The sequence below is a fragment of the Lissotriton helveticus genome, chromosome 5_1, assembly GCF_964261635.1.
Source record: "Lissotriton helveticus chromosome 5_1, aLisHel1.1, whole genome shotgun sequence".
Lineage (NCBI taxonomy): Eukaryota > Metazoa > Chordata > Amphibia > Caudata > Salamandridae > Lissotriton > Lissotriton helveticus.
In genome coordinates, this window is record NC_136065.1 from 554140684 (window position 1) to 554212772 (window position 72089).

The 72089-nt window shown below is 44.5% G+C and overlaps 1 protein-coding gene across 1 annotated transcript; it reads right to left on the reverse strand.

Moving 5' to 3' along the window:
• Positions 1-3472: 3472 nt before the first annotated feature.
• LOC144754721 (interferon-induced protein with tetratricopeptide repeats 5-like) lies at positions 3473-59295 on the reverse strand. Its single transcript, XM_078642874.1, has 2 exons — positions 59176-59295; positions 3473-6996 (listed from the first exon to the last, which is right to left on the reverse strand). The coding sequence occupies exons 1-2, from the start codon at positions 59178-59180 to the stop codon at positions 5523-5525; spliced, it is 1479 nt and encodes a 492-aa protein (XP_078499000.1). The 5' UTR covers positions 59181-59295; the 3' UTR covers positions 3473-5522.
• Between the last annotated feature and the right edge of the window lie 12794 nt (positions 59296-72089).

Here is a 72089-nt window from a genome sequence, read left to right on the forward strand (position 1 = left end):
AGTGCAGAAAGAGTCAAGTGAAGTGCAGAAAGAGGAGGAAAGGTGCAGAAAGAAGCAAGAGAAATGCAGAAAGAGGCAAGAGAGGCACAGAAAAAAGGTTTGTGCATCAATAATACCAGTTTAACACCCACATTTTGCAATAAGTAACATGTGACCATTCCATCTTTGCAAAGGGCCTTCCACCATGCTGTAACATGTGATGCTGCAACATATGACAATGCATTTTTGGGAACATTTGAGCCGTTTAAGCTAGAAACAAAGCTTTTTTTGTTCAAATTTGCAGATTCGGCAGCAGATGAGGGAATCTTTAACAAATGTGGAAAATGTATAATTATGTGAAAATTGGTGCAGCCAAACAGTGACATAAGTCCAGAGGCCCTGCTCATACCTCCGACTAGGTCCAGAAGTGCTCCTCAGTTGTTCCTTCTTTTTTGTGTCTCATTGAGTTCATAGTTTAGCTTCTATGGAAAAGAGGAGGACTAAACCTGAGGTTATCACTCCACAACCCAGACTACAATACCACATACTTACTCTATAAAACACATAATCCCACTCCACATAATTCCTATACACTAAATACCACATACTTTCTAGTCACGTAATTTCACTGCACAACATACCACATAATTCCACTACACACAACGTACATCCACTCTACACCCAAAAACATTGTTAAAAATATTTTACTTTTACAACGCCAATAGCTCTAACTCTCGCAAATGAGAGACCTATTACATTACAAATGCTTCTTTAACTGGTAGTCGCGTTGGCAGAGTGGTGCAGAAAAGGGTCTGGGCCTCTGACCAGCGCTCAGAAATTCCACTGTGTAGGACTTGCAAGAAGTACCAGGAGGGCTTCTTGGCCCCCTAAGTCCCTCAGGAGTAAAGTGGATTTCATCCCCCAACCAGTACTGTGCCATGAGGTGCGTTTACAGAGTGTTTGAGAAAGTGGGGCATGGCCTCCGCAGATCTCTTAGCAATTCCACTGTGTGGGACTTAGTGGAGGTAATAGGAGAGATAGTTGGCCCCCAAGGTCAACCTTGGGGACCAACTACCCCTCCTATTACTTCCAGTAAGTCCCACAAAGCAGGATTGCTAAATTGACGTAGCAGACCATGCCCCATTTCACCACCACTCAGCAAACAAACTCCCTGGTGCACTCTTGGATGGGGATTAAAGTCCCTTTCACTGCTGGGGGTCCAGAAGGGCCAACTAACCTACCTGATACCTCCAGTATGCCCCAGATAGTGGGATTGCTGATAGGTGGACACAGGTCACGCCCCCTTTGTCCACCACTCTGCAAACATGCCACCTGGTGCCCTCTTGGTTGGTGGGTGAAGTCCTCTTGCCTCCTCCTGGTGCCTGTGGGCCAACTAGCCCACCTGCTACCTCCAGTAAGCCCTATGCAGCTGGATTGCTGAGAGCGGTCTGAGGCCATGCCCCTTTTTACACCACTCTGCAAATGTGCCTGGAAGTCCACTTGTGTCCTGAAGTCCTCAGGACACGAGAGGACCTCATTGCCCCACCAACAGTGCACCAAGAGGTGCATTAGCAGTGGTGTAAAAAGGGACATGGCCTCAAACCACCTCTCAGCAATCCCACTGTGTGGGCTTACTGGAGATACTTGGTGGGCTAGTTGGCCCCTAAGGACCCTTAAGGATCTAGAGGACTTAATCCCCCAACCCACAACGCACCAGGAAGAGCATTAGCAGTATGCTGCAGGGAGGGGGCGGAGCCTCTGGCAAGATGCCATTTATTTTCCTTTATAGGGTTGGAAGGGACCCCATCCCCCAGGGCCTGCCAGAAGTCATTTTTAAAAAAACAGAAAGGCGGCTACATGGCCCCTCTCCCGAGGCCGATTTCTGCCCTGAGGACCTCAGCCCCCGGGGCATGGCCACATATTTATTTGTATATCTTATTTTTAAGGAGGGGGCTGCGCGGCCCCCCTCCTGAGGCCATTATTGGCCCCGGGGACCCCATCCCCTGGGGCATTGCCTTCCTGGTTTGGTTAGTGTTAGCAGGCAATAACAATGAAGCTTATGCTCGGGGGGTACGCGAGCCCTCCTTGGCCCTCAGATATCAATATATTTATCTTTTTAATTTATCAGGAACTACTGAATGGATTTACACCATTTTAAAAAAGCATTCTGAACCAAAACCTACCTTTTTGCCACATTTGGTGTAATTCGGTTTAGCAGTTCGGACTGTAGCTTTGTCGAAAGTTCCTATGGAAATTAATACGGGAAAAACGCATTTTGGGACCCCCCTTTTTTTCTCGGCCCACACTTCATGAATCATTCCGAAACTTTTAAGATAGGAGCTGACTTATTAGTTTTGAAAATTTCGCGAACATTCATCAAATGGCGCTTTTTGAATGGAAACAAGGTCCTAACTATAACTACCTACTGCAGACCGCCAGTAGGTCATATATGTGTTTGCGATATATATATATATATATATATATATCCCAGCTCGTAAATCCCTTACACAGTAAAGAACGGACCGCACTCAGTTGTTTTTTCAGAAATTGATACAACAATTTTATTTCATCGTCAGCTTAAGAATCAGGACGTGTTTCGGCATCTCACCTTTGTCAGCTGTATATATATATATATATATATATATATATGTGTGTGGGTGTGTGCGTGTGTGTGTGTGTGTGTTTAAAAAATTGAAAACAAATGAATTGATTTAACATTTCATCTTATTGGTGTTTTTTTGTAAGTCCTTGTATCCATCATTTTCCTTGAGTGGGTGTTCCAATACTTCTGGGTGAACATTTGTGGTGCTGGACTTACTTCAAGGCTGGGTTGGAGTACATTTCCAACTGTTTTGTGACCTTTTAATCTGTAGTAACTTTAGAAGTGCAATTTGGGAATAGCAATTGGGCTTACTCTTGGGTAGGTGCTCGTTTTGTTGTTTTCATGTCCCTCTGTAAACCCCTGATTACTTCTCCCTAAGCCCCTCCTATTTAGGTGTAAATATTCCCCATTTTCTAGCCACTCCACCCCGTCCCTCCCATATTTATTACTAACAGCAGACTTACCTTTGTGGAGATCTTCACACTTGTGGCAGAGATCTCTATAGAGAAAGGATAGCGAGGTTAAGGTGGAGGTTTTGCGCGTAGATTTGTGAATTGCATTTTTTAATATGTGAATAGTATTACTGCAGCACTACTAAATGTACTGCAAAATGCAGTCTGTAAATAGGCCCCAATGTGTGTTCACAGTGTTGTCCGTCTGCCCTAAAACAAACCCAATCCTAGACATTTTGTCAGTGCTTGTTGTATTGAACATTCATTGAGACTGTAATATTTCCCTAGTCGGTTAGTGCAAAGGCTTGTTGTTCATTGCATGGCAACAGTTGCAAATTTGCTCAGACACCAGTGTAATGTTTCAAATATGGCATAATCAGTTAGAAAGGAAGCAGCAGAGCAGTAAAAATATGAAACGAAGCAAAAAAGAGAGCTTTAATAACTTGTAATAAATTTAATATGGATTGACTTTTCCATCATAGGTTTTAACATTGAATAACATATAAGAAATCATATTGAGCTTTGCATGTTTCTGTTAAAATAATATAATGCATCGAAAGAAACACAATAATGCAAATACATATATTCAGTGCATTGATTTTAATAAAATACAATATCACACATTAAGGATGTCATTTATTTTTCTTAGTTAATAATAATATTGGTTATGTAGCATGCCTGGAGTATATCTACATAGTTGTTTAGTTATCCTGAATCTGGTGCACATATCATTTACTGTATATATATCTCTATATATATATTATACAAACATTATACCAAGTTTTGTATCTATTTCCCTTTCTATCATTTGAGTAGAACGTGATTGCCTAAACACAAGTGTCTAATGGATATTTCTTAATGTAACATGGTATTTTCCTAAGTACTCTTCGCTTTGTTGCATTAATTAAAGTGAAGAAATACGGAGTTAGGGTTGAACATAAACAAAGTATGAAAGCAGCAAATCTTAGATTACACTTTAAAGTGATATTAAATTTAAGTCCGAGTACAGTCGTCGCGGAGGGTAATGCGTTCCCATGTATTAGTTAATATACTGTCAAGAGCAGGGTAGTGTGCAACCTGACAAATGAAAGTATGCCATTCCACATGTTATGTGCATGAGTGTGTGTCCATGGGAGCAGCACCACTCTTTGCAGGACCATTTGAGGGAAAAGTGTTGCTTCATTACCTTCTTTCATATTGTTGTTCTAATATGTTAGGTAAGTGAATTATGGAGGACTTCCTCTTCTACCGACATTGCAAAGACAATACAGGGGCTGAATTGAGTACAATCCTTTCTACTATTCTTTCTCTGGCCAGTTCCTCATCAGGAATTTGCCTAATCCTTGCTTCAGCATATGCACCTATTCAAAAATGACATTAACCAATATAAGACTGCATTGAATGAATTATCACAGGAAATTTATGAATGATAGTTTGAAAATTCGTGTGTCAATCAATCAGGAGTTTGTATAGCACGGCTACACACCCGAGAGGGTCTCACAGCGTTGTTAAAACACATATTTCTAATTAATACTAATATTGAGACAGTTCAGCTTTCGATTATTTTGCTGTGCTTGTCATGAGATAAAACAAGATCTAATCTACCTTCTAACAATTTGACATAGAAACTCTTTTCATTTTTTATCTTAGACTATCTTTTAGCTTTTATGATCATGTAGTGCCAATCACTCAAATATTATGTTGGATCACCAGTGATTTGGCTTTGTTCTTAGCTTTTGTACCTTTCAAACAAAGAACCTGGGAGCATGAAATAACAAAAGAAGGGACCCTCGTGAATTAATTGGATAATCCTAAACACAACTTGCAGTTGAGTCAGACTACACAGTGTACCTATAGGACATTAGGTCAGGTCATACCAATGACTGTTAAGCCTCACTTTGAAAAAGATAAACCTATTGACATAAATAATGAGCATACATAAAATAACCATAGCTAAATACTGCTCAATATGTACATTTCATGTATCCAACGATCAATCCATCCTTGTCATAATATGCAGTAAACTCTATTCACAGTATATGCAAGGTGCACACCCATGCACAAACAGAAACACAAACATGAACACATACTTTCAGGTACTTCTGCATGCACACACGTCTGTGTAAACAGATATGTACCTAAATGTTTCATGATGGATTTGCTACAACAAAGACTAATTGCAAAAAGTCTTGTCTCCAGCAGCCTCACTTCAGAAATACCAACTATGTGCAGTTTCATTTTCAAGGTCTGTGATCCGGCCAAATGTAATCTGGTCAAGGAGTGTTAAAAAAATATTATTCAATCATTAAAATGCAAGTTACCTTCCACAGAATGAAAGGATCAAATGCCAAAATTTGGTTTGCTCTTTGGAAAAGCAATGGTGTCCAAATTCTGTTTGCAGACATAGTAGTGCACTTTTTGGCTGGAAGGAAAGTAATGTGGGAGCTAGAGATGCAGTGTAGGAGTTTCTTATCCCTCAAGGGTTCAACTCATATTGAAAGACGCATATCACACAAACTACTGAAATATTCCTCGTTGTCAGGATCTAGCTGGTTGGCTTTCTCGTAACATTCAATCGCTTGCATCTTTTCTCCATCAAGTTGGTGGATATATCCAAGGATGCCATAAGCTTTGGCATTTCTTGGATTATGTTTAAGCATTTTTTCGGCTATACGTTTTAAAAATTTTTTGCATGAGTCTCTTTCATAGCTTTCATACTTAATCTCAAGCCCGACTCTATAATATTTAACGGCTTCAGTTTCAGATTTCCTATTATATTCCTGAAAGCGTCCATAATTAAGGTTAAGTTGCTGCTTTTCTTGCAGAGTGAGATTCCCCATGCAAAACACTTTCTTGAATGTTTTCTCTGCTTTATCGTGTTGATTAGCTTCTGCATACATGTTTGCCAGGTCGGAATATGCATAAACAAACTTGGGTTTTTGTTCAATAACCAATTCGAAATGATAAATTGCTTTTCGAATAAGGTCATCTTTCTCACCCACTTTCTCACCCAGTGGTCTTGCAGATGGATATCGGGATTGTCCAAAGTTAGCATTTTTTTTCATTTGAAAGAGCTTTTGTCGGTAGCAAAGGCCTATTTGGTGGTTAAGAAATCCAGATGTTGGTGTCAACTTTATAGCTTGCTTCAATAATTTCAAAGATTCGTCTGATAACCCCTTCCTCCTGTAGAATTTTGCAGCATATCGAAGAAGATAGGGAAGATCCGGTGTTTTCTCCAATGCTTCCTTCATGTATTTCTCTGCCTCTTCCTCTTGTTTCATGTCCTGCAGTTTCAGGCTCAGAAGGGCCATGACAACTGTGTCCCTTGGGTTTAACTTCACTGCATGCCTTAACAGTTCAACGCATTTGGCGCCATCTGCAGGATCAGTTTTCATAAAAAATCCTTGAAGACGATATACAGCTGTTGCGTAGCCAGAATTCCATTCTGGTTCTTCGGGTTCCATTTTCAGAGCTTTTTCAAAACAATCCTGTGCATTTTGATAATACCTCCCAGCAAATTTTAGGCAGGACCAGCCCTGCTCTCCATACACATCAGCAAGTTGAACCTTAAAATGGAAAGGGCTTGATAACTTTCTACAAGCATCTTCCACCTTATCAACATAGGATTGGGCATTGTCCAATTGATTCATGTGATAGTACACCCAAGAGAAATTACCAAAGGTAACAATGCTTTTTATGGCAAAGTCTTCAGAATGATTCTTTTGGATGCAATCAGCTGCTTTCTCAAGACTTTCTATAGCTTCTTCGTTTTTGCCTTTCAGGTGCTTCACAAAGGCAAGCAAATTGTAAATCATTGACTTGTGTTTTGTGACACCAAATTCAATTTGGTCATAAAGTCTGTCCTCTAAATCATCAAGATCAGTATCATTCTTCAGCAGACCCCAGGTAAAGTGGCAATCCATCTGCAACAGACTTGTCTTTAATTTATCCCTTGAAATCTCACTGTAAAAAAAAAAAAAGAATGAACAATATCAAAATGAAAAAAGTTGCAAGTTACAATGCATTCTTTATATAATTGTATCAGGTTTTATACTTGCAAAATAAAACATGAATGGAAGAAATGTGTAATAAATACAACCACGCAATATAAATATAAAACAGTAACCACACACACAGTCAGTGTTTATGAATGTAATATAAACTGCGTCAGCAAGAAGTGTTAATTCTTGACCAAACAGCATGCTTTGATTCAAATCATCTGTTTATGAGTGATTGGAATCACACACATTTCCCAGAAAGTCATTGTCAATTCATGGGTGGAGCACTGTGATAATTTTCAATAATATTTGTGAGTCCTAAATAGGATGATACATCTGTGCTGCATACCTAACATAATAATTCAATATACACCATCCAGGTGCATATTTGACTTGTACATATGAATGGACCTGAGTGCAACATGTTTAAATTCAGGCACTGACCCGTGTCAACTGAAGAACAAAATTAAACTAGCCCACACTCGTGCTACATTTCCACTTTTTGTCAGTAGATGTTTAAAAGACCAATCATTATTCAACTAAAGTCATGCCATTGATAATGTAAATCATGATATCATGTCACAACTAACATCATCTATGACGTCATTTGTGATGTCATGTGTTGCATTATGTGTAAGTTCATCAGCAGCAAAGTAGAAGTATGCAGTTTGGGTAGCTCTCTATAAATGTTGAAATGAATTGATTGATTTTTAGGTGTACGGACCAGAAGGACTTAGACTGGTTGCAAAAATTGGTCACAAAATGCCCACTAATCTTTTGCGCCCAGTCTCTAATTTTGTGATGGTACCTGTGTACTAATAGAACGACCCAGAAAATCTCCCATAAAATCTCCTGACCAAGTTGAAGAAAAGTCTACTAATGAATATTAATTAGCTATGTCACTGCTTGATTGACTACACACTCATGATTGGTGGCCTGCAATAGAACATCACCATAATTGTCTTTGCATTCCAAAATAGGAAACTTTATTTTTTACAGCAGGCAATATTCCTCTGGACCATAACCTGCATTCTCGAACGTTTCCCAACACAGTTCTCATAGAGCCAGATGTAGGTAATTCATATTTACCGACTCTTAAATACCGAATTTTACCGATTCGGTATTTAAGAGTCGGTAAATATGAAGGGGGGAGATGTAGGTATTTCCAGATGTTGAAATACCGAATCGTTAGAATTCGTATACCGAATCGGTATTCCCTATTGATTCCTATGGGCTTCACAGCCCATAGGAATCAATGGGAAATACCGATTCGGTAATTACTGAATCGGTAAATACCGAATTTTGCAAGGGTGCAGGGGGTGTCACTTTGACACCCTCTGGCACCCCAAAAATAGGCATGTGCGCCATGTGGCACACAGACATGCCCTAAGGGCATGTCTGTCTGTCACATGGCTAGGTGTGCATGCACACATGTGCATGCACACCTGAATTCGGTATTTTAACACCCAATTGGATTGTGTGTTAAAATACCGAACTTGTAGGGCCTTTGGGACTCAGAAGAGTCCCACCTACATCTGGGATTTACCGAATCGGTAAAAATACTGATTCGGTATTTTACAGAATCGATAAATTTACCGATTTGGTAAATTTACCGATTCTGTAAAATTGTGCCCCTACATGCCAATTCTTAAATACCGGTCGGTAATGGCTGAAATCGGCCGTTACCGACCGGTATTTAGGCTCCTACATCTGGCCCTAAGTGTACAACAGAGACTCGCCCTGCTTCAAACTTTTCTGTTTTTTCGTAAGTGCCTGAGTAGTAGTCTTTAAAATATTAGAAGAAAGAGTAAAAATAGCACTATGTTGTCCGTTTGAAGAGACCTTCATTGACAAACCAAAATTCGAATTAGAGATTGGCTGAGATACAAAAATGCAATCAGACATTGCTAGTTTTAGAAGTAACAGAACAGATTCTCAAACATCTGCAGCCTGACTATCTGACAGGATTTGAACATAACTTGTACATCAGTCACTACAAGGGCCATGAAGCAGCTGTACCAATAATTAAAACTTATCTTTAAAAGGAAAATTCTGGAGCTGTGAGGGGAGAATGTATGGCACTACTATGCAAACATTTACAACGCTGTACTTTACATCGCGTTCGTTACACCGCAAGTCGTTACAACAACTTGCGCTGGAGGACGCTGGACTTAGGAATAGTATGATTTACTATTCCAACTCCACTTTACGTACAGTAGGGAAGGTGTTGGAATAGTAAATCATACTATTCCTTAGGTTAGAGTGCCATCCAGCACAAGTCGCTGTAATGACTTGCGTTGTAATGACCACAATGTAAAGGAATTGCGATGCAATACCCGTGTTGTAATCGATGTTTCTCGTATAGGACTGTATGTCAGCTGAGCCACTCACCAAGTGATCATTGCTCAGGCATGAATCACAGTAAAACGTGATATGGGTAGAACTGATGTTTTCTCAACACTGCTCTATCAGTAAACAGGTGGAACACAGGCAGGGCAAATGACAGTAGACCACTATCAGGGATAAAGAGCAATTTCTTAACCCCCCTCCCCTCCAGCTGTGCGAGCATCTCAACGTTTCTTTCTTTCCCATCAATTATAGACACCAAGATTTTTTGTGGTGTTAGAACTGCTGCTGTTTATTCTCATCATTAGCTGGCCTCGGCCATTAACATGCTCAGCTCTTGCTTATCTTGCACTTCAATGTAGCGCATTCTGTTCATAACTGGTTATACAGTATGCATATTATCTTTATTGCACCTTAATAATCATAACTTGCATAATCCTGCCATGCATCCTCCTTATAGTCATAAAGTCTCTTTAACCAGTTGGCTGCTGCCGTCGGCCAACAGTCGTCACGTGCACTACCTTGGTAGTGCTGCGTAGGTCCGTTGGCCGACGCTGCCCCACCCGTTTTTCGAACGTTCAGCACTGGAGCTGAACGTTCGATGCAGCCAACGGGTTAATGGCTGTCATTAAACACTTTTATCCTGTGTAGTTACACCTCTAAAGTTCTGCCTATTGCTAGGTACAGCGGGTCATGGTGTCAAGGCTTCCATTGGTACAGAACGTCTGGTGTTCGTGGTCCTGTGGCCATGCCTGGGTTGCAAATTCCGTTTCTGCCCAGAGCTGACCATTTCGTATTCCTTTGTTTGCTCTCAAGTGTCCCTGCAGTTAGGCATCCCAAGGACCTTGTTCGGGCAATTGACCTTAGTACATCCTTGTGTGATATTTATTGTTAAAACCTTGTGCATCCCTGCCCCCTTGACTCACTAAGGCTGTGATGCCTGCATTGTCTGATGTGGGTGGGATCAATTTCTTCTGGAGACAATGCTGAGAACCGCTTGTTCCGGTCACCTTTTGACCGTGCTCGTGGCCACGCCTCTCTCGCTTGTTTGGGCCATTTTATTCACTTGCTGACCCTTTGCTTTTGGAACACTTTCCCTTCCTTATGCTGCCATTCCCTTTGTTTGCTGCCCATGGATGGGAGAGTAGCCATCCCTCTAGGATAGACTGTGGCTCTCGGTCCAGCGGTACGTGTCAGAGATTCATGGCTATGAGCATATGTTGGAAGTCAAAGAGGGTGACGCCCAACACTGCCACATCGTTCTTCTAGTCTCAGGAAACAAAGTTGCATTATGCATTTCAATTCACAAAGAGACCATATCGAAATACACCTGCATTTGAAAGTGATTATAATTTCTCAAGCTCTCCAAAGTAGACAAAGAACTTTCGAAGAAAAAGGGAAATGTGTGTGATGAAACTAGCAGAGCGAGGGACTGTACAAATCCCTGAAAGATATTTTGTAGCTTGTGTTTAAGAAAGGTGATACGACATGTCTATTAAATGTACATTATATGTAACAAATTGCAGGTATGTACTTCTATGTGTTTAATTATTTTATGAATTACATTTATATAGTCCACAAAACTAACCGACTTATTTTGGTACTTAACAATTTGCACTAATTTGTACTCAACCTAAAGTCACCCATTTAAAACCTCAGAAGAATGGAAATGAAAGTCGGTCCTGCAAGGATTAACAAAAATAAATTAACAATAACATTTACAATAAGTCCCTGTAGAGCCCCAGATGGCCCTACTGTATTTCTAATGTTGAAACCACAGGGTCAATTAGTAACAGCCTGTGTTACAAGAATCATTTGCTGCCAAATGCTATAACACAGTTTGTTACTAGATGCCAATTTACAGTCAAAACAATATTACCAACAGTAGCTTAGGGCCAGATGTAGGTAGGGTTTTACCGGTCGGTAACGGCCGAATTCGGCCGTTACCGACCGGTATTTGGCATTTGATATGTAGGGGCAGGTAAACAGGGAAAATCAGTAATTTTACCGATTCGGTAAATATACCGGTCGGTAAATTTACCGACCGGTATATTTACCGAATCGGTAAAATTGATATGTAGGTGGGACTCTTCTGAGTCCCACAAGGCCTACAAAATCGGTATTTTACCATCAAATTGTATTTGATGTTAAAATACCGATTCAGGTGTGCATGCACATGTGTGCATGCACACCTGTGCCATATGACAGGCAGACCTGCCCTTAGGGCAGGTATGCCTGCCATATGGCCCCCGAACCTTTTGTGGGGGTGCTAGAGGGTGTGAAAGTGACACCCCCTGCACCCTTGTCAAAATCGGTATTTACCGAATCGGTAAATACCGACCGGTAATGCCCCATTCATTCCTATGGGCTTCGGTAAATACCGATTCTTAACGATTCGGTAAATGGAACATCTGGATGTTCCTACATACCCCCACTTCTTATTTACCGATTCTTAATTACCGAATCGGTAAAATTCGGTAATTAAGAATCGGTAAATAAGTTTTACCTACATCTGGCCCCAAGTGCCTTCTCTGGTGTGCTTGATCAAGCAGCCTCTAAGTCCATCGGTGCAAACCTTCTTGAATGGCGCCCTCAGAGTGACATACAGTACTATTTGTGTGAGCAATGTACAGCACTGCAGAGTGACCATTGTGTGATAGTGTTCTCACCTTGGCCTTCAGTTATCCCTCTGTGCAAGCTACCAGGAGCAAATATCTCAGTATGAGCTTCCCATAGGGAACCCCTCGTGCTCACTTGCTGCAGTAGTAACTCCAATGTGCCCACAAGCAGCAGCGCTTGAAGGCATACTGAGCTCGAGCTAATGATCTGTCTATGCTACCTGCTCATCTCTCAGTATGATCTTGACGGAAGTACCTTCAATGCACACCTAACCCAGTCGTGTCACAAGTGTGATATTACTTTAGAGGTGCATTCAGCAAGATCTTCCAACAGTGCCATCAGAGTGGGTATTCTCCACCAATGTTCTCATTGCAGGCTTCATGTAGGAGTACCCTCAATCTGAACTTTCTCAGTGTGCAATTTATACAGCAAAGGGCCGTTGGCAATGATACAAATGTTCTTCAATAGAGAACTGAGTGAATGTTTTCCCTATAGGGCCATATGTATCATGCATTTTTGAAGTCGCAATTGGTCAGATCAGGCAGTTTGCAAGTGCAAAAATGCATTTTAGTATGTATGAATTCCAATTTGTGATTAGGTAACATGTTACCAAATCACAATTTACAATTGTGAATACATAACAATTTGGTGTTAGAACTGGGTGGGTTAGGGCATCCCTTCCTAGTAGCAAATCGCAGCGCTCTGTAGGAATGTTTTGGGACCGAAAATATTAGCATTTTACCATCTACTTAAAGTAGGTGGTAACCGATTCACAAACGCGAAGGGGTCCCCAATGAACACCTTCCCCTTTGTAAATAGTAGCAAAAACTTTTCATTTTTTAAAAATGTTTCCTGTCTTCCTTTAAGAAAAATAGGCCACATTTTTTAAAAGCAAACACAAAGGGATGACGGACGGAGCGCTGAAACTTTTCAGACACTCACCCCCAAACACAGATCTGGGTTTAATCCATTGTCGTTCTTTAGCTCACTTAGCCACCCCAGTTACGAGTCAGCCATATGCAAATCAGTCTTGACCCTGTTCCTTATGGGAACAGTCCAACCCGAAATGCCCAAGTCAAGTTTTCCCTGGGCCAGAAACAAGCATCATGGGACCGGATTCAGGGTAACAACCTTTATCAATCAGGATAGCTTGATTCCAGTGACATAGTGAGCAAGGGACCCACTTCTGGGCATACCCTGCCAACTTAGGACGAACAAAGCAAACGCAAGGAGATGATGGACGGAGCGATGAATCTATTCACACTCACCCCCAGTCACAGTTTTGGGTTAAAAACCATCGCCGTCCTTTAGTTCACTTCGTAACCCCAGTTCAGGCCCTGGCATAGGCACATTAGTCTTCACCCTGCTCCTTATGGGCCCGAACTGCCAAGCCTGGTCTTCCCTGGAGCAGGAAACAAGCACCATGGGACTGGTTTTGGGGTAACACCAGTTAGCTTGAATCCAATGGGAAAGTGAGAAAGGGACCCATGTCTAAGCATACCCTGCCAACTTAGAGCAAACAAAGCAAACACAAGAAGATGGACGAAGTGCTGAGACTTTTCAGACACTCACCCCTAGTCACAGATCTGGTTTGAGTCCATCATTGTTCTCTATCTCACTTCGCTAGCACATTTCAGACCAAGCCATATGGAAATTAGTCTTGACCCTGTTCCTTATAGGAACAGTCCACCCCGAATTGACAAGCCAGGTCTTCCCTGGATCATAAACAAGCCTCATATGACAGGTTTCAGGTTAATATCCCTCATCAGCCAGGCTAGCTTCAATCCAGTGGCAAAGTGAGGAAGGGACCCACGTCTGGGCCTACCCTGCCAACTTAGGGCGAACAAAGCAACCACAAGGAAATAATGGACAGAGCGCTGAAAATGTTCAAACACTCACCGCCAGTCACAGATCTGGGTTGAATCCATCATCATTCTTTAGCTCACTCGCCACCCCAATTCAGACCCAGCCATATGAAAATCAGTCTTGACCCTGATCCTTATGGGAACAGTCCAGTCCGAACTGCCAAATTAGGTCTTTCCTGGACCGGAAACAAGCATCATGGGACCAGTTTCAGAGTAACATCCCTCATCAGCCAAGCTAGCTTGAATCCAGTGGCAAAGTGAGCAAGGGACCCGCCACTAGGCATACCCTGCCAACTTGAGAGGAACAAAGCAAACACAAGAAGATGATGGATGGAGTGCTGAAACTTTTCAGACACTTACCCCCAGTCACAGTTCTGGGTTGAATCCATCATCGTTCTTTAGCTCCCTTCGCCACCCCAATTCAGACCCATCCATATGAAAATCAGCCTTGACCCTGTTCCTTATGGGAACAGTCCAGCCCGAACTGCCAAGTCAGGTCTTCCCTGGACCGGAAACAAGCATCATGGGACCAGTTTCAGGGTAACATCCCTCATCAGCCAGGCTATCTTGAAACAGGTGGCAAAGTGAGTAAGGGACCCACCACTAGACATACCCTGCTGCCAACTTAGGACGAACAAAGCAAACACAAGGAGATGACGGACGGAGTGCTGAAATGTTTCAGACACTCACCGCTCAGTCACAGATCTGAGTTGAATGCATCATCGTTCTTTAGCTCAATTCACCGCCCCAGTTCAGACCCAGCCATATGCAAATCAGTCTTGACCCTATTCCGAATGAGAAAAGTCCAGCCTGAGCTGCCAAGCCAGGTCTTTCCTGGACTGGAAACAAGCATCATGGGACCAGTTTCAGGGTAACACCCCTCATCACCTAGGCTAGATTTAATCCAGTGGCAAAGTGAGCAAGCAACCCACGTCTGGGCATACCCTGCCAACTTAGGGAAAACACGTGAAGATGATGGACAGAGGGCTGAAACTTTTCAGTGTGGTCTTCCAACCATGAATGGCAATGAGGCTGACTTTCCTAAAACCATAGACTAGATTGCTTAGAGACAGTATGTAGAGATTCAGCATGATCAATTGACAGTTGAACCTACCCTCGAACACCCAAAAGATTGTAAGTTGCAAAACAGAGTCAAAGGGTAGGAAAGGAAACCACCTTGAACTCACCTTCCATAAAGGACATTTAATAAATAAAGACAAGAAAAAGGGCCCACCACCCTGAGACAGGCACCCAAAATAGAATGGTCAACTATCATCACGTGACAGGCAGGAGTTCACAGCAGTAGGGTGAATTATGACATTTGGTAAGAATCAAATCTGGTATAATTGACAAACTCCTGCCTCCTGTGTATTGAAAGCCTGACCACTACTGTATGTAGTACACTACATACAGTGTACTTTCTGGTAGTTATTTTGGAATAGGGCCAGGCATGGCTGGAAATCTTTGTATTGGAGATGAACACCATCCAGCCAATATTTTCTCAGACCTTGGAGCAGTGTGCCTGAGTGCTGGATTTCCACTCTTTGCATTGTTAAAGGGGCATATTTTATCAGATTCTGCAGCAATATTGTGTAATAAAATTCTTACCCGCTCACTTATATCCCTAGTAGCTTGACGTTCATCTGGAGTGGTCAACTACAAAGGCTTAGTGATGTTTTTTCATTGAAAGTAAGAAACTTAATGATCCCTTGAGAGTCCATTAGTAACTCAGGACCTGGGACATCAGTGGTACATCGCAAAGCCTTCTAAATAATACTGGTCAGTTCCACTTCATTACCCCATTTTGCAGGAAAAATGCCTCAAACAATTTAATCAATTAGAGCACCCTATGTAATGTGAATATTTGAAAACCTGTTTCTAAATCATGCATGTTTAGTGCCTGAGCTCCAGCAGTGCCACGTTTCTCTGTATGCTACCTCCTAAGGAGGGTATTGCCTTGTGACAGTATTTTTACTAAAGTGTGTCCATTTGCAAACATGGTTGATCCAGCATGTACTCCTCCACAAAACCTTGCCTTGGAAATGCACACTTAACAATTATAAAGAACCACTTTAAAAAGAATCAGTTTAAATGAGTTGCCTCTATTATAAATGTCCAAATTAAATTAAAAACCAATAACACATCCTATTTGTGTGCCATCTGAGGTATGGGAGGTCGACACCTATGGTGACAGCATATGTCCATGTATTTATAGCAACAAGATGGTGTGCCAAAAGGCATGAGGTAGTACAGCTGCATGTGCCTCTTTGTGTACATTTCTAGATTCTGTTGTTAGGATAACAGAGATTTTTTTTTCCGGGCAAAGAAAGATGGCGGGTTGAACCTGTCACTGAGCACCTGCCCCTCCCCGTGCACCTGGGCCTCCCATCACCAGCCACTGCACAGAGATCGAGGAGCACCGATCCTGCTGGGGGGGAGGAAAGATTTCAGAGATGAGCCGCAAACCTCCGCTGGGATGAAACATGAGCAAAGCCTGTTTCCATTACTTACAAACGCGCTCTCACTCGCCCTGACAAAACTAGTGAACAGATGACCGTGAGCAGAGCTGGGTAACCGATGCTCCAGAGATTAGCTGCTGCTGATCATACCTCTGCGGCCCCGCAGCCCTCATTATTGATTCTGACGATTTGTACCATCATCAGATAAGTGCAACACTATTTCTTCTACTTTGCCATATCAAGCAGTACTGATCCTGCTCAGTTTTTTTGGTGTCTGTTTCAGTGACTCGGCTGCTCTGAGCTCGGATGCTGCAGCAGTGTGGCAGACAAACATATGGCCGCTTTGGATTAGCAGGCTGGCCATTTTGCGTTGTTCTGCAGTCGCTAGGGTGGCTACAACTCCGTGACTTTCAGCCATAGATCCCATCCCATACATCCCATACATATGGCTCTGCAAAAAGGGAGTGCTTCTCGGGGGGCTGCAGGGGTGAGAAGGGGCACAAATTGGAGGCATAGGAACAACAATAACCGGCTGAGGCCAGGCCATGTATGCAGATAGCCTCTCAGATTAAATCATAGGTTGGCTGACCCATTTTAAAATTGCTCCACTCTGGCACTATGAAGGAGTTTATTCAAGCAGCCAGTAAAGACCAACTAGTCTGTGGTGGGGATTCCACACTGGCTGAGACTATTATGGCCGCTGCTACTCAGGAGGAATAAATGCCGGGGTTCCAGCTGTTCTCCCTCCCTCTTTGGCTAAGACATTTAGAAGAGGCAGTAGCAAACTCATTGCAGAGCAACAGTTTACAACAGTTTTCTAGCGACCAGCTGAGCTGTCTTCCTGGTGCATCTAATATGCCTCTTATGGAGTCTAATGGGAATCAGTGTCCTCAGACAGAGGTGCAGCGGTGGAATTAATGTGAGTACCACTTAAAAAACTTGAAGGGGTTAGGCAGTAGGCTCAGAAGCGGTTACCAAGGTTGTAGATTATGCTGTGGTGGATAACGCACGTTTGGTGGCACAGCAGGCTGGTTGCTCCAATTTAGTTTCAAGATTTTTCTGCAGCACTGATCTCCCTTCTGTCAACTCTGCAGTACGTCTGCATTAAGGCGTGCATACAAATGGCACCATATTAAGTGATAACTTCATGCACACTCTGGGGGGTGATGGGCAACTGGTGCAGTTAAATCAGAGCACTACAAGGGGGAAGTTCATATGCCAGGCTCAGACTCAGACCAATAATATGATAAAATAACGGTGGGCAAGCAAGGCTGGCAAAACTGTCAACCTGACGGCTAAGAGCAGCCCATTAAGAAAGTGGGTCCCTTCAACAGGTGAGGTCAAAGCTCTCATCTCACGCTTATCTGCTGCTCTCCCTGGGGCTGATGAGGATACACATCTTTCAGGAAAGCACTCCCCTTCTAAGTGTTCTTATACTTATCCTGTTTTCACCTCTAATATATCCTCTGGTACAAAATGTGATCATTCGCCCTCACTGACCCACTCAGAGGTTGACTCACAGGGGCCTTGATTGGTAACAATTTTGCAGCTTCTTCAGATCAAGCACCCAGAGGCATGGGCATACTACAATCAGTCCAGGGCAGATAATCTAAAAATGCAGCAATCGTTACATGAAGTATCAGGATAAATCACCAGCCTCACAGCAGAAATCACAGAACTCCAGCAAAGAGTAGCCCAAGTTGAGGAGGAGAGATTGGCAAAAGACAAGGTAATTAAAAATCACGAAGGTCAGCTGGAGTATCTCCAGACTAAGGTTGAAGATAGGGAGAACCGTCAGAGGAGAAGTCATTTGAGGATATTCAGAATTCCAGAGGGCAAGAAGGGGTCTGAGTCTATATTGTCCAACTAATTAAAAAGGCTTTCCCTGGCTTGACAGACTGGGGACTGGGACTCACAAATTGAGCATGCCCATAGCCTCTTCCTCAATCAGAATGCCTCCAATACTAAATCGCTGGAATCTCTCCCAACCCTAGGCGATCTCTCTTAAAGCAAGTCCAATTGCACTAGTCATGATCAGATGTAAATTGTAGGACGGTCAGATCTTTCCAAATCTTCAATGGATTGTCGATGAAAGATGCGGCAACTTATTGACTTTCTTAAGGCCATCAGGGCTCAAGACTTTCTGCAGGAGCCAGCTCGCCTTAAAATTTTAAAGAATGGATGGATTTAGATGTGTCACTCAAAGGAAATGCTATGCAGGCTCTGAGATGGTTAAACAGTGCTTTTTCCCCACTAGTTCTAAATAGCACCCCTGTTTCAGGGTGTGCTTCTTCCCTTTTCTTTTTGTTCTCTGCTGTTAAATTGCCTTTCTTCTTCGCTCTCTCATTTTCTTTCTTAAGTTATAGCTGCCGATTTGCTGATTAGGCTGGGTCTCAGTATATGGCATCATTAAGCTACACTCAGCAGCAGCAATACAGTGCTCTTGTTTGAATGTCAGTTTAGTGAATTCTGGGGCCTCATTTATGAGGCCTTGCGTCAGTTTTGCGCTTCCGATGTGTCACGTTTTGTGACACATCGGCGGCATAAAACATGCCTCCTGTTGCACACTATTTACAAAGTGACGCATCTAAGCAAATGCGTCACTTTGTAAACCCCTGCACGACATTATACCTGCGTCAGGTATAATGTAAGCAGGGGGGCTTTCCCCCGCAAAAAGCCCATGAGATTTCACTGCACCACTCCTAGGAAGCTGTTGCGTCAAAATCTTGCGCATGCCTCACAGCAGGCGTAATATATACTGCATTTCTATGTCCATATATGCCTATGAGATGACTTTTGCCTACCTTATGCCAATATTGGTTCCCTAGACTTACACTGTGATTCAATGTTGATGCTGTTATCTTTTGCCTACACGCCTACATTGTGACTTTTGCCTATCCTACCTCGCGCCAGCAGGAGTGACCCTGCTTTTCCGATGGTTCCTAGTCCATGTTTACTGTGATACCTTACCAATGCTGTGTGTGTATATTGTGTATATACACCCTCAAATTACTCAGGCGTACAATCCCCATCCCACACCCCAGCTTCTAAATACCATGACTACAAGGAACCTGAAATACTGAGCAGGCTCAACAGTGGTCTCCAGCATTCAAGGCCACCGGTACCTCATAGGGATCCTACCAAATCTTCTTGATGACCTCCCTTCACCACGGCGCTGACACTGACACCATACTCTTCCAAAGAAGTGCCCACCATTCCTCTACTGTATGGGCCACTGCTGCAACAGACATCCATCTCTGAGAATCCCCTCCCCCAGGACGGGCTCAAGACTACCAAAACTACACACCAATGTCCCACCACAACATTGTCATGGAAAGATACAACCACAACCCATACTGCATCAATTTTCTACAAAACCTCTCCAAACATGCTAAAAACCTTAAACACATAATGCTCAAAGAACATCCAGAGACACTAATACCAGACATCTTCTACAGTCCAACACTGGTATAGTTAGATGCTTTGGTCAGTTCCCAACGTATACCTGCACTGACCTCACCTACGCCGATGACCTCACAGCTCACTATAACACAAAAATGGCAGAACTCCTTGACCCAGTCATGCCTCTAAAACTGAAGAAAGCAAGAGTGTCCCTTCCATATCCTGGTTTAACAAAGACCTTAACAAAGAGAGGCGACAACTCCAAGTGACTGAAAGAAACTGAAGACAACAACCCTCCCTAACCCATCTCTCGAACCTCTGAGCTGAATCCAAAAAACACACCTTCAGAGAAAAATCCTCCTTCTTCCGAGCCCAACTTGACCAGTCTAGGAACAGACTTAAAGACCTTTTTACCTTCAAAGAACAGCAAACCTCCTCATTCCCTCAACACTCTATTAATGATTCTACTAAGCAATGCGAAGAGTTTGCAACATTCTTCTCTGAAAAAATATCCAACCTCAAACTCTCTCTTGGACACCCTACACCAAGAATGTCCCACTTGAAAAGAGGGCCCACCGGAAGCCTTACCTCCACCTAATGGCTGTCTCCCCAAACTCTGCCGTTCAGTAATCCAGAACACCAACCTCAACCCCTTGCAATTGAAAAATGCTGCAACTTGGACTTAATTAGACTATATGCCTGTAGAAGAAGTCCTCAAATTACTCGCTTGCATGAAGCTGAAATCGCACATCTCTGACCCCCTCCCTGCTGCGCTTGTCAAAAAATCTCAGTCACATCACCTCTCCTACTTGGACCAAAATCATTAACTCCTCTTTATGTAGTGGCTCCATGCCGGTCTCCCTCAAACTCGCGCACGTCACCCCACTCATCAAAAAAGCACAGACGCCAACCAGAACAACCTTAACAACTACAGACCCATAACTAACCTCCCTCTCCTTGCCAAAACCATTGAAAATGTGTGCTTGTACAACTCAACAACCACCTTGATAAATACAACCTGCAATTCACCTTCCAATCTGGATTCATGAAAGGTTGCAGTACAGAGACTTCAATACTGAACATCACAGGCTACTTACACAGATCTCTGGATGATGACCTGGCCTGCCTACTAGTCCTCCTGGGCCTCTCAGCAGCCTTTTATACTGTCAACCATGACATCCTCCTAAACACCCTCTCACAAAGTGCAGGCATCAATGGAATTGTCCTTCAGTGGTCTGCTTCTTTCCTGAACCAACAAGCACAGCTAATCAAACTAAACAACTCCTCCTCAAAAACAACACCGGTCTCACAAGGAGTCGCTCAAGGGTCAATCATGTCTCCTAACCTATTCAACATCTACATGTAACCCCTTGCAATGATCCTGAAACAAGCCAGAATTGCCTACCATCTATGTGCAGATGACACCAAAATCTACCTTCAAAAATTGTCAAGTAAAGGCATCCAGTAACTAAATAGCACTCTCCCCACATTCCAATCGTGGCTGACTAACAGCCATCTTAAGCTCAACCCCAGAAAAACCAAACTCTTGTTTATCCAACCGAAAACAAAGTCCTTTCATGTAGATATTTGGCTTGACAACCTCACTGTATTAAACAGCAAACTATCCATCTCCAACTCTGTCAAATCTTTTGGGATTGCACTTGACCAGAACCTGAACATAAAAGAGCATATTAATGCCTCAGATAAAAGTGCCTTCTACACGTTATGGCAGGGTATACTCAGACATGAGTCCCTTGCTCACTGCTCCATCAGGGTTCAAGCAAGCCGGGCCGACGAGGCTGAAATGCCAGAAACCGGTCCCCGGAAGCTTGTATCCTTTCTGGTGAAGAATTGGCTTGGTAGTTTGGTCTGCCCTGTTCCCATGATGCACTGGGCCAGGGACAGACTAATTTGCATATAGCCAGGTTCTGAGCTGGGATGGGGCAGTGAGCTAAATAACGGTGATGGATCAAGCCCTGATCTTTGGACTGGGTAAGAGTGGTCTGCTTAATTCAGACACTCTGTTCATCACCACCCCCTTTTCTGAATCGTTTTTGGCCACTATAGGTGTGGCAGGGTATACTCAGACATGAGTCCCTTGCTCACTGCTCCATCAGGATTCAAGCAAGCCGGGCCGACGAGGCTGAAATGCCAGAAACCTGTCCCCGGAAGCTTGTATCCTTTCTGGTGAAGAATTGGCTTGGTAGTTTGGTCTGCCCTGTTCCCATGATGCACTGGGCCAGGGACAGACTAATTTGCATATAGCCAGGTTCTGAGCTGGGATGGGGCAGTGAGCTAAATAACGGTGATGGATCAAGCCCTGATCTTTGGACTGGGTAAGAGTGGTCTGCTTAATTCAGACACTCTGTTCATCACCACCCCCTTTTCTGAATCGTTTTTGGCCACTATAGGTGTGGCAGGGTATACTCAGACATGAGTCCCTTGCTCACTGCTCCATCAGGATTCAAGCAAGCCGGGCCGACGAGGCTGACATGCCAGAAACCGGTCCCCGGAAGCTTGTATCCTTTCTGGTGAAGAATTGGCTTGGTAGTTTGGTCTGCCCTGTTCCCATGATGCACTGGGCCAGGGACAGACTAATTTGCATATAGCCAGGTTCTGAGCTGGGATGGGGCAGTGAGCTAAATAACGGTGATGGATCAAGCCCTGATCTTTGGACTGGGTAAGAGTGGTCTGCTTAATTCAGACACTCTGTTCATCACCACCCCCTTTTCTGAATCGTTCTACACGTTGAAACACCTTAAAAAATCAAACCTTTCATCCCCAAAGAAAGACCTAAAGACTGTGTGCAATCCTTAGTCTTCTCCAAGATGAGCTACAGTAACACAATGATCACAGGTTTGTAGGTATTTCTATTTCTATTTATTTCTATTTAGGGAGTTTTGTAAAGCGCTTGGTGACGCCCAGAGGCGTGTCCCCGCGCTGAGGAGCAGATACTTACTGGAACCTACAAAGTGGAATACCCTACTGTTCGAAAAGTGCAGTTTTAAGCTTAGCCCTAAATATTAGTTCTGATGGTTCTAGTCGTAGTGCTGTGGGAAGTTTGTTCCATCTAGAAGCTGAAAGGTATCTGAAGGATCTTCCTCCCATCCGTGCTCTAGACACCTTGGGGATAACCAGGAGTCCTGAGCCGGAAGATCTTAGAGAGCGGGACGGCTCATAAGACGTCAACAGTTCTTTCAGAGGGAGAGGGGACCTCCCATTGATGATCCGATGGCACGTGCATAGTGCTTTGAATTCTACCCTGATCCTGATCGGTATGAAGGTATTAAGGCTGTGGCTGGCTACAGGGTGGTTAGATCCGGTCCCAATCACATGTCAGCATTGGATGTCTTGAGTTTTCAATATATTCCACTTGGAATCAGCAGTCTATGCTCGGAAGGGTCCGATGGCAAAGAAGAGGGTGTGGGAAATTTGGACACCCCTGAGGAATTGGATAAAGGAATTGGACGGGGAGGAATTTGATGAGGAGGGGGCTTGGGGTGGCAGACCGGGTTAGGTAGGGAGTCTGCTACTCACTGGAGGGGATATCTATTGATTTATGATGCATGTTTCTACAAGAGGCTTCTCTTTCTTTTTTGTTTCTTATGTTTACAACAATGAATTTGACTGTCTTCTGCTTGGAACAGGGTCAGGTGGGGGGAGGAGGATGAGGATGAGGAATTGTTTATATGGAAAAATGTGTAATAAAAAAGGTTAAATATAAAAAAGAAATTCACTAAAAAAACAAAGGTTACAGGGACATTATTGTTAGGGTTAGATTTTACAGAGAAATTCAGCCATTATAGTTACCCGAATTAACTATAACTTGCGCCCCCGCAATGCGGGAGAACACACTTTGTGTAATTAGGACTCTGGGTGGGCCAGATTCCAGGTGCAATCTGAAGTGATAATGCTGGGGCCGCACAGCCCCCACAGCTCCGGAGACCGCCACCTGCCCGGGGCTAATAGTATAATAAAAAGCATGGGGTGGCCCCTGCCTCCCAGGCAGCCCTGGGGCCCGCCACCTCCTCGGAGCAGCATTACAGCATGCATGGGGGCTTCTACCCCCCCTTCCAGCCCCGAAGACCGCCACCTACCTGGGGCTAATGTATTGAAATGGGGGGGTATGTGGGCCCACAGCACCGGGCACGGCCATCTCCCTGGAGCACAAATTAGGTAAAGACGGGGGTCCACCACCTCCCCAGAGCTACAAAGTGGAATGGGAGGGGGCCACACGGCCCCTTCCAGGAGCCCTCCAAGGCCCCGGGGGCCAACTCCAGCAATGTCCTGGGGTGCCCACCCCCGGGACATTGTATTTGCTATGACTTGGCAGGAGCACTGCTCCCGTCAAGCCATTGCAAACACTGTTTCACTTCATGGAAGCGAGAGCATGAAAAATGCTCTTGCTTCCATGAAGGGGAGCAGAATTGCTTTTGGGCAGTGAAGCAGGGCTGGCTCCCCCAGGATGATTTGCTGTATGGGTCAGTGTGTAGGTGTGTGAATAGTTCTATGGGTGGTTCACTCAGTGTGTGTGTTCCTATATGGGTATATCAGTGGATATGTCAATGACTTTATTTGTGACTGAGAGGGTGTATGAGTGGCAGTATGGGTAAGCAAAAGGATATGTGTGTAGATCTATGAATTAGTGAGTGTCTGTGTACATACTGCTGTGGCTCAGTCAATCGATTTGTGAATGGTTGTGTGGGAGTGCCAGTGGGAGTTTAAAAGATTCTATAGGGGTGTGAGCTGGTGCGTCAGAGATGATATGGATGATGTCATCATGGATGCCATCGGTGATGTAATTTGAGATGTCATCAGTGATTTTACTGGCCATGTCATGAGTGATGTAATATGTGAGGTCATAAGCAGTGCATTGCGGGGGAGCAAGTTATAGCTACCCAGGTAACTATAACGGCTGAATTTCTCTTGTTTTGTACGAGTGAAATGTCTGTCTAAGTATAAAGTCCCTGTAACCTTTGTTTTTTTAATGAATTTCTAAGAATATTTAAATTCTATTTGCTATTTATATATTCAGCTCCAAGATGTGTCCATCAGTTGAGTCACACTCAGCCAGCAACAGCGAGAGAACTCTCTTTCCATGGTATGGATGGATACCACTAACAGCCATCACCAGCTTCCGTGTAGGTTTGCCTGACGCGTTTCGAAAGCTCATCAGCTTTCTCTTCAGAAGCTTTCACAGGAAGGATGTGTGCATATGACGTTCCCATTTAAATTCTGTACTACCTCCAATTAGATGGTCATATGGAACTGTGCATTATGGGAACTATAGTTCATAATCGATCATCCCCCAAATGGATGCTGCATTATAATCTGTGATTAGTAGGTCACATGGACCTCGCCAGTGGGCCTGTCCTAAATCCTCTGCTGTTGGCCCACATAATTGATTCGATGAATACCTTGTCGAGTCGCACTCAGCCAGCAGCAGCGAGAGAACTCTCTTTCCATGGTATGGATGGATACCGCTAACAGCCATCACCAGCCTCCGTGTAGGTTTGCCTGACGCATTTCAAAAGCTCCTCAGCTTTCTCTTCAGAGGCTTTCAAGGGAAGGATACGTGCATATGACGTTCCCATTTAAATATTGCACTCCCTCGGATGGGATGGTCATATGGAACTGTGCATTATGGGAACTATAGTTCGTAATCGATCATCCCTCAAATGGATGCACGCATTATACTCTGCGATTAGTAGGTTACATGGACCTCGACAGCGGGCAAAAGGACCCCCTGGCGCACTGTAAGATGGGGGATTTATTCCCCTTGAGCCCTGAGGGTCCCTGGTGGCCAACTAGCCCACCAGGTACCTCTATTAAGCGCCACAGAGCTGCGTTGCAGAGAGGTGTAAAAAGGGGCATGGCCTCTGAACACCTCTCTGCAATGCAGCTAAGTGGCACATACTGTTTGCACCTGGTGGGCTAGTTGGCCACCAGGGACCCTCAGTTTTCAAGGGGAAAAAATTGCCCAACTTACAAGGCGCCAGGGGGTGCATTTGTTGAGTGCTGCAGGTAAGGGGTGAGGACTAGCCGCAATGCCGGCTTTTTAAATTTTATTTTATTTTACAAGGGCGGCTGTTTGGCCCCTCTTCTTTTACATGAAATAGGGCCCTAGGGATCACATTCCCCACGGCCTTTTTTTTTTTTTTTTTACTTTAAAAAAAAACGGGAAGGGGGCCGCCTGGCCCCACTCCCGAGGCCAATTTCAGCCACACATATATATTTTTATTTATTATATTTTTTAAGGAGGGGGCTGCATGGCCCCCTTCCTAAGGCCTCTTTTGGCCCCGGGTACCCCATTCCCCGGGGCAGCCCTCTCTTTTATTTAATTTTTTTTAATTGAGGGAGAGGGGCCGCGTGGCTTCCCTCCCGAGCCACTTCTATCACTGGGGACCCCATCCCCCGGGGCCTCGCTACTCCGCTGGGGACCGTGGGGGGAGCCCCAATGCCCCTACATTCCCTGCCCGCTCCCCGCCTCCTGCGGGAGCTGGCATTGCTTTTCCACGCAGGAAGCTGCTAACATGCAGCTCCCCTTGTGGAAAAGCAATCTGCTTTGGATTTTGGAAGGGAGAGCAGAAAACCTGCTCTCGCTTCCAAAATACAAAGCAAGTTTGCTATGACAGGGCGGGAGCCATGTTCCCACCCTGTCATAGCAAACAGCAGTGTCCAAGAGGTGGGCACCCCGGGACACTGCAGGAGCCGGCCCTGCAGGGTGGCTGTCCCCAGGGCCATCGAGGGCTCCAGGAGTGGGCAGCGTGGCCCGTCCCAACATGTGTGAAGCCCCGGGGAGGTGGTGGTCTCCGGTGCTGGGGGGCCGGTATGGACCACCATATTTCAATATTAAGTGCCCCGGGGAGGTGGTGGTCCCCGGGGCAGTGTGGGGTGGCTTGAGCCCACCGCACACTAATTATTTTTTTTTGTCCCGGGGAGGTGGCGGTCTCCAGGGCAGCGTGGGGGCAGTTGGATCCCCCATGCATTTCTTTAGAAAGCCCCGGGGAGGAGGCGGTCCCCGGGGCTACGGCGGCTGCGTGCTCCCCTTACATTTAATTTAATAAGCCCCGGGGAGGTGGTGGTCCCCGGGGCTGCAGGGGCCCCTGCGGGCCCCTGCAACAAACTTTATGAGTGCCCCTGGGACCTGGCACACCTTAGGGCTTATTGAAAACCAAGCATGGGAGCCCACACTTCGTTTCTTTTTTTATTTGCGGTACGGATTCGGGCACTCAGCACGAATTCGGACGATTTTCTTTTAATGCTTTTTTTGGCCTGGGGTCCTTGTGGACCCCCTGAGCAGGCCTAGGGGGTCAGGGTGTTTTACCCTGCCCCTTTTTCCTGTTTATCATGCTTAATTCTCTGTTTTCTTGTGATCGGTTCTACCGAGTCACAAGATGGCTGCCAACACTTCCTGCTTTGGAGTGTTGACAGCCAATTAGACTAAAGCTTGTGGTCAGAAGGGTTTGCAAATCCACCGCAGCCATAGATATTGAAACCTTTATTTTTTTTAATTTCTCAGCAACTACTGAACAGATATACACCATTTTAAAAAAAGGTCACTTTCTGAACCATTAAAGGGGGTGGTGATGGACGGAGCATCTGAACCGATCAAATACTCACACCCAGTCAACAGATCTGGGTTTAATCCATAACTGTTCTTTAGCCTACTCCGCCACCCCAGTTCAGACATGGCCATATGCAAATCAGTCTGACCCTGTGCCTCATGGGAACAGTCCAGCCCGAACTGCCAAGCCATGCCTTCCCTGGACCGGAAACAAGCTTCCGAGGACCGGTTTCTGGCATTTCAGCCGTCTTCAGCCCAGCTTGCTTGAATCCAGTGGCAAAGTGAGCAAGGGACTCACGTCTGAGCATACCCTGCCAACTTATGGCAAACAAAGCGGTATAAAAGGGGGTGGTGATGGACGGAGCATCTGAACCAATCAAATACTCACACCCAGTCAACAGATCTGGGTTTAATCCATCACCGTTCTTTAGCCCACTCCGCCACCCCACTCACGTCTGAGCATACCCTGCCAACTCATGGCGAACAAAGCGGTATGTACCCCTTTCTGAACCAAGCACTTCCTTTTTGCCAAATTTGGTGTAATTCAGTTCAGCAGTTCGGACTACAATGGAAAGTAACACACAAAAAATGTGTTTTAGGACCCCCATTTTCTCAGCCCCCGCTTGACGAATCACCCCAAATCTTTCAGTGTAGGAGCTGACATGGATAGAGGTTTATTTAGGAGAATTTCCCGAAGATTCATCAAACAACATCAGAGTTATTAGCAAATAGAAAAATGCTTTTCCTATCGAAACTAGGTTCTAACTATAACTACCTACTGGTGACCGCCAGTAAGTAATATATATATTGTTAGACCTGGCACCATTGACCTGGGTCTCCCTTCCATTTTTTAGCTGTTGCCTCGTCTGCTTTTGCTGGTCTAGTTGCTTTGGGCACTGTGCCCACTGCTATTCAGTGCCACAGTGCAAGTGCTCCCTATTGTTAAGTATTGTATTGGATTAGTGACTCCATGATTGGTTCATTTGATTTACTTGTCAGACCCTAGTACAGTGCCCCATGTGTGCCCAGGGCCTGTAAATCAAATGCTGCTCGTGGGTTTGCAGCACTGGTTGTGCCACCCACAGAAGCAGCTTATAAAGTGTGTCGCAGGCCTGCCATTGCAGAGCCTGTGGGCAGTCTGGTACTGCCATGTTGATAGGGCAAGTGCAACCACTTGCCAGTCCCTGAACCTTCCCTTTTCTACATATTAGTCACACCTAAGGTAGGTCCAAGGGCAGGGTGCATTGTATATAAAAGGTAGGGTATGCCTTGATGTGTGTAGCATGTCCTATTAGTGAATTACAGCCCAACAATGGGCACATTTTGTGGATCTGCGGTCCGTGAATTTGCGTGGAATCGCAGATTTTCCCGCGAACTTGTGGATTTTTTTGTTATTTGCACTGGAGTACTTTCTACTGGCTAATCCAGTAAGTGCTACCTCATTGGGTAAATGTATAGTGCTTTTTCTACACTGCAGCTGCGTAAAGGGCCAGATGATTTGTCTCCACTGACCATGTGTGCCTGTAACTTTGCCACCGTGCCAAAAGGCGCCGATGTCCCATGAGTAAGCTGTCTATTATAGTTGAGAAAGGGCAGGAAGACGTTTGATACCGCTAGTGTGTGGTGCGGGGCCAAACGGGCAGGGGTTCAATGCGAGCAAGGCAGCAGGTGAGGAGAAAGCAGCCTCCTGGTCACAGGAACTACACGGGGATTGCGCTCGAGAAACTCATGGATTCAAAGACCTCCCTCGAGTATTACAGCTAATTTTCGACGGCAGATATGGGGTTAAAGCACACTTGCCCAGCCTCGACCGTGCTCACTAAAGTTTTGGGCTGATTAAAAGGTTACTGAATTTGAGCTTCAACTCGGGCACCTGCTTTATTTATATCTGTAAGTGCTTCCTGTTGAGGTTTAATTTTTGTGACAGGAGCCTCGTGCCAGAATGAATCCTGCCCTGCAGTTATCCACGAAGATGCCACCGTTTTGTGCAATTCCTCTGCTCAACTGGAGTACTTTCTACTGGCTAATCAGTAAGTGCTACCTCGTTGGGTAAATGTATAGTGCTTTTCCTACACTGCAGCTGCGTAAAGTGCCAGAAGATTTGCCTCCAGTGACCGTGTAACTTTGATCCCTTGAGTGAGCTGGCCATCAAAAAAAAGAAAATTGCCGAAAATCCGCAAATTTTGCGAGTGGAACGGATTTTTGGATAATGCTTATTACAGCCAATTTCATTTTTCACTATTGCAAGGCTACCTACCTGTTCCCCATAGGCCAGAATTGACAGTTTGATTATAACATCCCAATTGACTCAGGGAACTAGGTAGAAATTCGAGTTTAGTATGTCTGAACTCAGAATGATAAAATATATCTTTTAGTGGAGTTGGTTTTAACATTCTGTGTTTGAAAAATACCACTTTTAGAAAGTAGGTATTTTCTTGCCTAACTATCCAAGCCTGCCTCTGCTAGGTTGTGTATTCCTTGTCTGGTTTTTGAGTGACAGGGCTGGGGGATCCAGGAGACAGGGTGAGTCACCACAGGGCTGAATAGACCTATCTGCATGTCGAGTGGTGGGAGGAGTGGCACCTGGTCCTGAATAGGGCTGTACCTGCCTTCCAAAATGCTTGCTCCGCCTCCTGTGGTGTGTCTGATGACCCTGGCCCACACTGTCAAAGGAAAGAAGGAGTCCTGTAAACAAAGTGCTCTAGGACTGCAGAGAACTGGTTTGGATTAGGCACAGACACTCTCTGCCTAAAGAGACAAAGGATTTAGGTGTATAAAAGAGGGGACCCAGACCAAAGAACTTTAGATCACTTCTGGGAATCAAGACGACCCTATGCCATGGAGAAGAACCAAGGAACCAAGGAAGCTGTAAGGAGGAGACTGCCCATGTGCTGTGCAGTTGGGGTTGTCCTGCAGTGGTTACTTTATTTGCCATGGTAAGGAAAAAAGGAACTTTGTGTGTACTTTTTCCAATCTAGAAGAAGAATCTCCAAGGGCTTGAACTGAGCTTGCCTCCTGCCTGAAGTTTCAGGGAAACAAAACTTCACCCCCAGCTCCCCTGAATTCCCTTGCTGTGGAATTCTGCCTGCAGAGAGGTGCCAACTGTTGTTAGGGCCCTCTGAAGAGACTGCGAGGAGCTGGAAGTGCGACGCAAAGAGGAGAAGTGTGTGGCATCTGTAGCAGTTGCCGTCACATTGCCAAGGAAGCGTGTCGCCACTGCAGCTGTTCGCCGTCGCATAATTGACGAAGCGCGTTGCATCACCGGAGAAGCGTGTCGCCACCACAGAGGTCACCATGGCATCACCGGAGGAGCCTGTCACGGGGCCTGTCGTGGCTCAGAAGTTACCGAGTGTGCTGCACGGCCGTCAGGCGTGCAACCATCACACCCAAGGTTGTTGCATCGCATCGAGACGCCATTTTCTCGCATCCCATCGAATCATCGCATCACCTCCTCTCCGATAAGGAATCAACGCATCACCTCCACGGTGCTGCAGTAAGGAACCGACGCATCACGTCCCCCGAAGCAAGGAACTGACGCATCACCTTCCCTGAGACCCTTTTGTTTGTACTACATGACACATCCAAGGTACTTTGAGAGTAAAGTGTCGCATTTACCATCTAAGTTGAACTGAACTATTTTCTACCATTTTGAAGCCTATTTTTGATTACAGTATTGTGGATTTTTGTTGTTTGGTCTTGTGTTAAGTCTAGTAAAGATTACCTATTTTTCTAAACTGGTGTGGTGTCCGTTTTGTAGTGTTTTCACTATATTACTGTATGTGTTCACAAATGCTTTACACACTGCCTCCGAGATAAGCCTGCCTGTTTGTGCCAAGCTACCAAGGGGGCGAGCAAGGGTTATTTTAGAAGTGTACCCCCTTACCCTGACTAGAAGCAAGGGTCCCTATTTGGTCAAAGGTATATCTACCTCAACGAGAGACACCCAGCTCTAACACACACACACACACACACACACGCACACACACACACACACACATATATATATATATATATATATATAAAACAAACGCAGGCTCCCTCTTACTCAAGAAAGAGTGTGACACAGCTCCGGGGGAATAAGCACAGATTTATTGATTTTCTTGTGCTGGCAATAATGTCCCTGAAACGCTGGGCAGACGCGTTTCAGCCATCCATTGGCCTCATCAGTGCCCATCTCAGCTGCCTTCTCTCTGTTTCCGGGGGTCCATTATGGTGATGTTTAAACCCGTGACCACTCTTGATCATGTGATCACTGGCCCCACCTTTGCCTCATAGGTGTAAGACATCTTGCACTCTCCTACAGTCCCGTTGCATGCTGGGCGTTGAAGTCCTCCGTTAGAGCCCATGCAGTGAAAGGATTTCTAAAACACCAAGTGGTGCTTCCAAAAATGTTTTGGACGGTGATTCCACGCCACTGCAGCTGGATTTGCAGGTAAATCTGTCCTTTGTCCCCCATATCAGGCAAACACCGCGTTTGCCCTCTCTCTCCCCAAGTGTTAATCGCCTCCAAGTGGAAATCCAACACTGGGGGGGGCGACGCGTTTTTAACAATCCTCCAAAGATTGTGGGTAAACCGTGCAGCTCCAGACCAAGAGGGAGTGTCACAAATCCAGCACCTGCAAGCTGGTAAAACACAAAATCCAGGCTCCCTCTTACTCAAGAAAGAGTGTGACACAGCTCCGAAGGGAATAACCACAGATTTATTGATTTTCTTGCGCTGGCAATAATGTCCCTGAAACGCTGGGCAGATGCGTTTCAGCCATCCATTGGCCTCATCAGATGGGTTTAAACATCGCCATAACGGACCCCCAGAAACAGCGAGAAGGCAGCTGAGACGGGCACTGATGAGGCCAATGGATGGCTGAAACACGTCTGCCCAGCTTTGTTTGAAAAAAATAAAAATATATACATATATATATGTACAGGAATTTATATAGCGCAAATCACCAAGCGGTTTCTAAGCGCTTGCTTAGTGAACCCGTCCTGGTATTCCCCTGTGAGATAACCCTGGCAGGGTATCCGCAAGGTGAAAGCCAGGCATCCCACCGCGAGGGGCCGTTGTGGAGATTAAGCAAGCTATTGCCCAGAGTCGCAGAGTGTGAGCCCGTGAATCGAGTAGGCACCGGAGCGAGAATTGTCGAGTCCATGGACATTTTAGGACTCAAGGCCCCGCCGAGCCGGGAATTGAACCCTGGTCCCGGGCTGACCTCTGCTTCCAGGTCTGCCTCCTCTAACCAGTGAGCCACACTTCTCCACTTATATATATATCATCCCCTTGTCAACCAGAGTGTCTACTGCACAGCAGCCCACTGCATGAGGGGTTCAGGTGGGGCTCTCTGTCATGCACTCCAGGACTAGTAGTTCAGGGAAGAAAAAGTTCGAGTTGCTTTAAGCCCAGGCCTCACCAGTCCAGTCTGTGGCATGAGAGGAGGCCAAGGGCACTGTCTTTGACACAGTTGTCCTTCTTGTTGCAAGATGTGGTGGTGTCAGCCAGGTTAGCTGATCCCCACCACAGCCTTAAAAACATGGATGAGGTGGAGTTAGAAAAAGGGTTTCTAACTCATAGATTTCAAATTGCCTCAAGCATTATTGGAACGAGCAAGCCCTCTTAATTCCACTAATCTTTGAGGCAAGAGTTGAGAAGGGTGTGTTCCAAGTAACTTCTAGAGTCATCATTATAATCTTCTTGCTTTGGAGAACAAGAACAATGACAACACTGTAATGCCATGCCTGGCAGGTGCTTTAAGATTTGGTACTGTGCATGTGAATGACATTGCACACTGCACAAACTCCATTTGCCTCATCATAGGCGTTTACCTATACCCTCCTGCAGCATCATGGCTCTGAGGCTGGTGGAGGCTGTGCTTACCCAAGATAGGAAAGCATGAAGCTATGCTTCCATGGATAAGGGAAGCCCAGTGAAGGTAACATCGCTACTTTACAGGAATGCAGAGAAGTGGGTACAAAGGGGTGCTGTGGAGTTGGGAAGGCTTAGATCATGGGTACTCACAAAAAATGTCCCTGGGGCCACAAATTAAGGGAAGCTAGGCGTATACATCTAGTGTCTGAATTGCACAATGTAAAACCAAAAAGCATGGATTAATCCCGGCTTCTCCACTTAACCAAACTGTGTGAACCTAGGTCATTATTTTATTTCACTTTCCCTCTTTTTTCTTCCTTAGCTCAAAATACATGCCTCCAGGATGTGTGCAGTAGAAAGCCTTCTCAAGTGTTTGATCTAGCCCCTTCCACGCGGGGCTAATTCCCCTGCTGTGCTGGGGGAGGGAGGGGCGCGCGCAGCACCGTGGTGCTCGTAACGAGCTCGACTTGTCACGCAGCACAGTGGCGCTGAGCTCGTCATGATCACGCGCGTTTTAATAGAACGCTCAGCATAGCAGGGGAATTAGCCCCGCGTGTGAGCGCCGCCCGTGTCATGACGAGCTCAGCTCATCATGAGCACAGCGGCACCGTGACTCATGACGAGCTGAGCTCGTCATGAACACGGAAGAGGTTAATAAACTATATGTTGTTCACACATAATAGAAACCCCTGCCTCCAAAAGGTGCACGACAACTGACTTGCCTCTTCGTACACTATTAGCATTATTATCAGAGTTCAGGGCAAAGAATGAATGGTTCTCAATTCATGTTTGAAAACTGTCACTTACAAAACACTTTTAATTGGTTTAGGACACCCTAGCTAGTTCTCTTCTTTAATTTCAATTACCCTTTAAATAAATACTTGCCGGTTTCTTTAACATATTTTTTATGTTAGTGCTGAGTTGAGTAAACATTAGCCCAGTACTTTTCTTGACCAGGAGGCCTCATGTAAAGGTCAGGAGAGCTGCATGTGGCCCGGCTTTTATTAATTGTGAGTGCATGTGCAAATTTGCACTTGAGTGTGCTTGTGTCTATGTGATAGTTTAGATGTACAACACACAAACTCCTACATATAATTCCGATTACCCTTGTGTAAAAACTTGTAAATTTTGGCATATTGCGCCAAGCCCATGAAAAATCAGCATACTGTTGGGCGTGGCATAATAGTGGTAATTTGTTGTATATTTTGTCCAGTGATGGCATGACCACTGAAACTGCCTACTCACGTTAAAATGCTGAACGTGTGATAATAGGGGTAATTATTGACAATTGTTGGTATTCACAGCATGATGATGCCCACCCTGATATGATGCTGCACCTTGTATAACTGAGGTCAGTTTTTGCGTATTCTTGGCATTTTCAGCATAAGATAATGATAGGCATGCAGGGCAGAATTATCCATGTGTGAAATTTGTGCATGTGAACACTTGGTTAATATTTTGTTGGTATTTCATGAAAATTCTAGTTTTCTGGGTATGGATAGTGTTTGAAAATGAATTAGAAAATTCTTACATTTTTCAAAATGATGCTTGGAAAAAAATATTGTATACCAGATATATTTAGAGCTACTGCTGTCTCAAATCAACAAGCATTTACAATGCAATAGGTCTCGCAGCATTTAATTTAGAGCTTTTAACATTATTTTGTGACCAAGTTCTTTGTAATGAAATGATAATGCTTAATATTATTTGTTCGCGCCGCCGTAGACAAAGCAGAAATATATTAATACAGAGTTGTGAGAAGTCTGCTTTACATATAAAACCGCGCGCGACCGGCTCCGATCACTTTCGCTTTCCCCACCGGAAGTCAGGCAATGTCGCCTGTGACGGGGGCGGGGCCGCGTCAGGACCGGAAGAGGAGGCATGCGTATCGCGGCCCGGGGCTCCTGTGAGCAGTGGAGAACCCCGGGCCCGCCAGCAGGAGGTTAGGCGACTGTTGCGGGGCTCCCTTGACCAAGAGGGAGCCCCGTGAAAGGAGCTGGCAAGAGCTGCAGCGGCGGAGTCCCCCGAGATTGCCCCGGTAAGTTAGAAAGGGCTGAGGGGTGCGGTGTGCGGTGTGCGGTGTGCGGTGTGCGGGGGGGGGCGAGGGGGGCAGCACTCGTGTGTCTGTGTGCGTGTGTATGTGTGTGTGAAAGGCTGTATGTGCGTGCGTGCGTGCGTGCATGGGCGCTTCTGTGTGTGTGTGTGTGTGAGAGTGCGCGTGCTCGTTTGAAATCGCCTCCAAGGCGATGCGCGCGGCCAGCAGTGTCTCCTGGAAAGGAGACACGGCAACAATAGGCTGTCGGCGGACACGCGCTTCCGCGCGTGCAGCCGAGACCTAAAAACTGTAAGAGTGGTGCAATTTTTGCAGTCTTCTTAACGTGAGCCGCCACAATGATTTATAGGTCTGTAAAATATGTAAAGCTCTGCTGTGTACTGTCGGAGATTCAATGTTTGGGTGTTTTTTAGGTTGACCCTAGAGCAGCACGCATGCGCTGCAATAGGAGAGGGCTTCTTGGAATCACTCCGGACTTCCCAGAGACGTCTCCGTGTGGGTTGGACTCCTCCCACATATTCCATTGGCCTTTGCCTGTGGCTTTCAGTAATGAAAGCACGCAAATGGCCAAAGACGGGTGCATGTCCCACTTTTCCTCTAAACGTTCACTCCCATGGGTCTCGGGAGCGAGCGGGGCGCACAGGTTGACAGCTGGTCGTGGATCAGATTACTAATTTACAGCACGGTCACCTTCACTTTTGCTTCCATGCTTGTTTTGTTTGGTTTTACTTTCTGCCACCACTAGACGCAAACGAGGTGAGGAAAGTGTTTTAATTTTACAAAGCTCCTTATAATTTAAGTTGCATGCGAGCACGGTAGGTAGTGCAGTGGTTCTTCCCATATTCCTATTATGTTTACTTAGGATTAACTTTCACAGTCACATGCTGTTAAAGCTCAGCCATGAGGCATTCAACACTGGCAGCATACGAGGCAAGGAGGCACCGTGCAAAGCTCTTATTCCCCAGCCTCTTATGGCGTTTTCACAAAATACAACTCAGTGCCACACAATTACATGCCATATTTACACTCTACTCAATGCAACATAAAAACACTCCATATAATAACACTCAGTGCCACATAATTACGCGGCACATCATTACACTCTACTCAATGCAACACAAAACACTCCACATAATACCATTCAGTGCCACATAATTACTCTACTCAATGCAACATAAAAACACTCCATATAGTACCACTCAGTACCACATAATTACACACCAAATAATTACACTCTACTCAATGCAACATAAATGCACTCCACATAATACTCCTCAGTGCCACATAATTATATGCCAAATAATTACACTGCACTCAATGCATCAAGCACTCCACATAATACCACACACAATATCACTCAGTGCCACATAATTACATGCCACATATTTACACTCTGCTCAATGCAACATAAATACACTCCACATAATACCACTTAGTGCCACATAATTAAATGCCACGTAATTAGACTGCACTCAATGCAACATGCACTCCACATAACAGCAATCAGTCCCACATAGCTACACTCTTCTAAATGCAACATAAATACATTCTACATATTACCACTCAGTGCCACATAATTACACACCACATAATTACACTCTACTCAATGTAACATAAATACACTCCACATAATACCACTAAGTGCCACATAATTACATGCTACATAATTACACTGCACTCAATGCAACACACACTCCAAATAATACCACTCAGTGTCACATAATTACACGCCACATAATTACTTTACTGAATACAACATATACTCCACATAACACCACTCACTGCCACAGAATTACACACCACATAATTACACTCTACTCAATGCAACATAAATACACTCCACATATTACCACTCAGTACCACATAATTACACATCACATAATTACACTCTATTCAATGCAACATAAATACACTACACATAATACATCTGAGTGCCACATAATTATATGCTGCAAAATTACACTGCACTCAATGCAACATACACTCCAAATAATACCACTCAGTGCCACATAATAACACGCCACATTATTACACTCTGCTTAATGCAACATAAATACACTCCACACAATACTACTCAGTGCCACATAATAACATGCCACATAATTCATCTACTCAATGCAATATAAATCCACTCCACATTATACCACTCATTACCACATAATTACACACCACGTAATTACACTCTACTCAGTGTCACATAATTACACGTCACATAATTACTTTACTGAATGCTGCACATACTCCACATACTACCACTCATTACCACATAATTACACACCACGTAATTACAGTCTACTCAATGCAACATAAATACACTCCACATAACACTGTGCCACATAATTACACACCACATAATTACACTCTACTGAATGCAACATAAATACACTCCACATAATACCACTCAGTGCCACAAAATTATACACCACAGAATTACATTCTACTCAATGCAACATAAAGAGACTCCACATAACACTGTGCCACATAATAACACACTACATAATTACACTCTACTGAATGCAACATAAATACACTCCACATGATACCACTAAGTGTGACATAGGTACATGCCTCATAAGTACACTCTACTCAATGCAACAGAAATACACCCCACATACCACTCAGTACCACATAATTACAAGCCGCATAATTACACTCTACTCAATGCAACATAAATACACTCCATATAATACCACTTAGTGCCACCTAAATACATGCCACATTTTTACTCTTTAATCAATGGAATATAAATACACTCACCATAATAACCCTCAGTACCACATAATCACATGTCAAAATTACACTCTATTCAAAGCAACATAAATACACTCCACATAATAACACTGTGCCACATAGATACACTCTACTAAATGCAACGTAAATACACTCCACATAATACCACTAAGTGTAACATAGTTACATGCCTCATAAGTACACTCTACTCAATGCAACAGAAATACACCCCACATACCACTCAGTCCCACATAATTACAAGCCACATAATTACACTCTACTCCATGCAAGATAAATACACTCCATCTACTAGCGTGTTCATACCCCTGAGGCGGAAGCCGGGGGCTGTACCATTTTTTAACCGTGTGCATTTCTTACTTATGTTTAAACTTGTGTTACCTTAAATTTTTTTTAAACAAAACTCCAAAGACTCCACTCAGTTTCTGCCGCTTTAACCCGCTCCCAGCGCTGCAGATTGTGTGTTGACGCTGCGGAGGCAGGGCTCCAGTACGCCATATTGGGGGGATTTAGGGGTTGCGCTCAAGCTGTTGGACGCCTCCCACCCGCCTCTAGATTGTATAAAATGATGACGTCTTCCCGTCCGCGTAGCGGGCGGGCGCAGCGGGTGCGACGGCGGCGCGCCGAAGGCGCACCAAAGGCAAGCCCATCTGCGCCCGTCTGCGGACGGGACCAGGGGCCACAATCCCTGCCCCTTCTCCAGATTATGGGGCCTATTAGGATGGCGGACGGACCTGAGTCAGTCCGCCACCCCAGAGTAGGAGGGACCGTCCGCAGGGGCAGCGGCGGTCCCTCCGTGCAAATTAGGATGTGACCACCACCCTGGCGGTCACATCCTGTATTTTTAACATTGCGGCGGGTGCTGCTTGAAGCACCACCCGCCGCAATGTTAAAAATTAAAGTTGTGCATTTGCATGCACAAAGCGGCAGGCCCCGCGCGGTGCCTGCCGCTTTGTGCACGCAAATGCAGGGGGGTACCATAGGTACCCCCCTTGTGCATCCCCCACCCCCCTTCACCCCTGGGGGCCCGCAACGGGCCCCCAAACAAAAATCCGTATACCTTTGCACGGCAGAAATGCCGCCGTGTAAAGGCATAGTACTCCAGACATCCTAATATGGCTGGCGGTGTCTGATAGACACCGCCAGCCATGTTAGTGCTTTTCCACCGCGGACGGGAGGCGACCGCGGCGGAAAAGCGGCAGACGGAAAAAAGATCCCCCAGCCATCCTAATCTGGCGAGGGGTCTTTTTCCAGTCCGCAGCGGTTTTCCCGCATCCTCCGGGCCGGCGGTGGCTTCCGCCGGCCCGGAGGATGCGGGAAAACCGATATCATAATCGGCCCCCTTATTAGGAGATACAGCTCTAACGAATTACTCAGCCTGCGACCCTCTGTAAAGGTATTATGCAATCACTTTTATCACCCCTTAAATCTGCCAATGTCAGTATTGCAACAGCGACTCTAAAGTCACTCCCACCAATAAGACCCAGCACTCCTATAAGATGTTTCTTCTTAACTGCAGATCTCTGCCCAAACATCAAACAGAACTATCCCTGTTATTTGACGAGCTAAACCCGGATATATTCTTTCTCACTGAGACGTGGCTGACTCCGCATTCAGAACCCGACATAATACATGCACTGCCACAGGGATATCAAATAGCGAGGATAGACCGCTCAACTGAGAAAGGCGGGGGATTAGCAATAATATTTAAAGATCAATATACCTGCCGTTGCTCCCCCAGCCCTTTTTTGGACTGCGAAAGCCTGCCCTTTACTTTGGAGCTTTCACCAAATATTAGCTTTTCGGGAGCACTGATTTATCGTCCTCCGGGATCGGTTAAACAGTTCCTGTGCTCCCTGCCTTCAGTGGTTGCAGATCTCGCTGCCACCGCTGCTAATTTTACACTGTTGGGTGACTTGAATATACACTTCGATGATATTGGGGACCATACGGCTCAAGAGTTAACCGCTGACTTTTCCGTGTTACAGCTAGCTCAGCTTGTCTCACTACCCACTCATACCAAAGGGCATTTGCTCGATCCTGTGTTCAGTAACTGCCCTGATATGAAGGCAGATTCCCCTATCGCTCATCTGGAACATCCATAAACCCCCTGAACTGACACCAGTGCTACGGGAAGCACGAAATTGGTCCAAACTCGCACTTGACAAGTTGGTCGATGAGCTACAAGCCACAATACCACCCATCAACACAGATCCCTTGATAGCCAACGATGAATTTAACAACTGGGTAACTAAATCCCTGAACATCATACTTCCCGTTAGGATAACTCGGGCAAAGAGATCTAGGACCTCGGCCCCGTGGTATTCAGAGGAGCTTAGGGACATCAAACGCAAATGCAAGAGGTTAGAGAGGAAATGGCGTCTGGGTTACACAGACCCAGACAAAATCTTGTATAGAAAATCCATCAGTGACTACAAGAAGGAGATAAAAAAAGCTCAAACACTGTATTACACGCAAAAAATCTCCGAAGCCAACTCTAACTCTAAGGAGATCTACCGAATTGTAAAGAGTCTTACTAAATTACCTCAGCCCCCCGTAAATTGTGAAGACTCACAAGCTCGCTGTAATGATCTAGCGGACTTTTTTTTTACAACAAAGTGGACCTCATTTACTCATCATTCTCAAACATCATTTCAAATGCCCCAGCAGACTTCCTGGCTAACTCTAAGAAGGACAAACTAGGTAATTTGTCACCTGTGCTGGCTGAGTTTCCTCTGCTACACCCGGAATTACTTGCCACATTAATGAGGCAAGTAAAATCAGGCTCTCCCTGTGATCCTGCACCTCCGAGTTCCCTGATGGCCGTTAGCCATACTATTCTTCCTGTCATGCTGGAGGTACTAAATGCCTCAATCTCCACTAACACGGTCCCACCAGCATGGAAAGAGGCTAGAGTGAGGGCACTCGTGAAGAAACCTAACATAGATATAAATAACTTCAGCAATTATCGTCCCATCTCCCTTCTCCTCTCGGTCGGCAAGATACTAGAGAAATATATCAATGGTCTTTTGACCAATTTTCTAGAAAACAATCAGCTGCTTGATCTTTCTCAAACGGGTTTCCGCCCCAAACATGGGACGGAATCTGCTTTGTTAGCAGTTTTGGAGGAAACTAGAGGAATCTTAGATTGAGGGGGATCGGCGGCTGTCATCCTCCTCGATCTAAGCGCTGCTTTTGACACCGTGAACCATGAAATCCTACTGCAGCGTCTCTATGATATTGGAATCCAGGGGGAAGCGCTGAAATGGATCAGATCTTTCCTGAGTGATAGAACCTTTCAGGTTTTTGAGGGAAATACCACCTCCACTAGCAGACCTCTGGGCTGCGGGGTCCCGCAGGGCTCCTCGCTTAGCCCGACGCTGTTTAACGTCTACATGAGGCCACTGGCTGGGATTGTTCGTCCATATGGTATTAAGATCATTACCTATGCGGACGATACCCAGCTGGTGGTCTCTCTGACGCGGGCCGAGGGTTCTGCGGCCATGGTGGATCTAGCAGGCTGCCTGAGCGAAGTGAACAGCTGGATGACCCTGCCTTGTCTCAAGCTTAATGGGGACAAGACAGAGGTTATGCTGCTGGGTCGCTCGGCTCCATCTTCAGTTGACTCGATCTGGCCAGCCTGTCTGGGTTCCCCTCCAGCTCCCAAGAATGCCATTAAGAGCTTAGGCATTTGGCTGGATAGGTCCCTGACTCTAGATTATCAGGCCACCAAGCTATCGGCCACTTGTTTTGGCCTTATCAGAATGTTAAGGAGGATATTCCCCCTGTTACCATTCAAGACCAGACAGGTCGTCATACAGGGACTGATCCATTCCAGGCTAGATTTTGGAAACGCACTCTATCTTGGAGCCCCTGACTTCACGTTGCGAAAACTGCAAGTCATCCAAAACTGTGTGGCCCGCACCCTTCTGCAAATTCCCCATAGGCTTTCTGCTAGACCTGGATTGAAAACACTCCACTGGGTCCCTGTGAGGAACAGGATTAGCTTTAAGTCCCTCTGTATTGCCCATGAGTCATTCTGGGAATTGGGACCAGCAATAAATCTCCCTCTAATCACCCCCTACCTCCCCAGCAGACAGCTGCGGTCAGCAAATGCAATTCTTGCCATCGTGCCCAAGGTCAAACGGACCAGATCGGGAGGCTGCTCTTTTACTCTGAATGTTGCCAGGCTGTGGAACACTCTCCCACTCCACTTAAGGTCCAACTCTGACCTAACCTCCTTCAGGAAACAACTGAAAACTTTTGTGTTCAATAAATAGGCCACTCACTTCTTCTTGTGTTATCCGCCGAACTGTAAGATCACCTTTTAGTCACAGCGCTTGGACGCCTCCGGGCAACTATTTGCGCTTTATAAATCGTATTTTCATTTCATTTCATTTCATTTCATTTCATAATACCACTCAGTGCCACATAATTACACGTCATATTTTTACACTTTAATCAATGGAACATAAATACACTCAACGTCATACCACTCAGTACCACATAACTACACATCACATAATTACACTCAACTCAGTGCAACATAAATACACTCCACAAAATAACACTCAGTGCGACATAGTTAAACACCACATAATTACACTCTACTCAATGCAACATAAACACTGCACATATCACTCAGTACCACATAATTACATGCCACATAATTACACTCTATTCACTGCAACATAACTAAACTCCACATAATACCACTCAGTGCCACCTAATTAAATGCTACATAATTACACTGCACTCCATGCAACATACACTCCAAATAATACCACTTATTGCCACATAATTACACTCTACTGAATGCACCATACACTCCACATAATACCACTCGGTGCCACATAATTGCACGCCACTTAATTACACTCTACTCGATGCAGCATAAATACACTCTACATAATACCCCTCAGTGCCACGTAATAACACACCACATAATTACATAATTACACTCTACTCAATGCAATATAAATACACTCCACATAATACCACTAAGTACCACATAATTACACTCCACGTAATTACACTCTACTCAATGCAACATAAATACACTCCACATAATACCACTAAGCACCACATAATTACACGCCACTTAATTACACTCTACTCAGTGCAGCATAAAAACACTCCAGATACCACTCAGTACCACATCATTACAAGCCACATAATTACATTCTATTCAATGCATCATAAATACACTCCACATAATTACTTGCCCCATAATTACACTCTACTCAAAGCAACATAAATACACTCCACAAAATACCACTCAGTGCTACATAGTTACATGACACATAATTACACTATACTCAATGCAACATAAATACACTTCACATGCCACTCAGTGCCACATAATTACACACCACATATTTACACTCCACTCAATGCAACATAAATACACCACATAATACCACTCAGTGTAACATAGTTACATGCCACATAATTACACTCTACTCAATGCAACATAAATACACTCCAGATACCACTCAGTACCACATCATTACAAGCCACATAATTACACTCTATTCAATGCATCATAAATACACTCCACATAATACCACTGTGCCACATAATTACTTGCCCCATAATTACACTCTACTCAAAGCAACATAAATACACTCCACAAAATACCACTCAGTGTGACATAGTTACATGACACATAATTACACTATACTCAATGCAACATAAATACACTTCACATGCCACTCAGTGCCACATAATTACACACCACATATTTACACTCCACTCAATGCAACATAAATACACCACATAATACCCCTCAGTGCCACATAATTGCACGCCATATAATTACACTCTACTCAGTGCAACATAAGTACACTCTACATAATACCACTCAGTGCCACATAATTATATGCTACATAATTACACTGCACTCAATGCAATATACACTCCAAATACCATGCAGTGCCACATAATTACACTCTACTGAATGTAACATACACTCCACATAATACCACTGAGTGCCACATAATTTCATGCCACATAATTACACTCTACTCATTGCAACATAAATACACTCCATATAATACCACTCAGTGCCACATAATTACACACCACATAATTACACTCTACTGAATGCAAATAAATACACTCCACAAAATACCATTCAGTGTGACATAGTCACATGCCACATAATTAAACTCTACTCAATGCAACATAAATACACTCCACAGACCACTCAGTACCACATAATTACACGCCACATAATTACACTCTACTCAATGCAACATAAATACACTTCACATAAATGCACTCTATGCCACATACCACCAATCAACATAAATGCACTCCACAGCATGACACATTTTCACTAAGCATAATTTCACTCAACACCACAGTTCCGGGACACAAAATTCAACTCCACACATTTCCAATACACACTACATAATTACACACTAAACAACATATTTCAACTTCACAACTCCACAATCCACAAAGTACCTCCAATCCACACCATATAGTGGCACCACCTGAGTACCAAACATCACTCACCACCACCATTTTGCATCAGCGCACCACCTAAGCATCACCTAAGCATCACCTAAACATCGCCTAAGCATCACATCAGTCTGCGCTCGGAATCTGGCATCTGCTTATTCTCCCCTAGTGACAGTCCACTGCTCGTGTTCCAATTAAATTACTGTTTTCCAACCTCCACTCCCCCGTTATTTATGTCCCCCTCTCCCATAACAAAAAAAACTATAACAAACAAGCATGAGAACAGGCAAGAAGAAGTTGCCTGCAGTGCAGGTACAAAAAAACTAGAAGACATTTTTTATGTTGAAATCTTTTTTTAATCAGGTTGTTTAGTTGTATATAATGTCGTCTTGGTTTGTAGAAAGGTAACAAAAATGCTTAACACTTTTATTATAACTTTTCAACATTATGCACAGCAGCCACTATGTTCTACAACATAGCCAAAAGTTCTGTCTAAACACATAAGGTCCCAAAGGCGAGACCTATTGGCTATACCAATGCTTGTTTTATCCTGCCTCTTCCCCGAAGCTTGTTTTTCAGAACACATGAATGAAAATAGACTGGAAGGTGTTGCATGAAAAAATGGAAGAGAAATAAATATAAACAGGGTGGTAGATGCTAGAAAAACGATTGGTCATATGATAAAGCACATTGTAAATTGCCTGTATCGCCTTTGGCCATTAGATGCTTTAATAAAAACGGTAATGAAAACTTCGCAGTTATGTGAAATTGTCTAAAAATGGTCTGAGCGGTGCCTGAACTTCCAGCATTCGTAAATAGGACCAAACCTGCTTGAAACACAACGAAAGTAGAAAAATATGTTATGAGTTCCTTTTCTGAACATGTGGCTTTCTAGCAAATGCAGAGGAACATGGCGCTGTAAAATGCACCAAGTTACCGATTTCTTCAAAAATGTGTATGGCTTGTGTTACACAGCAAAGTAAGACAGAGATGGATTCGTGCATTTTTTGGAACAATTGTTCAAGCAACGAGATGTATGAGGAAGGCTATGAACTACATTGTGATGTAACTTCTCCAATGCTACACATACCATTTAGGATAAAGGGAAAGTATTGTTTGTAATCTGAGACGAGCTTGGTAACAAAATGATAACGCATGTCAAGACACGCAAAGCGGAGGGTGCGCTTTATGCACTTTGCATTCATAGCAGCAAAATGCTAGAGGTGTAGCAGGTGTCTTATTTTCAGTCCTAGCTGGGCCCAACACAAATTTAAAGGGACTTTTTAATCCAGCCTCATCCTGCTAGGAGCTAGTTGGAGTCTAACCGCTTGATGTCAATGCTATCAAGGAAATAATAAGGCCCCTCAGCTTATTTGATACTTGCTTAAAGGATGAACTATAATTTTTAGGCAGATTTTAGAAGTTTTCCTGTTCCTATGTAAAACATACATGCACTGTCGTAATGTCAAATGATTTCTCTATATGATTAATTATTCTAATAACCATGTATGTAGTGCTTACTAATAATACGTGTTTATTACTATTCAAAGGAATCCTTTTTAATGACATTATAAAGAAGAAAGATTGAGAAAAAAGCAGTACGTGTCTAAACCTGGCTTGCAGTCTGCATGTAGCTCCTTGAAGCTGGTTCATAACTCATTATGTTATATGACAAGAGTTGTAACTGATGATTTGTAGGTAACATAAGGATCCCTGCAACAAAACAGCAGTAACGTTGCTACGCTAGCTACATAAAAATCTGTGACCTGCATGTTACACTTGGTGCTTTGCAGCAAACACATAGACTATGATATTTTATGAGTCAAACCTGTGATTAGACTGCTACAGAGCTCTCCACCAGGGTTATTTTACCGCTATAATACCCTGGAACTTGATGAGTAAATAATATCCCAACAGGTCAAAATAGGGGTGTGGCTTCAGTGGGGTGTTCGGGATGTGACCCCCCCACCCAAATGTATACATTCATGGCATGGTAGGTGGGTCTGGGGCCCTAGCGTCGGGTCTGCTATGTATGTGTCGCTTTTTCTTGTCATCCTAATTTCACTAAAAGATTTGACCCTTTTCATTTTTCAGATCCCGGAACTTAAATATATTTAGTGACAAGTTTGCCAAAAAAAGTAGCGAGTCTGCACCCTTGAATAGATGCAAATGTCATTTTTTTTATTCACAAAAGTTAGCAGTAGTAGACTTGGAGAGCTATGCCAGGCTCCGGTTTTCAAGCATAATACTGGAAATCAAGCACCAAAAAGGGGATACGACAAATAGTCTAGCCACTAGCAATCCCTGGGTGTAGCATTCCAAACCCCTGTTTTTCGCACACTGTGCCACTCTAAACAGAGTGCCTGATTTGGGGCAAATGATGCATCGCTGCGTGTAAGCAGCGATGCATCACTTCTCAGTGCGTACTCCTTGCGACATACCTGATGCGTCATATTTGATGTATGAAGCATCATGTCGCAAGTAGTTACAGATATGTCAGTATTTCTGATGTATCTGTAAGCGCAAAAGTGACGCATTGCTGGAGTGTGTCTCAAAAGTGAAGCAACTCCAGCAATGGGTCCGTTCACATGGGGCAAGCCCCATGTGAAAGGGCCTGCGTCAGTCTTACGCCTGCTGTGAGGCAGGCGCAAGATATTGACGCAACAGCGCACTAGAAGTGATGCAGTGAATTCTTAGATTTCACTGCGTCACTTCTACGAGGCTTTTTGCAGGGGATCGCCCCCCGCATACATTATACCTGATGCAAGTATAATGTAGAGCAGGGGTTTATACAGTGACGCATCTGCTTAGATGCGTCACTTTGTAAATAGTGCGCAACAGGAGCCATGTTTTACGCCGCCGATGCGTCACAAAAAATGACGCATCGGAAGCGCAAAACTGACACAAGGCATCATAAATGAGGTCCTTAGAATTTAGCAGCTGGAGGAAAGGTAGACAGGGTAAAGGAGGGCTTTAATGCTTTCACTCTGCCTGCCAGCCAGTACCGCAGACATCTCTACACATTGACAGCGTCTGACGTCATAATGGTTCCTGTCAGTGTAAGAAAAGTTAGACAGACGACTGACCATTAAACTTTTCCAAAAACATACTCCCAAAGTAGGAGTATGTTTTTGAAAAAAAAACTATTAAGCCTCGCGCTATATAAAACTTTATAAATAAACTAAATAAATAAATACAATGAGTTTTTCTGTTTGTACTGTCCCTCACCCCCCAGGGTATGCTTGCCAGTAACAGTAAATTAAAAAGCCATCTGAAGGCCCACTCTGCATATAGGGCAGACAGTCAGAGGGTTCAAACTTAGGATGGGTGGACTTTGAGCTTGGCAGACAGAGTACTCTGTTGCCATTACAATGTCTGCCAAACTCTAAATCAGCACCAGAGGCCCACCTAATGCAAATCAATTCTGACTCTGCTCCTCAAAGGGGCAGTCCATCCAAAACCTTGGTGAACTCACCCATCCACATTGCGGGGCCACTGCTTTTTTAGTTGGGAAATGTGAACCCCCTCCCTCGAATCTCACAGACCCCCTTAAAATATATTTAAAATCAGTTTGTTTGTGACCAATTATACACATTGCTTTAAATTGGCCGGTACTCAACGGTACTGAGTCCCGGCACTTCCGAATTTTTGGGCCCTCAGTAGCGGCTCTTCTCTGTGCCCTGATCGACTGCAGGCTCATGTTAGGCATCTCCTCTTGGGCAGGGCTTCTGAGCAGCTTGCAAGTAAATGAGCAGTGAAGTAGCCGCCCTTTTGCAGAGTTGCTGCTGAAGATTAGCAGCGTCCGTTTCATTGTTCCCAAACTGCAGGGGGTTGAGTGGGCGTTTGTCACACAGTGATTAACAGGGCAGGGTCTCTAGACAGACCCTGCACTGTCAATATGGTGTGCAGCGATGAAAGTGCTTTAGCGCCCCTACCCCCACTCCTCCGTCAGGTGTGTGACATGAGTTGGGGTCTCTAGTTACTAATCAAGTCCCTTTTACGGTATGGCACTGGCTGTGCTAAGTGAGTGGCAGCGCATGTCAGTCCTCCACCTTCCGCAAAGTCGGGGTTATTTCTTTTCATGTTTTTGTTCAGCACTAGCTGCTTCCCTTAGTGTGCCCTCCAACACTAATCGCTGCATTTGGTAATGGGTTCATGGGTGTAAAGTTAGCCCTGCTCTTAGGGCAATGTATAGGAGGGCACCTGCAGCGCACCAGGAATGAGCTGCCATGACAACTGGTGATGTATTTGGTTTGGGGAAAGACCAGGAGGCATATTTACGTTGCCTGACGCATCTCTGCAAATCGGCAGAGATGCGCCAGGAAAGATACGGCAAGTTCATACATGCGCCACCCATGATGCGCCACATTTACAATGCGGCGCACCATGGCGCAGGAATGAACAGATGCGTGTTGCATCTTGGGCGTAAAGTTGGCGCAGTGCTGAAGTTGTGTTGCGTGCGGCATGCAACTCCAGCACTTTTCCAACTTGCCCTATCTTTACCGTGGTGCGTCAAGCCTTACGCCTGCTTCAAGCAGGCGCAGGGTTTTGACGCATCAGCGTTGGGAAAGTGACTCAGTAAAACTTGTAGATTTCACTGAGTCACTTTTCAGGGGTGTTCCTGCGACGGAACGCCCCCCCCATGCACCGGAACGCCTACATGAAACCTGACGCAGGTTTCATGTGGCGCAGGGCCTTACACCGTGACGCATCTCCATAGATGCGTCACATTGTAAATGCCTCGTAGGGATGCGCCACGTTTATGCCGCCTTGCGTGGCGCAACAGCGGCGTAAACGTGGCGCAAGGGGCTTGCAAATCTGCCCCCTAGTGAACATAGAAGGAAGGGGGAGGAAGGAATGTAAAGAAGTGAGGTGACAGGTGAAGTTAGGATTGCCTCTTTTTCAGATACAAAATGGCAAATATTTGATGAGATCTGAAATCATAAATGGGCTTGGAAATGTATTTTAACACACATTTATGTAAAGTCAAAACTCTGGTACATTTCTTGTTAACATATAGATATATATAATTATATATGTGAATATATATATATGTGTATGTGTGTGTGTGTGTATATATATTACCTACTGGCGAGCCAGTAGGTATATATAGTTAGGATTTTTTTCCTATGGGATTTTTGAAAATTCTATGTCGAATAACTTTGGCTTTTGAGGACAGAATTGGCTGAAATTTTCAGGAAAATGGAACATTTTGTTTCTGAGCAGCCCCTGAAAATTTGGGGGGGTTTCGTCAAGGGGGGGCCGAGAAAAAAGGGGGGTCCCAAAACGTGTTTTTCCCATGCAATTTTCCATAGGGCGGTTGGCCTCACTTTTAGCCCGAACGGCTGAATGGATTTACACCAAACTTGGCAAAATTGTAGGGACTGGTAGCCCGATGTGCCTTTGCTATGTCTCAAGATATAGGCTCCAGTGGTTTTTACGAAAATTAACTTTGAAAAATATATATTGGGCTACATTGGGCTATATATATGTTGGAGCCCAAATGTAGCCCAATGTAGCCCAATGTAGCCCAAAGATGGCCACCAGAGACAAAAAAAAACAAATGTAGCCCAAATATCAGCCAGATGTAGCCCAACTATAGCCCAATGACAGAATGTCCCAGAGTGTTCTAAAGAACAACTAGAGTGCTAACAGTCCTACTTATTACAAAGGTATGGCACACCTGAAGCCATCTTGATTGGAATAAAGTGGTAACTCTTAAAACATTTAATTTAAAAAGGAACAAAATGAGGGGGTTCATTTTGCCATAGAAAGTATGATTAGCGAATATATGACGAAATCCCGCATACCATCAGTCCGCAAAATAAATCCTGCATGTAGTATTAGGCCGCAAATTAAAATAACGAAAACTTTTAGAACGAATACGCCTTTAGCATACACTAAACAACTAAACTACCCTAAACCCTAAAACACTACCCCCAGCATGACCCTACACTACACAAACAGTACAACACTACCCTAAACCCTAAAACACTACCCCCAGCATGACCCTACACTACACAAACACTACAACACTACCCTAAACCCTAAAACACTACCCCCAGCATGACCCTACACTACGCAAACACTACAACACTACCCAAAACCCTAAAACACTACACCCCAGCATGACCCTACACTACGCAAACACTACAACACTACCCTAAACCCTAAAACACTACCCCCAGCATGACCCTACACTACACAAACACTACAACACAACCCTAAACCCTAAAACACTACCCCCAGCATGACCCTACACTACACAAACACTACAACACTACCCTAAACCCTAAAACACTACCCCCAGCATGACCCTACACTACACAAACACTACAACACAACCCTAAACCCTAAAACACTACACCCCAGCATGACCCTACACTACGCAAACACTACAACACTACCCTAAACCCTAAAACACTACCCCCAGCATGACCCTACACTACGCAAACACTACAACACTACGCAAAACCCTAAAACACTACACCCCAGCATGACCCTACACTGCGCAAACACTACAACACTACCTTAAACCCTAAAACACTACCCCCAGCATGACCCTACACTACACAAACACTACAACACTACCCTAAACCCTAAAACACTACCCCCAGCATGACCCTACACTACGCAAACACTACAACACTACCCTAAACCCTAAAACACTACCCCCAGCATGACCCTACACTACGCAAACACTACAACACTACCCAAAACCCTAAAACACTACACCCCAGCATGACCCTACACTACGCAAACACTACAACACTACCCTAAACCCTAAAACACTACCCCCAGCATGACCCTACACTACGCAAACATTACAACACTACCCTAAACCCTAAAACACTACCCCCAGCATGACCCTACACTACGCAAACACTGCAACACTACCCAAAACCCTAAAACACTACACCCCAGCATGACCCTACACTACGCAAACACTACAACACTACCCTAAACCCTAAAACACTACCCCCAGCATGACCCTACACTACGCAAACACTACAACACTACCCTAAACCCTAAAACACTACCCCCAGCATGACCCTACACTACGCAAACACTACAACACTACCCTAAACCCTAAAACACTACCCCCAGCATGACCCTACACTACGCAAACACTACAATACCCAAAACCCTAAAACACTACACCCCAGCATGACCCTACACTACGCAAACACTACAACACTACCCAAAACCCTAAAACACTACACCCCAGCATGACCCTACACTACGCAAACACTACAACACTACCCTAAACCCTAAAACACTACCCCCAGCATGACCCTACACTACGCAAACACTACAACACTACCCTAAACCCTAAAACACTACCCCCAGCATGACCCTACACTACGCAAACACTACAACACTACCCTAAACCCTAAAACACAACCCCCAGCATGGCCCTACACTACGCAAACACTACAACACTACCCTAAACCCTAAAACACTACCCCCAGCATGGCCCTACACTACGCAAACACTACAACACTACCCTAAACCCTAAAACACTACACCCCAGCATGACCCTACACTACGCAAACACTACAACACTACCCTAAACCCTAAAACACTACCCCCAGCATGACCCTACACTACACAAACACTACAACACTACCCAAAACCCTAAAACACTACACCCCAGCATGACCCTACACTACGCAAACACTACAACACTACCCTAAACCCTAAAACACTACCCCCAGCATGACCCTACACTACACAAACACTACAACACAACCCTAAACCCTAAAACACTACCCCCAGCATGACCCTACACTACACAAACACTACAACACTACCCTAAACCCTAAAACACTACCCCCAGCATGACCCTACACTACACAAACACTACAACACAACCCTAAACCCTAAAACACTACACCCCAGCATGACCCTACACTACGCAAACACTACAACACTACCCTAAACCCTAAAACACTACCCCCAGCATGACCCTACACTACGCAAACACTACAACACTACGCAAAACCCTAAAACACTACACCCCAGCATGACCCTACACTGCGCAAACACTACAACACTACCCTAAACCCTAAAACACTACCCCCAGCATGACCCTACACTACACAAACACTACAACACTACCCTAAACCCTAAAACACTACCCCCAGCATGACCCTACACTACGCAAACACTACAACACTACCCTAAACCCTAAAACACTACCCCCAGCATGACCCTACACTACGCAAACACTACAACACTACCCAAAACCCTAAAACACTACACCCCAGCATGACCCTACACTACGCAAACACTACAACACTACCCTAAACCCTAAAACACTACCCCCAGCATGACCCTACACTACGCAAACATTACAACACTACCCTAAACCCTAAAACACTACCCCCAGCATGACCCTACACTACGCAAACACTGCAACACTACCCAAAACCCTAAAACACTACACCCCAGCATGACCCTACACTACGCAAACACTACAACACTACCCTAAACCCTAAAACACTACCCCCAGCATGACCCTACACTACGCAAACACTACAACACTACCCTAAACCCTAAAACACTACCCCCAGCATGACCCTACACTACGCAAACACTACAACACTACCCTAAACCCTAAAACACTACCCCCAGCATGACCCTACACTACGCAAACACTACAACAATACCCAAAACCCTAAAACACTACACCCCAGCATGACCCTACACTACGCAAACACTACAACACTACCCAAAACCCTAAAACACTACACCCCAGCATGACCCTACACTACGCAAACACTACAACACTACCCTAAACCCTAAAACACTACCCCCAGCATGACCCTACACTACGCAAACACTACAACACTACCCTAAACCCTAAAACACTACCCCCAGCATGACCCTACACTACGCAAACACTACAACACTACCCTAAACCCTAAAACACAACCCCCAGCATGGCCCTACACTACGCAAACACTACAACACTACCCTAAACCCTAAAACACTACCCCCAGCATGGCCCTACACTACGCAAACACTACAACACTACCCTAAACCCTAAAACACTACACCCCAGCATGACCCTACACTACGCAAACACTACAACACTACCCTAAACCCTAAAACACTACCCCCAGCATGACCCTACACTACACAAACACTACAACACTACCCTAAACCCTAAAACACTACACCCAGCATGACCCTACACTACGCAAACACTACAACACTACCCTAAACCCTAAAACACTACCCCCCAGCATGACCCTACACTACGCAAACACTACAACACTACCCTAAACCCTAAAACACTACCCCCAGCATGACCCTACACTACGCAAACACTACAACACTACCCAAAACCCTAAAACACTACCCCCAGCATGACCCTACACTACGCAAACACTACAACACTACCCTACACCCTAAAACACTACCCCCAGCATGACCCTACACTACGCAAACACTACAACACTACCCTAAACCCTAAAACACTAGCCCCAGCATGACCCTACACTACGCAAACACTACAACACAACCCTAAACCCTAAAACACTACCCCCAGCATGACCCTACACTAAACAACCACCACAACTCTACACTACACTAACACAACACTACACTACACAACACTACACTACACAATCACTAACCCACGAAAAAATTAACACAAACCTACTTACCTCTCTCGTCATCGTGGTTTTCACAACGCAAATGCATTTACCATACATGCCTTTAAAACGTAATTCTTTGTAAAGGCATGCACGATAAATGCACATGCGTTTTGAAAAAATGCGGGATAATGGTATGCGAGGTCAATGAGCTTGCGGGATAATGGTATGCGGACTGAAAGTCTGCGGGATAAAAAATGCGGGAAAATGGCTGCAAACCATGATTAGCAGCAGACTTCCCTGGTGAGCACTAGCTTTACTACAGTGATCTAATGAGCAACTAGAGTGCTAACATTCAGAATTTATGGCAAATGTGTGACACATCTGAATGCCTTCTTGATAGAACCAAAGTAAACAAGCATTGAAAATGCAATAGATCTCGCCCTCGTTTAAGTTAAAGCCATTCTGTTTTTAATGAGGTAGCTTTTTAGCTTTGCTTTTATTAGTGTTTTTAAAACTTTCATGTAAATAACATGCATATGTATGCATATATGTATATGTATGCATGCATTTATATTTATATAGATATGCAGATTATATATGTTTATATATGTATATTACCTACTGGCGATAGCCAGTGGGTATATATAGTTAGGATTTTTTCTCTATGGGATTTCTGAAACTTCTATGTCTAATAACTTTGGCGTTTGTGAACGGAATTGGCCGAAATTTTCAGGAAAATGGCACATTTTGTTTCTGAGCAGCCCCTAAAAATTGGGGGGGGGGTTTCGTCAAGGGGGGCCGAGAAAAAAGGGGGGTCCCAAAACGCGTTTTTCACATTCATTTTTCCATAGGGCGGTTGGACTCACTTTTAGCTCGAACGGCTGAATAGATTTACATGAAACTTGGCAAAATTGTAGATATGGTTTGCCCGACGTGCCTTTGCTATGTCTCAATATATGTGCTCCAGTGGATTTTGAGAAATTAACGTTTAAAAAAAAATATATATCTGTGACAGCGCTCCGGTTAGCGCCCCGGTTCGCGTACCTGACGCGTAACGGAACTTCGCGAAGCGAAGCTGATTGGCTCGCCGGTGTCTGTCAACATTCTAAACAGTCCGGAGCGGCCGCCATCTTGTCTCTCGGTAGGATCGAGAGACAAGATGTGGTGAAAAATGAAGGGGGAAATGAAGGAAAGGGGGCAAGGTAGAACCCTCCTGACCCCCTAGGATTGATGAGGGGGATATTAAAGTGCCCCGCGGGGCAAAAAATAAAAAACATTTTTTTTGCGATTTTACGCCGTAGAGGCGCGTCCCGGTACGCGAACCGGGCAGCTCACCGGGCAGCTAACCGGGCAGCTAACCGGCAGCGTAGCTGTCAACATTGTAAACAGTCCGGAGCGGCCGCCATCTTGTCTCTCGGTAGGTTCGAGAGACAAGATGTGGTGAAAAAAGAAGGGGGAAATGAAGGAAAGGGGGCAAGGTAAACCCCTCCTGACCCCCTAGGATTGATGAGGGGGATATTAAAGTCCCCCGCGATTTTTCGCGGAAGAGGCGCTTCCCAGTACGTGAACCGGGCAGCTAACCGGCAGCGTAACGGGAGTCCGCCATCTTGTGTTTTTGGAGCGTCCGGTTCACGTACCGGGTAGCGTCCCGGTAAGCGTAACAAGGGGAAAACCAAGAGAAACAGTAAAAAAAAATGAAGGGAATAGATTTCCAGCAAACTTGGCAAAATTGTAGGGATTGTTTGTTTGATGTGCCTTTGCAAGGCCTCAAGATATGTGCACGTGTGGATTTTGTTTAATTAAGGTTAAAAAATATATATATATCTGTAAGCGTGCTCCGGCACGCTTACGTTACGGGTTTTGTTTGCGCTGCAGAGCCGATACGTCATGGTTATGCGACGCGTCATGAGGCGTCTCACGTGGCTACGTGATACGTCACGTAATAAAGAATATATTTTACAGCTATAGATATTAGCTTTTAAAAAACCAATGAAATTCACTGAAAAAACCATAGGTTATAGACCATATATAGTTAGGAATTTGCATTTACAAAACCTTGAAAATTCACTGACAAAACCATAGGTTAGAGACCATATATAGTTAGCTGGACATTTTATTGACATAAAACCAATGAAATTCCATATATAGTTAGTTGCACTAACTATATATCGCGCACCCGCAATCCACTGCTGATGATGTCACATATTACATCATTCATGACATGGTCAGTGACATCACTGATGACATCACTGATGACATCTCAAATGACATCACTGATGACATCTCAAATGACATCACTGATGACATCATGACACACCAATACCAGTTACTACATACGCACTCACTAATTCCTACGTCTACACACACATTCACTAATTCACCCATACAATCACTCATACATACAGTCACTCATTATTACAACACTATCATATGCACTCATACACCTATGCAGACACTCACACACTGCCACTCATCCATGGAGTTACTCACACACCTAGTCAGTCCTGTAAAGAATCAATCACACTTCCATTTCCTCATCTATACAGTTAAACACAGAACACCATACTTCAGTGACATCACTGATGACATCACTGATGACATCTCAAATGACATCACTGATGACATCTCAAATGACATCACTGATGACATCATGACACACCAATACCAGTTACTACATACGCACTCACTGATTCCTACGTCTACACACACATTCACTCATTCACCCATACAATCACTCATACATACAGTCACTCATTATTACAACACTATCATATGCACTCATACACCTAGTCAGTCCTGTGAAGAATCAATCACACTTCGATTTCCTCATCTATACAGTTAAACACAGAACACCATACTTTTTCACACATATACTAACACATACTTACTCTCTTATACAATCACTGATACAAGTACACATTGATATGCACACACCTCCCAGCCAGCCACACACACACTCAGTCTTCCATACATCCACTCATTCTTCAATATGTAAAACATATTTAAACTTTACAAAAACACACAGACACTAGATGATGTCATCAGTGATGTCATTTGAGATGTCATCAGTGATGTCATCAGTGATGTCATTTGAGATGTCATCAGTGATGTCATCAGTGATGTCACTGACCATGTCATGAATGATGTAATATGTGACATCATCAGCAGTGGATTGCGGGTGCGCGATATATAGTTAGTGCAACTAACTATATATGGAATTTCATTGGTTTTATGTCAATAAAATGTCCAGCTAACTATATATGGTCTCTAACCTATGGTTTTTTCAGTGAATTTTCAAGGTTTTGTAAATGCAAATTCCTAACTATATATGGTCTATAACCTATGGTTTTTTCAGTGAATATATATATATACACACACACACACACACACACAAATAATGAAATATAGCAGAGCAAAATAGTGGCCAGGTGGCAAACTTGGGGGATGAGTATAGCAAGGAGGGGAGAACTGGAGGCAAGTAGGGAAAAAACTAGTGAGAAAATGTAAGAGACTTGTGGACAGAGTACGGCGGAAGTGGGAGTAAGAGAGACAGAAATAGCGAGAGAAGGTTAGAGGCTGGGTAAAGATGAGAGGCAAGTGGAGCAGACGTGGATGTAAAAACACGGAACCAGCAAGAGACAGGAAGAGCCTGGTCGTAGCGAAAAGGTCAGTGGCAGTGCTTTAAATGGGCCAGCACTCACAGGTACTGACTACAGGCACTTCTTATTTTTATCACTATAAGTACTGCACTTCTCTACTGTGAGGAGAGTACAGGTACTCATGAAAGGTAGGCGGATTGGCTGCAAGAGCTGGTGAGCACTAGGCTATTAGCATTGGAACCTATCTGACAGCCAAGGCCCACTGTATTCCTGAGCTGACCAGCAGCTGAACTATTCAGGTTGGGCTTTTTTGCATGATATCCCTTGTTCACCATCTCATTGTTTTTGATAGTGGAGACCCCATTTAGGTCCTGTGCTATTAATCACATTCACACTATTGTGTGGATTTGTGCAAACACGGGTATGGGGGCAGCAGGCTGACAGCAGCTATTAAAAAAGAGTTTAAAATGGCTTGAATTCAAACTGAGACTTTGTGTGAGTGTTTGCATGTGGCTGTGGGCTTGTCTGCCTATATCTGCCTGCCGGTGTGTGCCTTTTCTTTAGTGAGAGAAAGAGGGAGAGAATCAGGACACTCTGGAGATTTTTTAAGGGGACTGTGTGGAATGCTTTTGTGTACATGTGTGCTTGTTTCTTTCTACGCGCTTCAGAATTATAGTATTGTGCCAAACAACAGCAAATAACAGGATGGCATTAAGAAGAATCAAATATTACAAATCAAGGAAATGTTAACATATCACTGTTTGGCTATCATTTTGTGTAATGAGCTAATCTGTTTTGTTGACATAAAAATATTTATCATGTGTTTTGATATGTGCTGCAACTGGTACAGAAGTCATTATGTATGATCATATCTTCCTGTAGCCCCGCCCCTAGCCCCGCCCACTTGTCACACCTCTAGCTCATTTTAATGAGTACCTGCATTTATTTTTTTCCATTTAAAGCACTGATTATACAAGTCAAACCCTATTTATTATCTCACGTGTCCTTGTATCCAATGCCCTTAGGTGAAGAATTAATAAAAAAAAGTGTATAGGGTAACTTTCAGACTCTGCTCCGGTAACTCTCTCTTTCTCCTGACCCTTGACCCCACCTTATATCGTCCCGGAGTATTTTGTGCCCTATTTGTGACACTAGAGCATTTATATTTGCCTGACTTAAAGACTTGAGACTTGAGAAACCATACAAGCAGCAAGTGAATTGCGGGCTGATTATCACCCTCGGGTGGAAGAAATTTATTGTCACCATGGTGAATTTATTTTTGTTACAAAGATAATTTTTGATTAAACGACCGAAACTGAACCCTACTTTATTTTCATATTCCTTTTACCATTAACTGCTCCATGAACTTCGTTCAGACCTTTTTCAACAGAATACAGAGAATTACGCGAGCAATACAAATATTAGAGCACTATAAAATAGACTCTCTAGTTAATAAGGTTTTTACGCTGGTCACGTCTGTACAAATAGAATGCTAGAAATAGCAGCGATCACGGCACTTTAATCTGCACGGCATAGAATATGTAAATACGTACCTCATGATGTCAGATTTGTTCGTAGCCGGAGCATCCGATTGGAAGGTGATTCTTGGACTGGCTGCAGTGCAGGCTGTGGTTGAGTGAGCTGCTGCATCCGGGATTCCATTTTATAAACACAAGTTCAGCGTCACGTGAGCTCCGAACAGCGCTCTGGAGTGAATAGAAACTGGAAAGCGAAACTTGGGCATGGTTCCAAATCAGCAGCTGAAAGAAAAGCTGCAGAAGTAGCAGGCTTAGAGAAACGAAACTCGTGAGGCTGTTGTGTTCGCCGCTCCTTCTGTTGATAGGCAACGCCGGACTGGTATATACATAAGTGCGTTACATCTACAGTGACTCGGCTGCTTTAGAGATGCAGGAAAGGAAACTAAAGTGAAAACGGAACGAAATACTATTCAAACACCCAACTTTCTGGTCAACCTGGTTTTAAGGGTGAGCAATATAATAGCAAATAATTCACACGTTTTGGGGAAGTTGACTGTATTACTTTAGGGATCCTTTCCCGAATAGTAAACCGTAAACCTTTAGTTGCTTTTATCTGCAAATAATTGAACAATAATTTGGACGCAATTGTCAGGATTCTTTTGAAAGATGCAAATGACCCTGTCCTTTTGATTATTATGAAACGATTTGCACAGCTCTCAAATACTTTGGAACCACTTTCTGTATGTGTTTGCTCTTTTAGATTTATGTTTCAGAAAGGAAGAAATTCGGCTTTCACTGCTTTTCCAAATATTTTTACCAGCCTGGATGTAAAAATACAGATCAGGCTGGTAAAAAATAACATGGTGGCAAATATAGTGCCATTAAGCGATTCGAGACATAGAGCCTTTTTTGTGGCGATTCGAGACATAGGGCCTCATTTATGAGAAATGACGCATCGCTGCGTGAAAGCAGCGATGCGTCACTTCTCAGTGCACAATCCTTGCGTCATGATTGATGTGTCATATTTATAATATGATGCATCATGGCGCAAGTAGTTACAGATACGTCAGTATTTCTGACCTATCTGTAGGCGCAAAAGTGGCGCATTGCTGGAGTGTGTCACAAAAGTGACGCAACTCCAGCAATGTATACTTTCACATGGGCAAGTCCCATGTTGTTAGTGCCTGCGTCAGTCTTACGCCTGCCATGAAGCAGGCGTAAGATTTTTACGCATTAGCAGCCAAGAAATGGCGCAGTGAAATCTTATAGATTTCCCTGCGTTACTTCTATGACCTTTTCTTGCATCAGAACTCCCCCCTGCATACATTATACCTGGCGCAGGTATAATGTAGCGCAGGGGTTTACAAAGTGACGCAATTTGGTGCAACAAGGCAAATTTTTTACGCTGCTGGTGCGTCACAAAAAGTGATGCACCGGTGGCGTAAAAGTGACGCACAGCCTCATAAATGAGGCCCAGAGAGCCTTTATGTGGCCCCAAGGATCTGATTTGCAGAATGGGGCCGTTTGAGACCTCAAAAAGGAATTTTCAAATGCACAAAACTTTATAGTGTTTCAAACATGTTACTGAATCGAAATTTAGGTTTGCACCTCAAAGGAGGTAGTAAGCCATTTGCACACAAGAATGGATCTCCAAGGGACCCCTCACCTTTGTGACAGTCTACAAAAACATTTTTAAGAGTAGTTAGTGATGCCATGGACCACTCACAACCTACTCTAAAAAAGGAAACGTACACTTTTCATTTTGTTTAAAATGCATTCTGTTTTCCTTTAAAGAAAACGGGCTGCATAAAAAAAATTGCTTTATTTAAAAGCAATCACAGACATAGTGGTTGTTAGAAATTGGATTGTTGTTTGACTGGGGTATGAACACAAGTCAGAGAGCATTCATAATCCTAGTCAGGGTAAGTGTAAGCCAAACACTAAACTAAACTTTGCTCACCCTTTGGTCGCTTGGCACAGACTAATCAAGCTTAACTTTGAGGTAATGAATGCCAATGTTAGAAACTGGGGTTTCTGGTTGACAGAGGTATACACCCTGTCCAAGCAGGAACCACAATCCTAGTCAGAGTAAGTCAGATACACACCATAATTCAACCTGTGCTAATCCTCTGATAGCTTGGCACAGAGCAAGTAGACTTAACTTAAGAGCCAATGTGTAAAGTATTTGTACAACACTTCAAACAGTAAAACAGTGCAAACGCCACACGTAAAGATCACACGCCAGGTTAGAAACATAACGCTTAATTTAATAATGAGAACAAAACCAAAATGGCAAAAAAACAATAGGCAGAACTCGAGATATGACTTTTTAAGGAATAAACTGAAAACAGAGCTTAGAAACACTAACTTGCGATATCTAGTCGCCCTGGACCGCGATGGTGCACGGGCTGGATACAGGGACCCAGTGAGGCAGGCTGAACAAAAGCACATTGATCCTAGTTGGGTTGGTGTCGAAGAGGGGATGCATTGAGCAGAGAGGCGATGTGTCAATGTCGATCCACGCAGTCGGGCGATGCACTGGTCCTGCCAGTGCAACAGTGGCAAAGCTTCAGCTCCAAAGCAATGCGGAGAAGCTATTTTGATGTCGATGTTGCCGACGAGGATGCGAGGACTTCGCAGGTATATCATTGTGCAGTGCTGGTTCCGAAGGCAGAGTGGAGTTTCTGATCCATGCAAAGACAGTGATGCAATGGTTCTGGTCCTCTCAACAGGGGCAATGTGCCTGTTCTGATGCACAGAGTCTTAGTGATGCACCAGTTTATGCCATGCAATGCAGACACTGCGCCTGTTCTGTTCCCGCAACGATGGTGATGCATTGGTTCTGCTGGAGCAAGCACCTAAGGCCTCACTTCGAAGGGGCCAGGATTGGGGTGGCACCACTTGGCAGGGCAGACTCACAGTCCAAGTGCAGCAGCAGAGGAATAGGAAGTCTGTTGTGTCACTGAGACTTCTGTTCAGGAGGCTAGCCAGTAAACCCTTGGAGTCACCCTGGGTTCAAGTGATGCAAGTCCAGTCCTTCTCACCTAGGCAGGTGAACAGCAGGCAGGAGGGCAGCACAGCACAGCAGGAGTCCGGCTAAGCAGCATTGCAGCAGAGTGGCAGTTCAGCAGCACAGCAGTCCTTTTTGCTGGCAGAATCTACACAGCTCCAGAAGTGTACTAAAGTAGTGGTGTCAGCGGTCCAGTACTTATACGCATTAGTGCTTTTGAGGAGGGAGAAACTTCAAAGACAGGTCTTTGATGTGCAAAGTTATCCTACCTTCCTGCCCTGGCTCCGAATGCACTACAGCGGGTATGCAGCCATTTGTGTGAGGTCAGGACACAGCCTAATCAGGTGTAAGTAAAGCTGGGTCCCAACTCCCCCCGCCCATCCTCCCAGAAAGGCCCATTAAGTCAAACCTAAGCTCCCATTGTGTGTGGCTGTCTAAGGTAAATACACAAAGCCCAGCTGCCACCCACCCCAGGCTAGTGATCAGAGACAGGCAGCAGGCACCAAATGGATAAAGTACAAAAATACCAGTTTTCTAAAAGTAGCATTTTAGACTTACAATTTAAAATCTGACTTCATCATCAGTTTGGATTTTTAATTGTGATTCCAGAGACACCAAACTGAAATGTCTCTCTCTTCACAATTTGGAATCACACTTAAGATAATCTCAATGTTGTCTAAGGGAGAGATAGGCCTGTGGTAGGGAAAACGACTTTGGTAGTTTTTCACTGCCATGACATTTAAAGTTTAAAAGTACTTGCCCTGCCTTTTAAATACACTGCACCCTGCCTTCTGGGTTGTCCAGCGCCGTCCTAAGGGGTGCTTTATATTCATAAAAAGGGAAGGTAAGAACCTGGAAAAAGGGTTATCTTGCCAGGTCGACATGGCAGTTTAAACTGCACACAGCCTCTGCAATGGCGGACCTGAGCCATGATTAGAGGGCTACTGAAGTAGGTGGCACAATGAGTGCTGCAGGCCCACCAGTAGCATTTAATTTATAGGCCCTCGGCATATGTAGTCCACATTACAAAGGACTTATAAGTAAAATAAATATGTCAATTGGGGATGAACCAATATTACCATTGTTATACCTGGCTTTTCCAGTGGGTTTATCCCAAGACTTTTTGCTTTTTGGCCGTGTTAAACCTGGGGTGAAGCCCAGCTGTCACCCACCCCAGGCTAGTGATCAGAGACAGGCAGCAGGCACCAAATGGGTAAAGTACAAAAATACCAGTTTTCTAAAAGTAGCATTTTAGACTTACAATTTAAAATCTGACTTCACCATTGTTATACCTGGCTTTTCCAGTGGGTTTATCCCAAGACTTTTTGCTTTTTGGCCGTGTTAGACCTGGCATCTTTGGCGTGGTTTCCCCCTATCTTTTTGCCTCTACCTCCTGTATTTTTGATGATGTGCTGGATTTTGTTTTTGCTGGTTTAGATGCTTTGGGCACTTTGCCACTGCTGTTCAGTGTCAAAGTGCAAGTGCTCCCTGTGTAAAATGTTATTATGATTGGTTATCCATGATTGGCATATTTGTGTCACCAAGAAGTCCCTAGTAAAGTGCACTGAGTGTGCCAGGGCTGGTGATAACAAATGCTACTAGTGGGCCTGCAGCACTGATTGTGCCACCCACACGAGTAGCCCTAGTGTCTCAGGCCTGCCACAGCAGTGCCTGTGTGCAGTCTGGAAACTGCCATGTCCTCCTGGTCAGTGTCCCCACTGGCCAGGCCTAACCCTTCCTTTTCTGTACACATTGGTCACCCCTATCGAAGGCCCATGGTACCCCTTTGGGCAGGGTGCAGTGTATGTGAAAGGTAGAGCAGATAACATGCTCTGGTAGTGAATTACAGCCATTTTCGTTTTTCACTATTGCAAGGCTATCTTTCCCCACAGGCTATCGTGGGGAATGCTGGCTACAGTGGCTACCAGCATATCTTCCCATAGGAGCAAGATAGGACATAAAAGTTTGGTATCCCTGAACTCAGAATTTAATAACACATCTTTTAGGAAAGGTTGTTTTTAAATCTGGTGTTTGAGAACAGCACTTTTAGAAAGTTGCTGTTCTCTTGTCTGACCTTTCTGTGTGCCTTGGCCTGTTTGTGAATTGACTGTCTGGTTTGTGAGTGACAGGGGCTGGGTGGCTCCCAGAGTCTGAGTGGGCCATCCCTGGGCTGAATAGCTCCATCTGCATCTAGAGTGGTGGGAGGAGATAGCACCTGGGCCTGAATAGGGCTGTGCCTGCCTTCCACAATGCTGGCTCCACCTCCTGCTGGCGGCTGACGACCCTGCCCCTCTCCCTGAAAGAAAAGGAGAGGCCAGGAAAACAAAGTGCTCAAGGAACACCCAGAACTGTTTCAGACCGGGCTCAGAGCCCTCCTGCACAAAGGTCTCAAAGACTTTTAGGGGTATAAGTACAGGACCCCTGACTACAGAAAACTAGATCATCCTGGAATCAAGAAGGATCCTCTGCCAAGGAGACAGCTGAAACTGCAGAAGGAAGACTGTCCTGCTGTTGCTCTGCTGGACTGACCAGCTGTTGCTTTGCTGACAAAGAGAGGGGAAGGACTTTGCTTTGTGCTGTCTCCCCTTGCTTGAAGGAATCTCCAAGGGCCTGAGAAGAGCTGGCTCCCTGTTTTTGAAGTCCCAGGAACAAAAGGACTTCACCCCCAGCTTCCCTGAACTCTGCTGAGAGAGTTCTGTCCTTCCTAGAGTGCTTGGGCCAGTTGTGGTGCCTCTGGAAGTTGTACCTATGTTGGGAAGCTGGAAACTAAGCTTTGAAAGCCTTTCTGCAAGTGTTGTCGCATCGCTCACTTGCGGAGCGCATCCCCGACAGTGTGAGGAAATTCCCGCGGCTACGAAGGCCGAGATCGTCGTAGCGCCTGTTGCCGCTGCCAGAGCCGTCGCATCCTTCGTTTGCGGGATGCACCAGACCGGTGCGGAAAGATTACCATCACTGCGAGTGTCGCCGCAGAGCCTGTCGTCGCTGGGTGAGATCGTCACACCGCTTGCCTGCGGACCGCATCACGTTGGTGTGAGGGTCATCGCAGAAGCCATCGCATCGAGGAGCTGCGAGAGAGAGATCACCACTGGTCCGCGCATCGTCGCCCCGGAGATCGTCGCAATTCCAAAGATCATCGCATCGTGCCTTTGCGAGAGAAAACTTCCTACGGAACCTACGCACCGGAATCCATACAAGTCAGCCTTCCTCCCCATACAGACCGGATTTGTCGACAACACGCCCGCTGCTGCAGCGGGTTTGTTACATCGCCTCCCCAGGGTCTCAGGAGCAACGCATCGCTTGTTTTCCACCGCACCAGCTTCTGCTTTGGAACATTCTCACTTTTCAAAGGTACTGTTGGCTAAACGTGACGCAACTGTGAACTTTTCACGCAACTGTGGATTATTTTTATCACAATTTTAAGAACTCTTTCGCAACCATATTCTTGAACTGTGTATGTTGAATTTTTGTCATTTTGGTCTTGTGTAGCTTAGATTAAATACCTTTATTTTTCTAAACAGTTGTGGAGTCAGTTTGTGGTGTTTTCACTGTGTTACTGTGAGTGTTTGTACAAATACTTTACACATTGACTTTGATAAGCCTGACTGCTTGTGCCAAGCTACCAAGGGGGTGAGCAGAGGTTATCTAAAGAATGTTTCCTCCTTACCCTGACTAGAAGCAAGGGTCCCTATTTGGACAGTGGTACCTACCTCTGCCAATTAGAGACCCCCAGTTCTAACAGGCCTGCTGTTTTGGACCATATTTTTGTTGGTTTTATGACTCTGGGCACTTTACCACTGCTGATCAGTGCATATGCTCTCCCTGTAAATTGTGTTTATGGTTTGGTGATTGCATGATTGGCATATTGGATTCACTGGTAAGTCCCTAGTACAGTGTACTGTGTGTGCGCAGGCCTGTAAATCAAATGCTGTTAGTGGACCTGCAGCACTTATTGTGCCACCCACATGAGCAGCCTGTAAATGTAACCCAGACCTGCCACTGCAGTGTTTGTGCGAGATTTGGTACTGCTATGTTGACCTGGCAAGTGCACCCACTTGCCAGGCCCAAACCTTCACTTTTCTTACATGTAAGACACCCCTAAAGTAGGCGCAAGGTAGCCCCAGGGGCAGGGTGCAGTGTATGTAAAAGGTAGGACATGTACTGGGGTGTGTGACAGTGTGATAGTGAAATATAGTGTATTTCATTTTTCACTATTGAAAGGCTATCTGTCCCATAGAATAGAATGGGAGTTTATTTATAACATCTTATAAATATAACTTCCCATTGGGACAAGACAGAAAGATAGATGGAGTTTAGTATGCCTGAACTCGGAATATAAAAATGCATCTTTTGGTGAAGTTGATTTTTATATTGTGTGTTTGAAAATACCTCTTTTAGAATGCGGGTATTTTCTTGCTTATGTATCCTGTGTGCCTCTGCTGTGCTGTGGATTGGCTATCTGGGTTTGGAGTGGCAGGGGCTGGGGATGTGCATTCTCTCTGGCATCCACTGGGTGGGGGGTTGGTGTGTGTCTTGCCTTTCCTAAATGAGTCAGGGCTGGGCAGAATAGGCCTGGGCTGTGTTAAGGGTAGGGTGAGGACATTTCTCTCCCACCTGAATGGGCCTGGTGTGCCTTGGACAATGCTGTCTCCACCTCCTGCCGGGCAGCTGCACCAGACAGGCCAGAACTGGTTTTGGCTGGGCAAGAGCTTCTCTGCCACCAGAGAACAAAGGCGTTTGTGCTATAGAAGGTGGGGCCCAGACCCCTGAATTTTAGATTACTTCTGGAATTCAAGAGAAACTTTTGCCAAGGAGAAGAGCTGGAGAAACTGAAGGAGAAATATTGCCCCTTTGCTGTCTGTGGTTGGCCCGCAGTGGCTATTTCTGGTAAGCAAAGGGCAAGGACTTTGCTGTGTGCTGTGTCCCCTGCTTGATGAAGATCTCCAAGGGCTTGAAGTAGAGCTTGCCTCCTGTTTTCATGTCTCAGGGATACAAAGACTCCACCCCCAGCTCCCCTGGACTTCCTTGCTGGGAGTTCTGACCTGCCAAGAGGTGCCTGTTGCTGTTCTTGGCCTATGGATGTTGTGTCTGCTATTGGGAGGTGTAAAAGTAGCACAACAATGGGAAGCAAGAAGCATTCGCCCCTGTTTCTGATGCATCGCCACAGAAACTGACACAGCGACTGCCCGCGGCGGACAAAATCGATGCAGTTAGATCATCGCTCTAATTCTGACACAGAGCCTGCTGTGCTGCTGCAAGAACCAACGCATCGTGGGACTGCGGCTGGAGAAACCAACGCAGCACTGTTGCTGCCGCAGCATCGAGAACTGCTGCAACCACCATCCTCACACATCGCAACGGGGCACCAAGTCTACATCAATGCTAGGTCCACAGCAAGAAACCAACGCAACACCTCCCAGCACAGTAAGAAACCAACATATCAGCTCCTCTTCAGTAAGGAACCGATGCATCACTTCCCCTGCGCGGCAGTAAGGAACCGATGCATCACCTCCCCTGGGGAAGGAACCGACTCATCACATTCGCTGCGCATAAGGAAACAATGCATCACCTTCCCTGCGGCTGTTTTTGCTTATGATTTTGACGCATCCACAAAACTTTTTTTGAAAGTGTCGCATCTATAATTGACTATGAACAGAACTGTTTCTACCTTTTAACCCCTTCGGTGCTCATGACGGAACGATTCCGTCATGAGCGTCGGTTGGCCTGTGCTCATGACGGAACCGTTCGTCATGAGTCCATAGGTTCTTTAGAACCTTCAGCACCGCAGAGGAATTCGCGCAGCACTGAAGGGGTTAAAAGTCATATTTTGATTACTTTATTGTGGATGTTTTTTGTTTTGGTCTTGTTTGGTTTAGATAAAATTGTGCTTATTTTTCTAAACTGATGTGGTGTCCATTTGTAGTGTTTTCACTGTATTACTGTATGTGTGCGCAAATGCTTTGCACACTATGTTAGAAATACCTAAAATACAACTCGACTACATCTGTAAGATGCAATATATTTTGGCGACGAGGATAGAATCAAGACTCAAGCGTGCTACACGTTTTAAAGAACCGGTCTTTGGTATGTAAATGAATAACACAAAGGAATACACCGTAACAAATAGTAAAACGTCAAGAATGGAGCTCCAGGCAAGCCAGCCCCACCAGTGTTCTTGTCAGCGGACAGACCCAGCCTAGACATGCTCCACTATACTTCAATTATGGACATTTATGCAAGTGGGTAAGTGGTGTGAGCCTCACTAGTCCCACATATTATTTTTGGTACATTCTACATCAATATGGATATTGGTCTACAAGTTTTGACTACTTGGGTGTCTACAAGCTGCTTTGTCATCTTTGTGAGTGCACTGCATTGGTGATTGCTGCACACTGCTTCTTCATGCCTTATTGGTCAACAATGAGGATCGTTCTAAGACTGGTGAGTTGAGAGAGTGCAGTTTGGATATGGGTGATGAAAAGATATATGCATATGAGGTGGAGGGGAGATATAATCACATTATGAGTTGTTGGGGCAAGACAAGAGGAGTTTCACCCTGACATTTAGATGCTTACATTTGATTTACATGACATCTAATATAATTGTGATAGAGCAATTTTTGTGCAATTAGTTATTCATGGCTAGTATGAATTGTATTGATGTACGATTATGGACAATGTATTAATGGTGAATGTTTCATTGTTATTTGTAGTTTCCCCTGAAGAAGGGCTCTGGAAGTCTGCAATGCATTGGGTTTTAATGAACACTGCTTTGGACGAATTATGCATCTGTTCGTGTTCTTGACAGAGGTCTGGATGGGTAAGCATGAGAAACTTTGAAAACAGCATAAACACACTACGAATAGATGAAACAAGATTATGGGTCACTAAGAGAGGAAGAAAGCTTTTAGTACAGTGATTAAAAACGGATTATGATAATGTAGAGAGTGGTATATTTACCCCCAAGATGTGCAATTGGGCTTGGGGTGTAATTACGTCTCAACACTTCGTTGTTTAGCAACATATGCCACCAGGGCAAGGCATCAATCCTTTTAGCACTCTAACTTGGATAATTATCGAAGACAAATATGGATAAATGAATGGTGTGCATCCCATCACCTTGTTTGAATTTCTTGGTCAACAAGTACAGCTTTGGTTTTCTAGATAGTGTTACTTTTTGACATCTTTCTTTATGATAGACAGTGTGGCAAGCAGCGCAAAGTTGTTTTGTCAGCATGTGTTTCTGATGCTGGGAAAAACATGAAGTTTTCACACGCAGAAGCAATACCTTTGCTGTGAGGTAAATTGATGTTACATTTATTGGTTATGCTGTTGTACTTTGTTTTGTCACTGGAAGTGCTACAGCGGAACTCCAAAAATAAATTCTAAATCTGCATCATCATTTCCCTGAAACCTCCGGACACACATTTATTTTCCAGTGGGGCCCATAACACTGCACACTTTCTCTTCTGATTTTAATTCGACTCCAGGGATTGCTGAAATACACAGGAGTAATGCTGTAACATTGGCGTAGTGTCTAAACCTATTTAACTAGTCATTTATTTACATCTATAGTTTAAGCAATTTACCATGGTTTTAACAAACAATGGATTTTATTCAGACACACCACCATAGTGGCATTGGATCTGCTAGAAAGAAAATCAGGCGTAGGAAAAATTACAAGACCGGCTTTATATTCCATGTTCCTAATTTTATTAAAAGCAAACTTTTAATATGTCTGACATTTAGGCATTAATTAATTCTTTATTCAGTAAAAATCTTGAACTTTAATTCAGAATAATCATTTTATTTAGAGCTCGGAAAAATTGTCATTTATTTTATAAATCAGTTGAAAGTTTAGCAAAGAGTAGATAGTTCCAAATTCATTCTCTCCTAATATCCCTAACTAACGCCCTCATCTTATCCTTCAGTCCTGCAAAGAAAAACAAGAAATAAATCAAAATATCTTACATCCAGGAATCGATCTGCAATCCGACAGCACTTCAATTTGAAATCAAAAGAGCGACCCTCACTAAGCAAAATCAGGGGGTTTTATACACTAATTTCCTAACTTAATCTATCTAAAAGTATCTAACATCACCAACTCGAGTTTTGATTGGACAAATTTGGGATGGGTGAGCATCTCCTCACCATTACAACATCATATTCACGGTGAATCAGCAATTTATTAAAAGGGTATTGTTTAGGACAGTCTTTGGCCTAGTCACTTCCTTGACTGGTAACTTCACGTTTCTTTCCCACGTTCAGAACACTCGAATGTTCATGTTTTGGCAACCATCCTGACTTCCAGGGCACAGTAGCCTTGAACTTCACATCTGAGCACAGGCAGTTCACTCTCACTTGCAGGCTTTGGGTGCACATGCGCAGTCAGGCACTGGCTCACAGTTTACCAGAGCAGCCATGTTTTTACTAGGCCTCAGAGGCCACTTTTGGAACTATCATAGAAACAAACACAAATTCATGTTAAATATGGAATTAAAGCCCTTCTGTTTACCTCCCACCGTACTAATGTTTTCCCTATTAGATATTACCTAGCAAGTAAACCACATAAATGCGTTTCATACTTACATATCCAAAGACTTTCTGGCACAATAACATGTACAATAAGCACATTCATGCTGCATTTATTTATATTTAAGCTGTGCATTAGTTCACATCACAATAACAATAAAAATTTGTTAATTATATTGCTTCATGTAAGCAAAATTAGTATTCCCAAGTGTGCATTTGTGTGCATCTTACACTATTGTTGATTATTTCACCACAACACACCATTAGTAAATGTTAACGTTATGGAACATTGACTTTACAAGGGATACACAAAATTTTGTTTTGCCACCTTGCTCCATCAGAAGCTCCCTGGACTAATTACAGTTTAAGCGCAGTGGTGCAGTTTGAAAAAAGAGGCATGTGTCATTCACAGTGCACACAATTTTACCTGCATCTTGGAGTTGTGCAGTGCCTTCGTGGGATCTTCTGTGATGTCTATTCTTTGACCCACATTCTGGCTGCTGTGTGATGCTTTTTAGAATGCTGCAACAGTAAGACAGCAGGTGCGCGTCAACTTTAAATGACACCATCTTCTTTTTGGAGACAGCTCCTAGTTCTTGGGCTGTGTTGTATTGTGTATTTTTCGGCTGGTTTGTGGTTTGTTTGGCCAGCCCACGAGAATTGTGGTCAGTTTGGCCTTACTTCAAGTGTACGCTGGCAGGCCTTGATGTCAAGTGACTGGGTGCTGTCTTCGTCGTGCAAGATGCAGTAGTATTTTCCACAGCTCGAGCCTGAATGTTGCGGTAGGACTCTATGTTTTTTTTGCCTGGTGTTTCTATGCTCACCAGCTGCACTGTAAGAGACATTAATTTCGATCAAGCTGCGGGACACGTTTCATTAAACGCTTAGCGCCGGATCTTCACTTGTACTCACCTTTGTTTCGGAGTTTGCTCCCTCACACTAGGTTTTATGTTTTTTTGATACAGCGATTTTGCTTTTTGCTGTCAAGTTCATGACTGTGTTGCAGATGCACAATGTGTTCTGTTCATTCTAGTTTTGCCCAAACCCCATGCTGCATTGGTTTGCTGTCCAGAGTGAATGATGTCCTGTGTACACCCCTCTCATGTTTGAGTGTTGACAGTGGAATGTTGGTGTGACTGTGATGCTTGGAGTGCTTGGATGCCTGTGCGGATGAGTGGTGACAGTGGAAGATGGGATGAGCAGCAGGCAGGATGCTCTTGGTGGGGCTAGTTTAACACGTTCACCAGGTGTTGGACTTGGCCCTACTGGCAGGTTCACCCCTAAACTTTTTGCTTTTAATTGTGACCTGGTGATAGTGATTTTTGGTTTCTGCGCACTTTACCACTGTGTCCCAGGGTAAAGTACGTGTGTGTAGTGAGGTTGGCCTGCCCTCCCATAGGAATGCATGGGGAATGTGTGTATCCATGTTAGTTCCTGATGTGTGGGGAGTG